At 41.7% G+C, this 65,441-nt stretch overlaps 4 protein-coding genes across 10 annotated transcripts in view; all 4 read left to right on the plus strand.

The window, feature by feature from the left end:
- The first annotated feature begins 669 nt into the window (after positions 1–669).
- Positions 670–12,568, plus strand: LOC136767819 (butyrophilin subfamily 1 member A1-like). The gene is made up of 9 exons (XM_066721833.1): positions 670–822; positions 1,290–1,637; positions 5,745–6,011; positions 7,355–7,462; positions 8,064–8,090; positions 8,592–8,618; positions 8,926–8,952; positions 9,065–9,091; positions 10,988–12,568. The coding sequence occupies exons 1-9, from the start codon at positions 750–752 to the stop codon at positions 11,542–11,544; spliced, it is 1,461 nt and encodes a 486-aa protein (XP_066577930.1). The 5' UTR covers positions 670–749; the 3' UTR covers positions 11,545–12,568.
- Positions 12,569–13,260: 692 nt separating this feature from the next.
- On the plus strand, positions 13,261–33,250 carry LOC136767845 (butyrophilin subfamily 1 member A1-like). 2 transcript variants are annotated; one of them, XM_066721880.1, is made up of 8 exons: positions 13,261–13,395; positions 13,664–13,820; positions 14,325–14,672; positions 15,892–16,161; positions 16,638–16,745; positions 19,846–19,872; positions 24,563–24,580; positions 31,978–33,250. In XM_066721880.1, the coding sequence occupies exons 2-8, from the start codon at positions 13,748–13,750 to the stop codon at positions 32,517–32,519; spliced, it is 1,386 nt and encodes a 461-aa protein (XP_066577977.1). In that variant the 5' UTR covers positions 13,261–13,395; positions 13,664–13,747; the 3' UTR covers positions 32,520–33,250. The 2 variants fall into 2 exon arrangements, with proteins under 2 accessions (XP_066577977.1, XP_066577978.1); XM_066721881.1 differs by having other exon boundaries at positions 13,269–13,395; positions 13,685–13,820.
- Positions 33,251–54,239: 20,989 nt separating this feature from the next.
- LOC136767924 (E3 ubiquitin-protein ligase TRIM39-like) lies at positions 54,240–60,904 on the plus strand. The gene is made up of 4 exons (XM_066722007.1): positions 54,240–54,352; positions 56,438–56,455; positions 57,334–57,351; positions 58,746–60,904. The coding sequence occupies exons 1-4, from the start codon at positions 54,262–54,264 to the stop codon at positions 59,273–59,275; spliced, it is 657 nt and encodes a 218-aa protein (XP_066578104.1). The 5' UTR covers positions 54,240–54,261; the 3' UTR covers positions 59,276–60,904.
- Positions 60,905–60,914: 10 nt separating this feature from the next.
- Positions 60,915–65,441, plus strand: part of LOC136767824 (butyrophilin subfamily 1 member A1) — an 11,144-nt gene continuing 6,617 nt past the window's right edge. The window contains exons 1-6 of one of the 6 annotated variants that reach the window (XM_066721847.1): positions 60,915–61,447; positions 61,857–61,881; positions 62,434–62,575; positions 63,402–63,749; positions 64,269–64,538; positions 64,908–65,015. In XM_066721847.1, coding sequence (XP_066577944.1) covers positions 62,503–62,575; positions 63,402–63,749; positions 64,269–64,538; positions 64,908–65,015 — 799 coding nt within the window. In that variant the 5' untranslated portion in view covers positions 60,915–61,447; positions 61,857–61,881; positions 62,434–62,502. The other 5 variants (XM_066721848.1, XM_066721849.1, XM_066721846.1 and 2 more) reach the window with 5 other exon arrangements.

A 65,441-nucleotide genomic window follows, 5' to 3' on the forward strand; every position in this document is an offset into this window, starting at 1 on the left:
CTCCCTTCCTGATGCCCAACGTCGGTCCATTTGTGTTTTGATCTGCAAATGTTTAACCCCAAAAGTTTCCTTTGCTCTTATCCTGTATCCAGTGTTGCTCATCCTAGTCACTCCCACTAGTTTACTGAAGTGCTGCTTTGTGGCTCAAGGACACTTGTTATCAGTAGGTGTTCTGTGTTCATAGTGCTTTATTACCTGAACAGGTGACCTCAGGTAAAGTGAAAGTAGAAGGTCAAGGTACAGCTGAAAAGATGGAGGCCTAAACAGAGTCGTTGTCTTCTACTAGTGACAGTTTTCTCAGCAGAGCAATCCTGGTGTCTGGATTTAGCAATACCAGTATAGTGCTTAATTGTGCAAGTCTGTTCCAGAAGGACTGGGCTGAGGACTGGAGTCACTGGGATCTTCTTAAACCAGGTGAGCAGAGTCCCAGTGAAGATTTCACCACAAGCTGTGGGCCTCACTGACTGAAGAGGGGTGGGGCTCTCACTCTGAAATAAGGCCTCTAAGTAAAATCTGTAAGAAGTGTCTTCTTATCATTAAGTAGAATAGTTTTACGTTTAAATGTTACATATACATGTTGAGAAAACTGCTACATTCAGGATCCCATTGCCATGTTATTTATTGCAATATAAAGTTTATCATTTTCTACTTTGCTGTTTCCTTAGTTCTTCTTCACCTGAGTACAGGGCTCTCTGAGACACTGCTCTCCAGCTGGGATTGGCCTGCGAGGCTGTCTGTCTGTCCCAGGGATGAAGTCTGACCGATCAGAGTGGCTCTGTGTGATTGTCCTGCTGCTCCAGCAGACCTCAGTGTCAGGATCAGGTACAGTGAGGACACTTTTATTCTCCATAATGAACTGAGCTCAGACACTCAACAGCAGGGCTTCAACACAGCACAGCAGCCCAGCGCAGCTCAGCTTCAGCTTCTGCACCAGAGACACAGTCACTGCACAGCTCACACCAGTGAGAGCCGACACAGCAATGGAGTAGTGTGGGAATGCCTGCTTTTTATTTTGCTTCCTCGTATCTCAGTACTGTGGACTGAAGTTCAGCCCAAATTCCCTTCCTCCAGAACCTTTTCTCAGCTTCTGAAGTGAATCCCAATATGCCTTGAATTTAGTCTGATTATTTTCTCTATACATCTCATCTCATAGTTTCATATTATAACTGACATCTGCATTTATTATGGTGCTTTTTGCAGGATTGTCTTAGAGCCATTTCTTATCTCTGCATGTTGGTTTGTATGCCAGAAGGAGACTCCGGCCAACTGTGTGTTATTTGTCTCTCCAGAGAGGTTTGAGGTTCTTGGTCCACGTTACCCCATTGCTGTTTCCCCTGGAGAAGACGCTGTTCTGCCCTGTTACCTCTCACCCAACATCAGCGCTGAGGGCCTGGAGATCAGGTGGTTCAGAGAGGATTACACAGTCCCTGTCTGTTTATATCTGTATGGCCGGTATGACTTTGCTAATCAGATGCAGTCCTACAAGGGCAGGGCTGAGCTTTTCCCAGAGGAGTTCAGGAAAGGCAACGTGTCCCTGAGACTGAAGGATGTGCGCGGCTCTGATGATGGACAGTACAGATGTGCAGTGTATTCTGAACGGTGGGAAGAAGACGCTCTTATTGATGTGGCTGTCAGAGGTGAGTTTTTCCAGTTTCACACTGATCATCACCTCAATACAGCAGCTGTCACAGCCTGAGCAGGACAGCATCAGTGTTTGTGCTCAAACTTTAACAATACCGTAGCTTGAACTTCTGTATTTCTTTTCTTTTTTGTATTTTAGGCTTTCAGTTTCTTTCTCCTGTAATATTTCCATTTTAATTCTAGTCAGTTTTAAAAGGTGTAAGAGAATTTTGAGATGCTTGGTTTTTCAGTCAATCTAAATAAATAGTAAATAAATAAACTGAAAACTCAAAATCAATTGGTTTCTTTTTTAAGATTATTTTTAGAGGGAAGATGCGGTCAAGTCACAGATGTGCAATAATCATTTATTTTGACAAAAATAGGAAACTAATATCATTCAATTATATTACTGAAAATAAGCAATTTTAAGCTTCTGCTGGATTACAGTAAGAAACAGATAATACCCAACTGAAATTCTCTTTGTTTTCCCTTTTATAAGGTTTCCTTCCAACCAATAGCATTTTGCCACCACCATGACTTGGGTGCCTTATGATAAAGTAATCTAGAAGTGGGGGTCATTTCGAATTTGGCTAGGAGCCAATCAATCAGAGGACAGGTCCCTTTTGGTCTCTGGTCATAAAGATAGGGTTACCAGGGCTACCAGGGCTACCAGGGCTACCAGTGAACTTACAGTGGGGGAAAAAAGTATTTGATCCCCTGCTGATTTTGTATGTTTGCCCACTGACAAAGAAATTATCAGTCTATAATTTTAATGGTAGTGTATTTTAATAGTGAGAGACAGAATAACAACAAAAAAATCCAGAAAAACACATTTCAAGTTATGAATTGATTTGCATGTTAATGAGGGAAATAAGTATTTGACCCCTTCGACTTAGTACTTGGTGGCAAAACCCTTGTTGGCAATCACAGAGGTCAGACGTTTCTTGTAGCTGGCCAACAGGTTTGCACACATCTCAGGAGGGATTTTGTCCCACTCCTCTTTGCAGATCCTCTCCAAGTCATTAAGGTTTCAAGGCTGACATTTGGCAACTCGAACCTTCAGCTCCCTCCACAGATTTTCTATGGAATTAAGGTCTGGAGACTGGCTAGGCCAATCCAGGACCTTAATGTGCTTCTTCTTGAGCCACTCCTTTGTTGCCTTGGCTGTGTGTTTTGGGTTATTGTCATGCTGGAATACCCATCCACAACCCATTTTCAATGCCCTGGCTGAGGGAAGGAGGTTCTCACCCAAGATTTGACGGTACATGGCCCCGTCCATCGTCCCTTTGATGCGGTGCAGTTGTCCTGTCCCCTTAGCAGAAAAACACCCCCAAAGCATAATGTTTCCACCTCCATGTTTGACGGTGGGGATGGTGTTCTTGAGGTCATTCCTCCTCCTCCAAACACGGCGAGTTGAGTTGATGCCAAAGAGCTCGATTTTGGTCTCATCTGACCACAACACTTTCACCTATTTCTCCTCTGAATCATTCAGATGTTGGCAAACTTCAGACGGGCCTGTACATGTGCTTTCTTGAACAGGGGGGCCTTGCAGGCGCTGCAGGATTTCAGTCCTTCACGGCATAGTGTGTTACCAATTGTTTTCTTGGTAACTATGGTCCCAGCTGCCTTGAGATCATTAACAAGATCCTCCCGTGTAGCTCTGGGCTGATTCCTCACCGTTCTCATGATCATTGAAACTCCACAAGGTGAGATCTTCCATGGAGCCCCAGACCGAGGGAGACTGACAGTTATTTTTTGTTTCTTCCATTTGCGAATAATCGCACCAACTGTTGTCACCTTCTCACCAAGCTGCTTGGCGATGGTCTTGTAGCCCATTCCAGCCTTGTGTAGGTCTACAATCTTGTCCCTGACATCCTTGGACAGCTCTTTGGTCTTGGCCATGGTGGAGAGTTTGGACTCTGATTGATTGATTGCTTCTGTGGACAGGTGTCTTTTATACAGGTAACGAGCTGAGATTAGGAGAGTCCCTTTAAGAGAGTGCTCCTAATCTCAGCTTGTTACCTGTATGAAAGACACCTGGGAGCCAGAAATCTTGCTGATTGATAGGGGATCAAATACTTATTTCCCTCATTAACATGCAAATCAATTTATAACTTTTTTGAAATGCGTTTTTCTGGATTTCTTTGCTGTTATTCTGTCTCTCACTGTTAAAATACACCTACCATTAAAATTATAGACTGATCATTTCTTTGTCAGTGGGCAAACGTATAAAATCAGCAGGGGATCAAGTACTTTTTTCCCTCAGTGTAGATAAAAGGGAGGAAGTCTGTTTCCTCTTCCAAACCAGATGGTATAAAATTTCCCATAGAAAAATATATTCTAACAAATAATATCTACAAAGGTTATTTTTTGAATAAAGTATTTCAATATTTTTCAAAAAAATAGTGACAGTGTTTTATAAGTGAAAAAGTATGTTTTTTATTATTTTTAATAACTATTTGTTTCATAGTGTCACCCTAAAACAATGTTGTTGAGTCCAATTTACTCCACAGCTGTTGATCTGATCACAGTGTTTAAAATTAATAGCTTTCATTTTATCGTCATATTCAAGATGTTTTCTGAAACTTGATGTCTTAAATTGTTTCACTTCCTTTGAAAGAGCCCAACTGTGACATCCTCTAGGACCAAAGGATAGGATCCAAGTGCAGGCTTTAGAGTTGAAGCAGGTAATCCAATAAGGGCAAAACGAGAGAGCATAAACAGGGACAATCCAGGTCAAATGATCAAGCGAACAGGCTAGTAGGGAGATCCAAAAGGGGTAAACGAGAGAAGGAAGCAAGAGGTCAAAAATACACGGGAAGGCAATCAAGAAACAAGGCTTAAAATTATCCAGGAGAGAATGCAAGACTTCATGATGAATCTAGGAAACAGAGGAGTTTAAGTACTGTGAAGGAGAGGGGGATTGAACAAGGTAAATGAAGGATTGACCAATGATAGGAGAGGAGGACAGAACAGGTGCACCTGGTAGGGAAGAATGTGGAAAGACTGGTTTGACTGGACGAAGGAAAGGAGAAGCACTAAACTAGTATTCGGGAGAGGGAGACCTCTGTTGGTGAACTAAGGTAGAAACAGGGGAGACCGTGACACCAACACTGAAACAATTGTGTTTTACTTCCCATAGTTTAAAAATCATGTGAATATACACCAATCAGCCATAACATTATGACCACCTGCCTAATATTGTGTAGGTCCCCCTTTTGCCAGCAAAACAGCCCTGACCCTTCAAGGCATGGACTCCACTAGACCTCTGAAGGTGTGCTGTGTTATCTGGCACCAAGACATTAGCAGCAGAAGTCAAGTAAGCAGCAGAAGTCAAGTAAGTTGCGAGGTGGGGCCTCCATGGATCGGACTTGTCTGTCCAGCACATCCCACAGATGCTCGATTGGATTGAGATCTGGGGAATTTGGAGGCCAAGTTGACACCTTGAACTCGTGATTCATCAGACCAGGCCACCTTCTTCCATTGCTCCATGGTCCAGTTCTGATGCTCACGTGCCCATTGTAGGCACTTTCGGCAGTGGACAGGGGTCAGCATGGGCACCCTGACTGGTCTGCGGCTACGCAGCCCCATACGCAACAAACTGCGATGCACTGTGTGTCTGACACCTTTCTATCAGAACCAGCATTAACTTTTTCAGCACTTTGAGCTACAGTAGCTCGTCTGTTGGACATCTGTAGCTCGTCTGCTCAGATCCTTACGCTTGCCCATTTTTCCTGCTTCTAACACATCAACTTTGAGGACAAAATGTTCACTTGCTGCCTAATATATCCCACCGACTGACAGGTGCCATGATAATGAGATGATCAGTGTTATTCACTTCACCTGCCAGTGGTCATAATGTTATGGCTGATCTGTGTATTTTCAAAATGTCTAACAACTTACAGAATGAAAGATACAAGTAATCTGCCTGAGGTTCATGGAAACTGTTGTACCTGTTGATAGGCCGGCCCTCAGTGTCCCTCCACTCTGAAAAAAACTGTTCTGTGTTTAACTTTCTGTAAAAATCATGTAAATATTTGATCAAAGTGTTGAATGACTTTTAGGGGAACAAGAATTCTGTTTAAGGTTTGAGACACTCATCAAACTGTTGTTATTGTTGACAGGCCAGTCCTCAGTGTCCCTCCACTCTGAAGGAGGTCAGACCCGGCTGGAGTGCAGGTCAGATCGGTACCCTGAGCCTGCAGTGATCTGGACAGACAGGGACGGACACGACGTCACAACACTGTCCAGGACACGACTGGAGAGGGACAGTCAGGGGCATCTCACTGTCAGCAGCTCCATCCCAGTCAGACAGGAGTCCAATGTCTTCACCTGCCTGGTGAGAAGTACAGTACCTGAAGCAGACTGGGAACCACAACTCCACATAACCAGTGAGTAATAAATATAAACAGGACATACTGAATATTTGTGGTTGAACCCACATTTGTCATCAGAGTATGCATTGAAAAATTAAGAAACAATATTTAGTTGTCTTCATTTTTTACTTTTGTGAAGAAATCCTAAATATTTTAGCACATTTTGTTGTAAAAAGTCCTTTTAGACATAAAAGATAATTTTCTATTTTTTAGTTTTTGCCTCTTGTCTGCCTTTATTGTTTGCAATGGACAAGGGTTTCTGTTCATATTTCAAATTTCATTCCATTTGTGTCTCTCTTTAGCTGGTTATTTATTACATTTCTGTTGCTTAAAGATACAGTGTCCAAAACTAGAACATCTTCACACTTCATCACTATTAATGAATATTTACAAATTTAAAATATCATCCAGTTTATATGGACATCACGTACATTAGTAATCATAGTGTCACGTTTCTGGCATCAGCTCCTCGTCCGAGTGGTCCAGATGATGGTCTGCCTCTGGGCCAGGCAGCAACAAAGTCAAAAGTCCACGAATACAAATAAAATAAAGTGCTGTTATTTACAGTGCCAACTTCCACTGGTACAATCTAACAGAACAATCTCATTGGACATACATTCAGAAATTCAACTGAATCAATTATTATTATTTGTATTATCTAAAATCTAACTTAAAACCTACACAGGATCTCTTATTTATTTTGGTTGGGTAAAGGGACTGTAGCCTCACACTGGTGTGAATGAGGATAGACGGAGTCGTTGATTAGAGAAACAGAGCGACGGCCGTCCACTTTCTGCTTCTTTATCCTTAAAGTCACTGATGTTACCTCAGGTTTTCCTGTTAGCTCTTTTTCCTTTCCAATAATAACATGCAAAAATAAACAGTATACATATTTACAAGTTCTTCAGTTGTGTTACTGTGAAGCGAGCTGTCAATCCTTCGTTTGCAGGTAAGTTCTCAATGTATTTATTTTAAAGCTGTGGTTGCTATCTATATTGGCTTGTGACGAGCTGTGTGAGTGTACACCATCACACATGAGGATTTCTCAATGATAATAACATGCTGGGAATTCAGAGAGGGTTTTAACAGTTAAACCTTGGCTTCCCTGATCTCCTTTCTTACAGAAGACAATCACATCTTCCAGTCTGTGTGAATAGTGCAGTGCAGTGTAGCGGATTCATTTCTTCAAATGCAGGAATCTAGCTGAGTCTAACTTGATTGAAACTTTCGAGAGATTAACTGACCCCCACTGTGTGTGAATAGTGCAGTGTAGCGGCTTCATTACATCAGATGCAGGAGACTAATAGAGGAGCTGTGTGTCAGTTCCTGTGTGTTGATGCTGCTGTTCTGTTCTCCAGGGGACTTCTTCCCTGACCCCTCTGGGTGGATGGTGTCTTTATTCCTAATGGTCGCTCTCACTGTGGCAGCAGCTGGGTTTCTGCTGATCCAGTGGAGACGAATGGACAGTGAGTGTCTGGATGCTTGTGTGGCATTTCATGAGTTACATAGATAGTGCGCCCAACTCCTGAACACATGACGCAGTGTACAGCCAGCAGGACAGTAGCTGCAGGAAAACTGCAGATTGTTCCTACAGACACAGAACTAACCCCTCCATCCACAGCACTGCTCTCTGCAACTGACTCAGGACTCTAGATATGTTACTTATTAATGACATCAGCCCATCATTACAGTGTTCTCCAGTGTGTATCCACACAATAACCTCTGCAGGGCTCTTTGGTGCTGCAAGTGTTTCACAAACACAGGACAGTTGCCAGCAATGTTATAACTTATATTTCACACAATTTAAACACCTCTGATTAAGGGTTAAGATTCACACTACAGTTCATCTACAGGTGACGATTGCAGGAAAACAGTTAATAATAATAGTTGTTGGGGTGCAGAGGTCAATTGTAGGCACATGCACTAGTTAACTAGTTATTTCCCACCAATACTGTATTTTGTGTTGCAGTGCAGTGTGACTCTTCCGTGTATTTTATATGACCATAGAAATTCAGGAGTCTGTCAGCACTGCTATTGACTATTGACACTTTTTATATTTCCCTACAGACAAGGAGAGACTGTGTGAATCTAAAGGTAAGGAAGAACATTTAGATTAATTAAAATGAATGTTTGTCTTTAATTTAACAGTGCATGAATACTTACATATCTTACATTTGCTCAGTGACAGTTTAGAAATGGTCTGACATTTTCCACACACACTTCCACTCAGAAAAAATACAAAATGAAGGATGTTGTATAAATATATACGGCAACATGGTAAGATATCCAATCAAATACATTGATACATTTTGAAAGTATAAAGAGATAGATTTTTAAATGTGTGAAAGAAAGAATACTTAAATATATTTCAGACATAAGTTGCCTTTGAAGCTGAGAAGTAACTGTTATTTATTCTTCATATGAAAGTTAAAACAGAGCAAATATGAAAGGTCATTTTTAAAGTATTTAAGAGTAATGTTTTTTGGTGTGTGCTGATATGTATGCCATGATATAAGTAGTGAAACATTAAACACATATAAGTACTTGATATAATGAATGGGTTATGTGTTATTAATGTCTACATGTTATTTGCAGCTATTCCTTTGCTGAGCAGAGTCTGGGGTAAGTGTGCTTCAGTCAATAGGACAGAGTGTCTAAGGGAAGGGCCAATGGCAAACAGTGGATACATCCACTGGGGGGGTGGGTTACCTCAGAATCGGGGCTGTCATTGATACAGGCAGTAAGAATATTAAGATGTGTAAATAAAGTTCTGCATGAAAGAACGGCTTTCAGTATAAATGGAGCTCCATGAAATTAGAGACCGTATATTGTCCCTTTAATAGCTCTAATTTTCCTTCAACACTAAACTGGTGACAAACAGCCAAATATGATACAGGTCCAGTAATGATCTCTCCTTCTGTCTTTCCAGGAGAACAGAGCATTGCCCCTAAGTCAGGTCTGTACACTGTGTGAAATCCACATCTACTGACTGAGAGCAGATTTGTCACTGTTACTGTGTGGAGCGCAGTGCAGATTGACAGTTAATCCTGTCTGTGTCTCTGTTCCAGAAATGCAGTGGCTGTGCAGCGCAGCAGGTAGGTCTGTCTGCTGATGAAGTTCTAGTGTCACCAAGGTGTGGCTGAATGAAGCAGTTGCCCCAGTCGTCCCGCCTAGTCTTGTAACTTCATCAGCACTGTCATCCTTTTCTCTACCCTGATCATGATTTTGCCCGGTCGTTACTTCATTCCCAAACTGAGAATATGATTTAAACTTTCATTAATGAACCCCTTTCTCTTTGGCATTGTCTTGCACACCACTTAGTCAGCAGCCTGCTCTTCTCCCCCTCCCCCTCTTTTTCCATGCAGTTTTCTGTGAAACAGCTTTTACATATTTATAGAAAATGCAGTTTTATGGATTATTGCACATTTACTATCTTGCAAATATTAAGAGGGTGTTGAACTTGTGGTCTGGGATGGGGGTTAAAAAGAGAAGCCTTTTTACTCATTAACAAGCTTTGATTTTAGAGCTTTATCTTTTCTTATAAGGATGACAGTAAATATTAAAGCAGTGTTAACTTTCCCATCTTTATGGATTGCATTTGAATATATTTTCTTTAGTGCTTTTTTTATTCTATTCTATTGCAGAGTAGAGTTTAGAGACGAGAGAGAGAAGGGAGGAAACATTAGAAAAGAGGCAAAGAGAGAGAGAGAGAGGGAGAGGAAAACAAGCAGAAAGAGGATGAAAACTGAAATAAGATGTGCAGTTCATGAATAAAGAAGTACAACACAATCAGTTGCAGGATTCATGACATTTTAAAAACTAAAATTAGATCCTGAATGAGGATATCTGATGCAAACCGGTTTTCCCAAACCAAGCTTTACCCCTCAGCCAATCTCTCCAACCCCCCCACTGTCAGAGTCCTGGAGTCCCACTGCCCCCCCTGCACTGGTACAATATGAGCTCATGTGTTTCTGCTCTAATAGACTCTCACAGGCAATAGGCCAGTGAAAGACACAAAATCTTGGTTCATTCAGAGTAACAATGAAATGTGAATTTGAAAGGACAACTGAATAGAATTTCCTAAACTATAAACACAAAACTCTGTTTCCTTATTAGCACTGAGATGCGTGTCGTGATTGTGTGCTGTATGACGTTGTGCAGCTCTCCTTTTACTGATTAATACATCAACACATCTCCACCGACTCTGCTCTGTTGAAGCCCCACTGAAGACTTGTCTCTCCCACTGCCTGAACTCCCCTCTCTGTACTGAATTGAAGTGTATAATTGTGTGATCTCTCTTCAAAACATTAGCAAGTCATATTGTTTTAATCAGTCCACACTCTCTCACACTCCTACACTGGGCACAGAGAGAGATGAAGGCAGAGGGGGTTTAAAGGGAGCTGCTCCCTGTGTGACGCAACTTGACAGAGTCTTCAGTGGAGCTTCAGCAGAGTCACTGAGAGTGTGTTTATTAATGGATCAATAAGAGTAGAGCTGCACACCTCAGTACAGCACACAAGCACTGCACAGTCTTCACTCTAGTGAGGAAATAGACTAGGTTAGGTTAGGTTAATAATTTATCAAGCAATACTGTTTGGATGATTTTGAACATGTTGCCTTGCTAAATGAATGGACAGACTGTAGTTTCCCTCTCTCTCTAGCAGAGGTCTCCCTTCATTAATACCCCCCTTAATAATCCTCACTGACGCCCTGTCACTGAGACAGTGCTGTAGAGCCGCTCAGAGCCCTTAATAATCCTCACTGACCTCCTGTCACTGAGACAGTGCTGTAGAGTCGCTCAGAGCCCTTAATAATCCTCACTGACCCCCTGTCACTGAGACAGTGCTGTAGAGCCGCTCAGAGCCCTTGCAGGAGCAGCACACACAGCTCATGTCTGTGTTTAGGTTGTTCACAGAGCAGAAGCAGCTTTAAAAGCACAGTGTGCTTGAATTGTGTCTGTACTCCCAGTGTTTTCTATTGTTTTCCCACAGCTGACGTGACTCTGGACCCTGATACAGCACACTGTGACCTGACCCTGTCTGAGGATGGGAAGAGAGTGAGATGGGGAGACAGACAGCGTCTCCCTGAGAATCCACAGAGATTTAATCGCTGGTCCTGTGTTGTAAGCAGAGAGAGCTTCACCTCAGGGAGACACTACTGGGTGGTGGAGGTGAATGGAAGGTGTAGAATAGGAGTCACCAGAGAGTCTGCGCAGAGGAGACAAGGGCTCCGCTTCACTCCCCAGCAGGGCTACTGGGGTCTGAAATGTTGGTCGTCTTCTCTCTCTACTCTCACTGACCCTGAGACCCTCCTCCCTCAGAGTCTGCTGCCCAGGAAGCTGGGGGTGTGTGTGGATATCGAGGAGAGGCAGGTCTCCTTTTACAGAGTGGAGTCCAGGACTCATATCTACACCTTCACTGACATGCAGTTCACTGAGGGAGAGAAGATCTATCCATTCTTCTTCACTTGGGATAGTAACAGAGACCTTGTAATTCTGCCTCCTGTTGTCTCTGTAGATGAAACAGATCAGAGACTGAAGCCAGTCTGACAGCTGATACACTGAACACACAGATAATCTTCTGTTTACACTCTGATACTCTCTATAGTGTGTATTTAGTGAGATTGGAACTGGACATTAATCAGAAAATCATTATTATTATTATTATTATTATTATTATTATTATTATTATTATTATTATCGCTACTGCTATGGTTACTTCTGAAATAACTGTTTAAAGCAATAGCGTTAGTGTCAATAACAAGATCAGATCAGTTTCCAGTGTATTGCTGTGTTTATAGTGTACGAGCCAGTTAGTTTGTTGTCCATGTTATTATTTAGGAGACATATATGTTGTATTTGTCTAACACATTTACAATAATTGTGCAGTGTCTCTATAAGAAAGCGAGCTTAATGTCGGTTCTGTGGCTCCTGCGCTTCTATATATATGTTGTAAAATAAGTGTCTTTTATTAATTCAGTTATTAGTTCAGCTCTGCAGCCTCACGGGTTTCTGACCGTGTCGAAACACCTTTGTTTATTTAGGAAATCATCATGTTAATAACGTTCTTATTACTATGAATATCGTGTGAATAAGCTGTAAATACTTTTATACCTGTGGAATAATAGTCTGATGGGCTTTATTTTGCTACAAGTCTGTGTAGATAACGACAGAGATGCGTGTCACCCATCCCAGCCCAAGATAAACTGTCTAATAGGCCGCATGGCCGCCTCTCATTTGTAAACTTTCTCATCTTTGCTGCTACTATAGTTCCCTTGTCTTCAGCTGTTGGTAGCCGATGGCATGTAGGCCTATACCCCGGTGGACAAAAGCATTCAGACCTTTTTAATGGTGTCTGATCACAGCACTGTTGACTTTGCCATATGTTAACTTTAGCCTGGTTGTATTGGCTGTCCCCTCCGCTCAATAATCAACAGCCCTGAAAAAAACAAATACAATCTGAAAATGGGAGATTTTTCAAAGGACATCTTTCAAACGTTTTCACCCACATCGAGAGGTTTTTGTTGCCATTGGGAAATGATTTGTGTATTTTAATAAACTTAACCTATATTTACCTCGATATTCTGATATTTTGTCCAGTAACCGTCCGCTGAGCAAGGAATTCCCAATGTAATCTGAATGAAAAAAACATGTGAAGAATATTTTAATTTGCTTGAATGTATGCTTATTAACTCTAATGTCTATTGTGATGTCACTCTCAGCTGATCTTCACATTGACAGAGAAAGTCACTCAATAAGCCTATCAGGGTGCACTATCCTGATACCAGGACACTGGGTTAACATAAAAACAAAGTAATAAAGGAGTTATTATCTGAAGTATATGCATATTGTTTTCTGGTTGACAGGTTTTAAGTGACTTTAGCTTACGTCGCTGATGTGGTACTCAAAAAAAATGTACAGGGTTGGCAGGTCTGAAACGAGCATGAAGGTTCAAATGGCCTCCTCTCGTCTGTAAACTTTCTTATCTTCTTCTTATGTTCTTTTGTTCTTATCTCTGGATACTTGGTTCCTGTTCAGGTATTAGAGTTACTATGTTTTTCTTTTAGTGGTGTAAAAGATATTCATGTAAATGCTCACTCCCACTAATTTACTGAACTGCTGCTTTGTGGCTCAAGGACACTTGTTATCAGTAGGTGTTCTCTGTACTTAATGCTTTATTGCCTGAACAGGTGACCTCAGGTAAAGTGAAAGTAGAAGGTCAAGGTACAACTGACAAGACGGAGGCTTAAACAGAGTCATTGTCTTCTATTAGTGACAGTTTTCTCAGCAGAGCAATCCTGTTGTCTGGATTCAGCGACACCAATATAGCACTTAATCGTGCAAGTCTGTTCCACAAGAACTGGGCTGAGGACTGGAGCCGCTAGGATCTTCTTAAACCAGGTGAGCAGAGTCCCAGTGATGATTTCACTAAATCAGGCTATTCTCACAAGTGGGTCTCACTGGCTGAAGAGAGGTGGTGCTCTGCCTATGATATAAGGCCTCTTTAATGGATAATGTGTAAGAAGTGTCTTCTTATCGTTAAGTAGAATAATTTTACATTTAAATTATATATATCAATGTTGAAAACTGTAACATTCAAGAACCAATTGCCATGTTATTTACTGCAGTATTCCCCAGTTTATAGTGTTATACTTTACTGTTTCATCAGTTCTTCTTCACCTGAGTACAGGGCTCTCTGAGAAACTGCTCTCCAGCTGGGATTGGCCTGTGAGTCTGTCTGTCTGTCCCTGGGATGAAGTCTGACCAATCAGAGTGGCTCTGTGTGATTGTCCTGCTGCTCCAGCAGACCTCAGTGTCAGGATCAGGTACAGTGAGGACACTTTTATTCTCCATAATGAACTGAGCTCAGACACTCAACAGCAGGGCTTCAACACAGCACAGCAGCCCAGCGCAGCTCAGCTTCAGCTTCTGTACCAGAGACACATTCACTGCACAGCTCACACCAGTGAGCACAGACACAGAAATTGAGTATTGTGGGAAAACCTGCTTTTTATTTTGCTTTCTTGCATTTCAATACTGTGGACAAAATCCCTTCCTCCAGAAAAACATCTTTCTTGGGTCCTGAAGTGAATTACGTTATGATTTGATCTCTGTATTTTAAATGTAGCTCAGTGGTAGATAGGGTCCAGTCTGTATATAACTTGTCACTGTGTATTTGCCAGTTCCTGAAGTGTTTAATATTATGAATTTACCTCTGGATTTGGGATGGTGCTCTTTGCAGGAATGTCTCAGGGCTTTGTCTTGTCTCTGCATGTTTGTTTGTGTAACAGAAGGAGACTCAGTCAACTGTGTGTTATTTGTCTCTCCAGAGAGGTTTGAGGTTCTTGGTCCAGCTGATCCCATTTCTGTTTACCCTGGAGAAGACGCTGTTCTGCCCTGTTACCTCTCACCCAACATCAGTGCTGAGGGCCTGGAGATCAGGTGGTTCAGAAAAGATCACTCAGCCCCTGTCTGTTTATACTGGAACAGCCAATATGACGTTGCTAATCAGATCCCGTCCTACAAGGGCAGGGCTGAGCTTTTCCCAGAGGAGTTCAGGAACGGCAACGTGTCTCTGAGACTGAAGGATGTGCGCAGCTCTGATGATGGGCGGTACAACTGTCTGGTCCAGTCTGCAGACATTTATGAAGAGGCTCTTACTGATGTGGTTGTCAGAGGTGAGTGTTTTGCTCCAGTATTGCACTCAATGTTTCCCCTACCATTATACTGGCCCGCACTTCCCCAAGCTAATGAGTTGAACAACACTTGAAAAAAAAAATGGGTTAGGAAATAAATACAGCTTTTGTTCCCCCTGCTAGATGATGCTTCAGCACCCCCTCCATTCAACAATTCAGTACCAGACCAACAGAGCTATGCATAATTCAAACAGTAATCCAGACATAACTGATCCGATATGCTAATGTCCTTATCAGATTTTGTTTTTCTATTTATTTTTTAATTTCATTTATCCATTTCTGTCTCTCCTGTAATCTTTATAGTTTCAATCTAGACAGTTTTTATAGGTTGTCTAATTTTAGAATAAATTATAAAAATATTTTAAACATTTTTTTTACAAAATAATCAGTTTTATAACAAGCATTTTTATCTGTAATTTTAATTATTTTTTATTTTCATACACACTGTTTCATCTGACAACAGTACTGTAGTTCAATATTACAATTTACTCCGCCGCCATTGAGCAGATCTGATCAGTGTTTAAGATGAATAGCCTTAATGTAATTATCATATTCAAGATGTTTTCTGAAACTGATGCTTTAAATTGTTTCACATTCTTTGAAAGAGCCCAACACTGAAACCATTGTGTGTTTTACTGTCTGCATTTTTAAAATCATGAGAATATTGAACGACTTTCAACATGAAAGATGATAGAAAAACCTGTAACGACCTCAGTGGTAGATCCAATTGCAGGCTCTTTAAGAAGTAGGGCGAAAGGCAAAAAATCCAAAAGGGGAATCCAGAAAGGCTAAACAGCAACAGTCAATCGGGCAAACAGGCTAAACAGGGTGATCCGAGAGAGGTAGTCGAGAACGAGAATGCAGGAGTCAAAACATAGGTAGGCTATAAAGGATACATCCTCAGAAATGATTCATAAGAGAATGCAAGACTTTACGATGAGACTGAGAAACAGAAGGGGATATATACTGTGTTGAGGGGAGCGAAAAGACTTGGTAGATAGTGATAGACCAATGGGAAGAGGGGAAAGATGGAACAAGTGCACATGGGTGAAAGGAATGTTAAGTGACTGGTGCTGGGAATGTGAGACACAGGGTTTAATATTCGGGAGCGAGAGACCTCTGGTGGTGAACTGAGGTAGGATCAGGTGAAGCTGTGACAAAACCTTTATAAGGTTGTGAGAGCTGTTGTTGCTGTTGACAGGCCGGCCCTCAGTGTCCCTCCACTCTGAAGGAGGTCAGAGCTGGCTGGAGTGCAGGTCAGAGGGCTGGTACCCTGAGCCTGCAGTGATCTGGACAGACAGGGACGGACACGACGTCACATCACTGTCCAACACCACAGTGCAGAGAGACAGTCAGGAGCGTCTCAGTCTGAGGAGCTTCATCCCAGTCAGACAGGAGTCCAATGTCTTCACCTGCCTGATTAGAAGTGCAGTACCTGAACCAAACTGGGAACCACAACTCCACATACCCAGTGAGTTATAAATATTAATGAACAATCAGACTGTTTTGTGGTTGAAATTCATGTATGTAATCCTTAAATTTTAAATAAATAAGGCTGTGATTAGAGTGGGTCTCAAGACTCCATCTCTGGTACCTTCCCAAAAGCATGATGCAGACAAGGGTTAATATCAAGCCCCTTGAGCCAAAATGGCAGCTATTATGTAAATGTTTCTCAAAAGAGAGTCCCCTACCATATGCGTGGTATGTAATCTGTTTTATTATTGTTTTCTTTATTGAAAGAAAGTGTTTGAAGCCTTATGCCTTGAAGCAAAGTGTCTGATAGGCTCCTGTGTGCTGTGACCATCTTGGCCCACCCCCTGTCACAGCCAAAGCTCAATGCAAATAGACTGCACTGTGTTGGTTAGCTTTTTTTAACAATGTAGCCAACAGCATAACCTCAGTAATATGCACCTTCCTGCCTGTTAATACTGCTGTTCTGTTCTCCAGGGGACTTCTTCCCTGACCCCTCTGGGTGGATGGTGTCTTTATTCCTAATGGCAGCGCTCAGTGTGGCAGTAGCTGCTCTTCTGGTGATCCAGTGGAGACAAATGGACAGTGAGTGATCAGTGTTCATGTGTTAGAACCTGTTAAAAAACAATATGACATCTTACATTTTCCCAGTGCACCATAGTCCAGTCAGTGTGTTGAGAGCTGTTGATTGCGGGGAAGCATGTTCTCAAGCTAGGGTTTGCTGGAACATGTTTATTGAGTAACAGACGGAACCACTTCCAGTCAGAACCGCTATCATCCCTGAACAGTTGTCTTTGCTGACACAGATGAGAGCCCCACACTGTAGAAGCCCCACTGTAGATTTGTCTTGTAACTGTAACCCTTTACACCCAGGTACTTCCCACTGCCAGAGACATATACCTTATGGTTATTTCACAACTTTTATAAAGGTTCTTGAGTATTAAAAATACCCTGGTATATTAAAGAGTACCAATGAGTACCCAGATTATTGGATACCTGTACCAACCAAAAACATTTGATAATAATATATATACATTGCTCAAAAAAATGTAAGGAACACTTAAATCACACATCGGATCTCGATGAACGAAATATATTAAAGATCAAAATCTTTACTGTACATTGTGTATTCGTTGAGAAAAAAATGACATAACAACTGTAAATGGAAACCAAAATCACCAACCGATTGAGGGCTGGATTCAAACACACACCGAAAATGAAACCAATTGAACAATTGGCTGTTCCAGCTGCTCCTGATGAGACTGCAGATGGTGTCCTGGAGGATCTCCTCCCACACCTGGATCAGGACATCAGTGAGCTCCTGGACAGTCTGTGGTGCTACTTGGCGGCGTCGGATGCACTGATACATAGCATCCCAAAGGTTCTCAATTGGATTCAGGTCTGGGGAACGTGAGGGCCAGTCAATGGCAGCAATGCCTTCGTCATCCAGGAGCTGCCTACACCCTCTGGCCACATGAGGCCGGGCCTTGTCCTGCACCAGGAGGAATCCAGGGCCCACTGCACCAATGTAAGGTCTGACGATGGGTCTGAGGATTTCTTCCCGGTACCTAACAGCAGTCAGGGTACCGCTGGCTAGCATGTGGAGGTCTGTGCGACCCTCCAAGGATATGCCTCCCCAGACCATCACTGACCCACCGCCAAACCGGTCATGCTGGATGATGTTGCAGGCAGCATAACGTTCACTACGGTGTCTCCAGACTCTTTCACGTCTGTCACATGTGCTCAGTGTGAACCTGCTCTCATGTGTGAAGAGAACGGGGCGCCAATGGCGGACCTGCCAATTCTGGTGTTCTCTGGCGAATGCCAATCGAGCTGCATGGTGCTGGGCTGTGAGCACAGGTCCCACTAGAGGACTTCAGGCCCTCATGCCACCTTCATGGAGTCTGTTTCTGACAGTTTGGTCAGAAACATGCACACAAGTAGCCCGCTGGAGGTCATTTTATAGGGCTCTGGCAGCGCTCCTCCTGTTCCTCCTCACACAAAGGAGCAAATACTGGTCCTGCTGCTGGGTTGATGCCCTTCTATGGCCCTGTCCAGCTCTCCTCGTGTAATAGCCTGTCTCTTGGTATCTCTTCCATGCTCTTGAGACTGTACTGGGAGACACAGCAAACCTTCTTGCGATGGCACGTATGGATGTGCCATCCTGGATTTGCTGGACTACCTGTGCAACCTGAATGTGCTGCAGGTACCGCCTCATGCTACCAGTAGTGAAGGACACTAGCAAAATGCAAAACTAGAGGAGAATCAGTCAGGAAGGATAAGGAGAGAGCAATTGTCTGTGGCCACCACCTGCAAAACCATTCCTTTTTTTGGCTGTTGTATCTCCAGTGCACCTGTTGTCACTTTAATGTGCACCAAAACAGGTGACATTGATTCACAATCGCTTTGGATTCCTAACTGGACAGATTGATATCCCTGAAGATTAATTGACTTGGAGTTATACTGTGATGATTACGTCTTCCCTTAATTGGTTTGAAGAGTGTGTTTATATATATATATATATATATATATATATATATATATATATAAGATATATATATACGAAAATTACATTTTGTAGCCGCACTCTCACTTATTAGTTATATAGACCAGACTTTTATATATTAAAATTTCATTTTATTGAATAACTCACAACGCGTTTCTTTCATGTGGAATATGCTGAGTGATCATGTTTATATGAAAATAAATTGTCATTATTGTTGGGATGTAATTGATATATTGATATTAATGCTTATCATCTTTCCAATATTAGGATCAATATATCAAAAGTATGCAGTCTGTACCTTCCAATTGATTCCAATTGATATTTGAATTTGACTTAACTTATTGACACGATTGGGTATGATAGTGGTTTATAAGAATGTTATGTTTAATATACTGTGATATGGCCAAAGCATATATAATAATTGAGTTAGCCTATTGTGTTTTGCACTTGTTTTGTAACTAAAATAACTTGATCATTTGATGAAATGTAATTATTGGGAGAGGGTGGGTTTGATTTCTTAATTGACAATATATCAGGAGTATGAAAAATGCTCATACATGTTCATACTCATACATGGTGTGGATGGTAGTCACGTTGGTTACCAAAGAGGCAGTAACAGGACAACTTTATGGTGAAACACAGATTTATTGTCAATAAAATCAGGATTCCTTCTCTTTAAACACAAAACCAAAGCAACACAGCACAGTGTCTGTAACAAACAATTGCAAAGCATATCTACATAAAGCAGGACAGCCAACAAGCATGAGCTGCTGTGACCTTACCCAGTGGAGCTCCTGAATCGGAGGCAGAGCTCACATTGTACAGTGGTGGGGCTTGCCTGGGGAGCCAACAGATCGATCGATCGATCTTGCCTTGAGGTGAAGGACAAAAACCACATACCTGTCAATCAATCATTTACTCAAGGGCAGACAGCACTTATAATTGTGCGTCTAACACAGGGGTGCGCAACCAGTCACACAAGCACACGTTATTATTACAGACAGTGCACATTCTCAGGTAACAAACAGTGTTCTAAAGGGGAATACAATACTCTAGAGTCTAGAGAGTCTAGAGTCTAGTCTAAATAACTCCCCAATTACTCAATTAAAATCACTTTCTGTTCTGAACATGAAATCGCTGTATTGAGTAATTGATTCCACTCCTTGTGTCTCTTTGCAGAGAAGGAGAAAATGTGGCTGTTCAAAGGTAAGTAAATTAATAAATGGTGGAATAGTTTTCTGCAATTACTATTAATTAACTACTGTACACACTACAAAAAAGGTATCACTCCATTGTTTTCTTACAGAGAACTATAAAGCAAATAGGGTTAGGTTAAACTATAGATTTTCCAATTAATTGGGATTCTCATTTGGACTATCTGGTATCAATTCTTAAAATCCTGATATCTATCTTATAAATCTATGAATTTTCTAAATAAATGAAGAAAAGGTGCCGTCTGGCCGACATATACACTACCATTCAAAAGTTTTAGAACACCCTAATTTTTCCAGTTTTTATTGACATTTAACCAGTTCAAGTCTAGTGAATAACCTGAAATGGTACAAAGGTAAGCAGAAAACTGCCAGAGTTAAACTGAAAATTATTGTACATTTCAGAGTTATATACTGTGTTAGTACACCCCTTAAGCATTATCTGTCAGTGTTACGTGCAGCTCCTGTGCATAGAAGTTACACTGTATTCCTACAATGCATACATCGTTTGAAAGCTTATTCTCTTGGCTACCAGCATGTTTCATTCTCAAACACATCCGATTTACAGTTTCCATGTTGCCTGCCATCATTCAGATCCTGGGGGGTTCTGTTTTGTTCAGTACAAACTGACAATAAATCCAGTATATATTATTTGATGTTCTATCAAACACAGAGAAGTTCAGATCCAATTATATAAAATCGTTGTGTATTAGTACACTGTAAACAGAGTTTTCCATCTTGACATTTTGAGCTCTCTACGGGTGTGTGTTGCTTCTATCAAAACGTGGATGGTCTTGTTTTTATCAGTAGACTGTCTGGTTCCAGAACGTCACAATTGTCAATATTTTCAGAGATTTTGTATACCTACTCAGATCAAGTATCCCCCCACCCCCCCATTTCAGAATGCAGAGGGGGGGGTGTATTATAACCAAAGTTTTCACATCAGAGAATGCTTCACATTGTTAATAAGCTGAGAGTCTCAGCTTTCATGAGATACCAAACATTCTGCAAACAACACACCAGTGAAGAGTACACATGGGATTAAAGAGAAGCACATGAATTTGGTTCCCTTTTAAGGGTACCAGAGGGGTTTGTCAGCTTAAGGGCTTACATTTTGTTAAACAAAATGATTCCATGATTTATTTTTATCCCCAATTGTTTATTTGTTCTATGCTTAAATTTCAATAAAAACTGGAAAAATGTAGGTGTTCTAAAACTTTTGACCGGTAGTGTACGTGCACAAAAAATAAAATCAACACAAAGAAACTTTAGAGCACAAGCGCATATGTACTGCCCCCCGCTCTCCTTTGCCACGGCTACACCCGATCCACAAGCACCCCCACCAATACGTGATGGCCCCCCCTCCCCCCCTTCAATACGCTTAGTTGTTTCACACACACTCTAAACTTAGCCTTGCTCTATTTTGAAAGTTGAGATATGCTTACTTTACCGATTGTTTTCAGACTATAGTGAAATAGAAAATGTTGCTTTTGAGTGATAATACATCAGGTAGCTAAATTTAAGGAGTGTGTGTGTAGTTAATTATTATTAAAGTGGACAACCTGCACTATTTTGAAAGACACCTGAAGAGTGGCAGAAATCCAGAGAGAGGTTTTTATTACAAGCAGCTGTAGGGAAGAGGTTCAAGAGGCGATCTCAAGAATAGTCTTAGAGAAGTTACAAACTACAGGCACTCTTATGCAGACCAGACAGGAGAGAAAGATAACAGAGCCCACATGCCTGTCCCCTGAGTGCAAGTTCGGTTTCTGCCTGACAACTGCTTAGTAATACCCATATACACTCACCTAAAGGATTATTAGGAACACCATACTAATACTGTGTTTGACCCCCTTTCGCCTTCAGAACTGCCTTAATTCTACGTGGCATTGATTCAACAAGGTGCTGAAAGCATTCTTTAGAAATGTTGGCCCATATTGATAGGATAGCATCTTGCAGTTGATGGAGATTTGTGGGATGCACATCCAGGGCACGAAGCTCCCGTTCCACCACATCCCAAAGATGCTCTATTGGGTTGAGATCTGGTGACTGTGGGGGCCAGTTTAGTACAGTGAACTCATTGTCATGTTCAAGAAACCAATTTGAAATGATTCGACCTTTGTGACATGGTGCATTATCCTGCTGGAAGTAGCCATCAGAGGATGGGTACATGGTGGTCATAAAGGGATGGACATGGTCAGAAACAATGCTCAGGTAGGCCGTGGCATTTAAACGATGCCCAATTGGCACTAAGGGGCCTAAAGTGTGCCAAGAAAACATCCCCCACACCATTACACCACCACCACCAGCCTGCACAGTGGTAACAAGGCATGATGGATCCATGTTCTCATTCTGTTTACGCCAAATTCTGACTCTACCATCTGAATGTCTCAACAGAAATCGAGACTCACCAGACCAGGCAACATTTTTCCAGTCTTCAACTGTCCAATTTTGGTGAGCTTGTGCAAATTGTAGCCTCTTTTTCCTATTTGTAGTGGAGATGAGTGGTACCCGGTGGGGTCTTCTGCTGTTGTAGCCCATCCGCCTCAAGGTTGTACGTGTTGTGGCTTCACAAATGCTTTGCTGCATACCTCGGTTGTAACGAGTGGTTATTTCAGTCAAAGTTGCTCTTCTATCAGCTTGAATCAGTCGGCCCATTCACCTCTGACCTCTAGCATCAACAAGGCATTTTCGCCCACAGGACTGCCGCATATTGGATGTTTTTCCCTTTTCACACCATTCTTTGTAAACCCTAGAAATGGTTGTGCGTGAAAATCCCAGTAACTGAGCAGATTGTGAAATACTCAGACCGGCCCGTCTGGCACCAACAACCATGCCACGCTCAAAATTGCTTAAATCACCTTTCTTTCCCATTCAGACATTCAGTTTGGAGTTCAGGAGATTGTCTTGACCAGGACCACACCCCTAAATGCATTGAAGCAACTGCCATGTGATTGGTTGGTTAGATAATTGCATTAATGAGAAATTGAACAGGTGTTCCTAATAATCCTTTAGGTGAGTGTATAGTCAAACCTGTGAGAAATAAGGCATACGTAATGTTTAATATAAGGGGGGTTTGTATGCTGTATGAAACCCAAATTGCTGGTGAAAACTGGTTGTTATCAGACCCTGTTCTTCTAGGTATCAGGGTCAGGCACGTGTACAGGTAAGGCTCAACCTTTGCAGAGCACATGCCCTTTTTCCGTAAGACTTCCCAAGTGCCCTTTTTCCCGAGCACCTGCCCCCCGGAGCGCACTTAACACAGGGTGAACACAGGGTGTCCTTTTTTGGGCTTGAGCCCATGCCCCCTACAATGTCTGTGCACGCCACTGATCAGCGTTGAACTATAGCACAGTACCGTAGCACAGTGAGACAGTGACCTTGTTTACACAGACACACAAGGAAAGTAATGCAGTTCTTCAACACCCAACTCAGAGCCTTGGTTAATTTGCCATTATTTCATGGTAGTTTATAAATTAGGTACTTTTATAGTTTGATTAAAATTCTTTTTTTTTTAAGCAGTTTATTTTGGTTATTGATATTTTTTAAATAAAAAGCAATTTAATGTAATATTTTGGGCCTGATTGTCAATGTTTAATATTCATAGGTTAGAGGGTTCCCTGTGCAGTTAATTATCATTAATGCTCAGAGAATCTCTCTCATAAGCAATATTGGTATTGTAATTATCACTATTCCCAAATTATTTTGAAATCGAATCGAAATCAAATCGAATCAGGAGATCAGTGCAGATACCCAGCCCTTAAAGCAAACATTTAAAATTGTGTTTTATGTAGAGATAAAAATGTTATCTTTTGTGTTTTTTTTAAACACTTTAACGTTACAAAATTTGAACTGAAGTGAGTGAACATCAAATATTTCCTGGTTTGGTTTTATTTGAATAACTAAACAAGGAAACCATTTGATTGTTCCTGGGGTTCTGATTTTATATAAACTCCAAATAGGGAGGATATAGCATGGTAGTGTAAGAGAATTTGGAATGCTTGGTTTCTCAGTCAATCTAAATAAATAGTTGAACTGAAAACTCATAGTCAATTGGTTTCTCTTTTAAGATTCTTGTTAGAGGGAAGATGCGGTCAAGTCATAGATGTGCAATAATCATTTATTTTGACAAAAATAGGAAACTAATATCATTCAATTATATTACTGAAAATAAGTAATATTAAGCTTCTGCTGGATTACAGTAAGAAACAGATAATACCCATTTTCTTCTTTCTCCTCACAGTACAGCTTATAGGCCAGTCTGGTCAGGCAGGAAGCGGTGTGTCTCTCTCTGTCTCTCCTCTCCAGCTCAGTCTTGTGTGTCATTGCAGGATGAAGAAGTTAAGAGAACTCAAATTCTCTTTGTTTTCCCTTTTATAAGGTTTCCTTCCAACCAATAGCATTTTGCAACCACCATGACTTGGGTGCCTTATGTTAAAGTAATTTAGAAGTGGGGGTCATTTCGAATTTGGCTAGGAGCCAATCAGAGGACAGGTCCCTTTTGATCTCTGGTCATAAAGATAGGGTTACCAGGGGCTACCAGATAAAAGGGAGGAGGTCTGTTTCCTCTACCAAACCAGATGGTATAGAATTTCCCATAGAAAAATATATTCTAACAAATAATATCTTACCGTAGGATATTATAGCTGTCATTGTGAGTGTAATGGATTGTCTTCTCATATTTTCAGGTCTTCACAGAGTTTGGGGTAAGTGTTCTGTTTGTGAGATTTGGGAGACGGATATTCACTGGTGTTTGAGACACTTGCACATACATGTATCAATAGCCACATTCACAGTGAAACATTTGCAGCCTTTTTTGTGGCATTTTGTTGCTAGAAAGGTCTGTGTGAAAGGGTTGAAGCTGGCATATTGACACCAGGAATTTCCCACCTTGCACTGTTGTGATGCAGTACGTTTGCTAAGTGGCATAACCAATCAGAATAGGCTACAACTTCAAACATGTATCTGTAAAATGCCTGATTTTTGCTGGTATTTGAGTGTGAAAGGGGCTAATGATTTTGTTAATTATGGTGGGGAATTCACTAGGATACTCTGAAATAACTGAATTAGAGGGCTTTTCCCAGAACATGGAGATGCACGTATAGTCATTATAATGTCCCTAAATGGTCTTCTCATGGTGACAGAGGGGAGGGAGTTCAGCTGTGAGCTCTGTGTCCTCCAGCACAGGGCTGATAATAATGACGTCTCTCTGTACGACTCAGACAGGAGTGCAGACAGGCAGCCAATGGCTTAGTGGTGTCTGAGCTGTTCTACAGCAAACCCATTTCAACACCAGTTCATAAATTGAGCCTGGTTCATTTTTTAACAAGGGTGTGTGATTGACTGGAGAGACAGGGTCTTCTTCCTGGGACAGGGGTGAGAAACACAGTGACTGTCTTTTCAGCCCAGCTAGATTTTGGCACAGTGTGCAGGGGGGGGGGGGGGGGGTGTCCGGGATCTGGTGTGCAGATATTACACCCAGAGGCATCAGGTAGCTGGGGTTCAAGGATCAAGTCAAGCCTTTACAAGGGCTGTAAAAAGAAAAATAACACCTAGCCTGAGTCAGGGCACTTCACCGTTCTTCGTGTTTCCTATCTGCGATTGGGCCACTACTCAGTTCCCTGACTTCATCCAAAGATGGTAGTCCAGGGCGGTAGGCAAACTCTGTCGTTTTCAGGTAGGATCATTATGCGTAAATGTCGTTGTTGTCCGGTGCAGGTCAGTTCACAGATCAGCGTCTCAAGTCCAAAGTGGGGTCGTAGATCCTGAATGAGTATAGCTTATGCAGACTGGTTTTGCCAAAACCGAACTTTGCCCCCTTGCCAATCTCTCCGCCACCCCTTCACCCCCACCCTGTCACCCTCCCCCCCTGCACTGGTACAATATGAGCTCATGTGTTTTCTGCACTAATAGACTCTTACAGGCAATAGGCCAGTGATAGACACAATATCTTGGTTCATTCTGAGTAACTATAAAATGCAAATTGTAAAGGACAACTGAATAGTATGTCTTAAAGCAGTCCTAAACTACTGCGGACCCGGGGTTAGTTAAACATTATTATTTTTATTTTATTTTTAAATATCAATAAGAGTAGAGCTCCACACCACAGTACAGCACACAAGCACTACACAGTTTGGTTACTGTTTGGTTGATTTGTATCATGTTGCTTTGCTAATTGAATGGACAGATTGTAGTTTCCCTCTCTGTCCAGGTGAGGCCTCCCTTCTCCAGCACTGAATACCCAACAGTGATTGTGTCTCTAACAGTCTAGACTCTTGAAGACCGCTGCCAGGGGCAATTCTAGGATTTTAGAGATGGGGGGGCCATAAGGTGGCCATGATTATTACATAGGGGCCTACATTTGCTAGGGGGGTCCGGGAGCATGCTTCCCCGGGCAGATTCTTTTGTAAAATGGGTTTTAAAAATGTAGTTTCTAAGATAAGATTTAAGCAAATTACAAGGATAAGCTGGGCTATTCATAACAATCCAGCAGAAATGTACAACCATATTTGCTACCATTTGCTATTGAAACAAATATTTTAAAATTGACATTAACACAATAGATAAGTGATTCCTTATTACCATGAACACAATAGACAATGTAGACAATTTCTCCACCTGCCTCACCCTGAAAAGTGCTTCAATATGGACACATCCCTGAGCATTTGTTCAGTGCAAGAGAGAATAGTATTAGTGAACAAAATAGGGTCCCCTCAATATGCACAAATAAAGAAAATTCCTGATGGGACAGAATGGGTATACAACCCCCCAAAATCACTGGAATGCATCTCTAACACTGTACATTAAGAAGCCCCTTTTAACCCATTAGCTAAAGTTACTGCTCCACTGAATGAGTTGAGATAACCAGAGCTAGCTAGGGTTACCATATCTGAACTGTCAATAAAGTGGACACTCCAAAAGGTGGTGGGTTGCAAACACTTGTGAGCTAAAACATAATTTATATCAATAACAAGCAATAAATAACATGAACAGTTAGTATTTCTTCTAAAAAATAATAGCATGTTTCTTTCAGTTAATAATATATATAATAAAAATATATAAAAAGTATTAACTTTGCAGAACGTGATTAAATGAAAATACATTTTAACACTATAACAAGGTAATAGAGTACAAATACAACTCTGAAGAAACAGCAACAACTAAACACTAGTGATGTGAGAAGGTTATTATTATTTATTATTATTTTTATTTCTTGGCAGACGCCCTTATCCAGGGCGACTTACAACATAAGTGCAAAATACAGAGAATCATTACATACAAGGCAATCATTACAAATTCAACTTAGCTAAAATACAGCAATTCAAAAATACATTTTACAAATTCCAATTACAATTTATGCAAGTACAGTAAAAGACTTCCAAATCCTGGACGGTGAACGCTAAGTGCTGTCAAGATGTAGGGTTACAGACAAGGGCTACGGGAAAGGGAGCAAGGAGGAAAACAATCAAGAACACGAGGAGCATAATAAGCTGAGGTGCAATCTAGCAGGGATAGAGGACTAATATTACAAGTGCTGTGGGAAGAGATGCGTCTTGATAAGCGCCGGAATGAGGTCAGGGACTCTGCTGTTTTGACTTCGGTGGGCAGGTCGTTCCACCACTTAGGGGCCAGGGATGAGAAGGAGCGGCTCTGGAGGAAGGGGAGTGGAGAGGAGGCAGAGTTAGCCTTCTGGCACTGGAGGAGCGCAGTGGTCTGGTGGGGATGTATGGAAAGACGAGTGACTGAAGGCAGCTTGGTGCAGTGTGGTCAAGACAGCGGAAGGTGAGGGTCAGAGTCTTGAATTGGATGCGTGCCGCTATCGGGAGCCAGTGGAGGGAGCGGAGCAGTGGAGTAGCGTGTGCGAATCGTGGCAGAGAGAATACCAGACGAGCCGCAGAGTTCTGGATGAGCTGGAGCGGCGGGTAGTGGATGCAGGCAGGCCAGCCAGGAGGGAGTTGCAGTAGTCCAGGCGGGAGAGGACCAGTGACTGGACGAGTAGCTGAGTTGAGTAGTCGGTGAGGAAGGGGCGGATCCGGCGTATGTTGCTCAGAATCTACACGTGCGTGTCAGCGTGGTGATATGCTGGATGTAGGAGAGCGCAGGATCGAGGGTGACTCCTAGATTTTTAGCGGAAGAAGAAGGAGAGAGTGTGGTGGATTCCAGGGGGATCGAGATGGGGAGGTCAGCAGAAGGTGAGGAAGAGGTGGGGAAAAAGAGGAGATCTGATTTGGAGAGGTTGAGCTTGAGGTGGTGCAAATGCATCCAGGCAGAAATGGCAGACAAGCAGGAAGAGATGCGTGAGGGGATGAGAGGGTCAGAAGAGGGAAAGGATAGGAAGATCTGAGCATCATCAGTGTAGAAGTGGTAGGAGAAGCCGTGTGAAGCTATGAGTGGGCCCAGGGAGCGAGTGTAGAGAGAGAACAGGAGCGGGCCCAGGACAGAGCCTTGGGGAACACCTGTGAGGAGAGGTTGGGGGGTGGATGAGGAGCCTCGCCATGTCACTTGGTAGGACCGGTTGCTGAGGTAGGAGGAGAACCAGGTGAGAGCAGTCCCAGAGATCCCAAGTTTGGCGAGGCAGGAGAGGAGGATAGAGTGATCGACGGTGTCAAATGCTGCAGAGAGGTCAAGGAGGATGAGGACTGAGGAGAGGGAGGCTGCTCGAGCACGGCTGAGGGAGTCAGTGACAGCCAGGAGAGCCGTCTCAGTGGAGTGAGCTGTGCGGAAGCCAGATTGCAGAGGATCAAGCAGTGAGTGTTGAGATGGAAAGTCCGAGAGCTGACGGTGGACCGCCCGCTCAAGAGTCTTGGAGAGGAAAGGAAGTAGGGAGACAGTGCGGTAGTTCTGAGGAGAGGTGGCATCGAGGGTTGGTTTCTTGAGCAGTGGGATGACAGCAGCTTGTTTAAATGCAGAGGGGAAACAGCCAGAGAGGAGTGAGGAGTTGAGAAGGGAGGAGATGAAGGGGAGAAGATCAGGAGCAGTTGCTTGGAAGAGACGAGAAGGGAGAGGGTCCAGGTCGCATGTAGTGGGTTTGTGACATAAGAGGAGAGCAGAAACTTCAGCATCTGAGAGAGGCGAGAATGAAGAAAAGGCAGCTTGGTCGGTGGGAGGTTTTGGTGTGATGGGAGATGAGGGTGGAGTATTGAAGAGCCTGTGGATGTCTGCAATCTTGGAGGAGAAGAAGGAGGCAAAGTCATCGGCAGTGAGAGATGAGGGAGGAGGAGGGGGAGGGGGGGCAAGGAGGGAGGAGAAGGTGGAGAAGAGGTTGCGAGGGTTGTTGATAGTGGATTCGAAGAGAGATTGGAAGTAAGACTTCTTGGCTGAGGTGAGAGAAGACGAGAATGTGGACAGTAGGGAGCGGTAGAGATCAAGGGCGGCTGGGAGTTTGGTCCTTTTCCACTTTTGTTCAGCAGCACACAGACTAGTTCGGGTTGCACAGAGGACAGCAGAGAGCCAAGGCTGAGGAGGGGAGGGACGGGCAAGACGAGACGTGAGAGGACAGAGAGAGTCAAGGGAGGAGGTGAGGGAGGAGAACAAAGATGAAGTAGCACAGTTGACAGGTAGATTTGAAAAACAATCAATGGAAGGCAAGAGAGTGAGGGCAGTAGAGGCAAGGGTGGAGGGGGAGACAGAGCGGAGATTACGGCGGAAGGTGACAGAGGGAGTGGGTGGAGAGGGGAGGGAGGGAAGGGAAAGGGAGAAGGAGATGAAGTGGTGGTCCGAGATGTCCATGGGTGTCACGGAGAGTGTCGAAGGGGAGCAGCCTCTAGAGAAGATCTAGCTGGCGGCCAGCCCTGTGAGTGGGGGGAGATGGGGAGAGAGAGAAGTTAAAAGAGTGAAGGAGAGGAAGAAATCCGGCACAGTGGGAAGGGTTGGAGAGGTGAACGTTGAAGTCTCCCAGGAGGATGGTAGGCGAGGACAGCGAGGGGAGAGAGGAGAGAAGAAAGTTGAGTTCATCCAGGAAGGAGGTGAGTGGACCAGGGGGACGGTAGAGAACTAGAAGGAAGAGGTGAGAGGGAGAGGTGATTTCCACTGCATGGAATTCAAAGCTGTGGGTCGAGATAGAGGAGAGAGAGGGTGGGACAGAGAAGAGGAGAGAAGGGGAGAGCAGGAGCCCTGTTCCTCCTCCCTGCCCAGTAAGACGAGGAGAGTGGGACAGGACGAAGAGAGAAGATAAGGCAGCAGGAGTGGTAGAGTTGTCTGGGAGATCCATGTCTCAGTGAGAGCGAGGAAATCCAGAGACTGGTGGGAAGCGAAGGCAGAGATGAAGTCGGCCTTGTTGGAAGCTGAGTGGCAGTTCCATAGGCCTCCAGAGAGTGGGGTAGCAGGGAGGGAGGAGGAGGGGGGGAGAGGCAGAGAGATGAGGTTGGAGGGATTAGGAAAACAATGGTGCACGCTGCACGCCGAGAGGAAGGAGAGAACAGGACAGGAATCGGAGAGACTGTTGCCTGTTGCCTGTTGTTGCTGTGTGTGGCGTCACCTCACAGGAGTCCCCACAGCTAGAGTCCCTGCCCTTTGTAATTGGGGCCCTTCAGAAAGGTGGCACTGAGGCTGCTGGCGCTGAGGGCTACGGGGCTGTTAAATACGTCACATGTAATTAATTGGGACACAAACACCTGTGTTGCGTTGAATGACACAAGGCTGGTCAGGATGGCCCTCCCTCCCACGCAGGACTGCTAATAGCACAATTACTGGCCGCTTAATATCTGAATACAGACAAAGACGGTGCCAGGTACACGCAGTTACACTGAACAATAGCTCCTAATAATGTTAAACAAATGCTAAATAATCACAGCCTACACAGTGTAACGCTTCTGATTGCAGACAGGACGTGACGAGTGCGCTGGGTTACTGACTAAATTCACTAACAAACAGTCGTTGCTTTTCCGACAATACAGGTGCAAGAGATACAATTCGTAGCTGAACAACAAACCACGTAAACAGTCTATGTAACCTAACTAAACGAGGAAACATGAGAGAAAGCGATACTTAGCTGCGGCGACTTGAGCGACTTCTCAGCTGGCTTGTCCGAGAGTCCAGTGGCAACGACACAACAAACCGGCTAATTTAAGCTGTATTAGACAATAAACTCACAAGGCTGGTCAGGATGGCCCTCCCTCCCAAGGTGTGAGAATATGTCCAGTCTGCTGTGACCTGTGCCTGTCAGTGCTATCATTGTTTCTCTAAAACATCCTGTTGATTTTCTGTTCATAATCGACTTTTCACTGCCCTGTCAAACTCTGTCCTCTCACTCACACAATCCCTTCACCTCTCAACCTAATTCTCCATTTGTAGATTGTTAATGCCCCAACGAAATAGAACCTTCCTGATTGGTTGTTGTGGTCTTTACAGACGCCAGTCATTTATTAACAACCAATAACTGTTCAGAAAGGCTTGACACAGGCAAACACAATCACCTCACACATCATTCATGTCTAATCAAGCTGCAGCGCTGCCAGAGCGCAAGGGTTAAACTCGCACCGGGTCTGTAGCTCAGTGCTGGAAAAAGGACGAGCAGGCAAATCCCGGACATTTTTAGATCATTAAAAAATACGACATGACGGAAATTAAATGACCGAAAAAGTCTGGTAAAAAGTGGATGTATGCTAACCCTAAACTAGTGTATCATGTATCACCATTCATTAATTGGCAATGCCATAACAGAAATAAAGTGCAGCACAGCAAGAGTCCCCCGCCTCCCTGGCTCTGCTCCTGACTGTTGCTGAGAGTCTCTTTTCAGGAGGATCATCTCTGACTCTGTTCCCTCAGATCAGAGCCCTTAACAATCCTCACTGACCCCCTGTCACTGAGACAGTGTTGTAGAGTCGCTCAGAGCCCTTAATAATCCTCACTGACCCCCTGTCACTGAGACAGTGCTGTAGAGTCACTCAGAGCCCTTAATAATCATCACTGACCCCCTGTCACTGAGACAGTGCTGTAGAGCCGCTCAGAGCCCTAAATAATCCTCACTGACCCCCTGTCACTGAGACAGTGCTGTAGAGCCGCTCAGAGCCCTTAATAATCCTCACTGACCCCCTGTCACTGAGACAGTGCCGTAGAGTCTGTTGTGTCTGTACTCCCAATGTTTTCTATTGTTTTCCCACAGCTGACGTGACTCTGGACCCTGATACAGCACACTGTAGACTGACCCTGTCTGAGGATGGGAAGAGAGTGAGACAGGGAGAGTGGCAGTGTCTCCCTGACAATCCACAGAGATTTAATCACTGGTCCTGTGTCATGAGCAGAGAGAGCTTCACCTCAGGGAGACACTACTGGGTGGTGGAGGTGAATGTAGACTGGGGAATAGGAATCACCAGAGAGTCTGCCCAGAGGAGAGGATACTTCAGATTCACTCCCCAGCAGGGCTACTGGGGTCTGAGATGTGACTCATCTTCTCCCTCTGCTCTCACTGACCCTGAGACCCCCCTCCCTCAGAGTCTGCTGCCCAGGATGCTGGGGGTGTGTGTGGATATTGAGGAGAGACGGGTCTCCTTTTACAGAGTGGAGTCCAGGGATCATATCTACACCTTCACTGACATGCAGATCAATGAGGGAGAGAAGATCTATCCAGTCTTCTACACCTGGGATGAGAGCGCAGACCTTGTGATTCTGCCTCCTGTTGCCTCTGTAGATGAAACAGATCAGTGACTGAAGCCAGTCTGACAGCTGATACACTGAACACACAGATAATCTCCTGTTTACACTCTGATACTCTCTATACTGTGTATTTAGTGAGACTTGAACTGGACATTAATCATGAATCTTTATTATTATTATTATTTTTATTATTATTATTATTATTATTGTTATTATTGTTATTATTATTATTATTGCTACTGCTACTGCTATGGTTACTTCTGAAATAATTGTTAAAAGCAATAGCATCAGTGTATTGCTGTGTTTATAGTGTACGAGCCAGTTAGCTTGTTCCCCTTGTTATTATTTAGAAGACATACAGTGAGGGAAAAAAGTATTTGATCCCTTATCAATCAGCAAGATTTCTCGCTCCCAGGTGTCTTTTATACAGGTAACAAGCTGAGATTTGGAGCACTCTCTTAAAGGGACTGCTCCTAATCCTAAGAGCTGTCCAAAGATGTCAGGGACAAGATTGTAGACCTACACAAGGCTGGAATGGGCTACAAGACCATCGCCAAGCAGCTTGGTGAGAAGGTGACAACAGTTGGTGCGATTATTCGCAAATGGAACACAAAATAACTGTCAGTCTCCCTCGGTCTGGGGCTCCATGCAAGATCTTACCTCGTGGAGTTTCAATGATCATGAGAACGGTGAGGAATCATCCCAGAACTACACAGGAGGATCTTGTTAATGATCTCAAGGCAGCTGGGACCATAGTCACCAAGAAAACAATTGGTAACACACTATGCCGTGAAGGACTGAAATCCTGCAGCGCCCGCAAGGTCCCCCTGCTCAAGAAAGCACATGTACAGGCCCATCTGAAGTTTGCCAATGAACATCTGAATGATTCAGAGGAGAACTGGGTGAAAGTGTTGTGGTCAGATGAGACCAAAATCGAGCTCTTTGGCATCAACTCAACTCGCCGTGTTTGGAGGAGGAGGAATGACCCCAAGAACACCATCCCCACCGTCAAACATGGAGGTGGAAACATATGCTTTGGGGGTGTTTTTCTGCTAAGGGGACAGGACAACTGCACCGCATCAAAGGGACAATGGATGGGGCCATGTACCGTCAAATCTTGGGTGAGAACCTCCTTCCCTCAGCCAGGGCATTGAAAATGGGTTGTGGATGGGTATTCCAGCAATGACCCAAAACACACAGCCAAGGCAACAAAGGAGTGGCTCAAGAAGAAGCACATAAGGTCCTGGAGTGGCCTAGCCAGTCTCCAGACCTTAATCCCATAGAACATCTGTGGAGGGAGCTGAAGGTTCGAGTTGCCAAACGTCAGCCTTGAAACCTTAATGACTTGGAGAGGATCTGCAAAGAGGAGTGGGACAGAATCCCTCCTGAGATGTGTGCAAACCTGGTGGCCAACTACAAGAAACGTCTGACCTCTGTGATTGGCAACAAGGGTTTTGTCACCAAGTACTAAGTCGAAGGGGTCAAATACTTATTTCCCTCATTAACATGCAAATCAATTTATAACTTTTTTGAAATGCGTTTTTCTGGATTTTTGTGTTGTTATTCTGTCTCTCACTGTTAAAATACACCTACCATTAAAATTATAGACTGATCATTTCTTTGTCAGTGGGCAAACATACAAAATCAGCAGGGGATCAAATACTTTTTTCCCTCACTGTATATGTTGTAATTGTCTATGACACATTTACAGTAATTGTGCAGTGTCTCTTTAAGAATCCGAGCTTTATGTCGCTCTGTGGCTCCTGTGCTTCTATATATATGTTGTAAAATAAGTTTCTCTTATTAATTCAGTTATTAGTTCAGCTCTGCAGCCTCACGGGTTTCTAACCGAGTGAAACACCTTAGTTCATTTAGGAAATCAACATGTTAATAAGTTTCTAATTGTTACTATGAATATCATGTAAATACTTGTATATAGTATGATGTGTTTATTTTGCTACGAGTCTGTGTGTAATGACAGAGATGCACGTCACCCATCCCAGCCCAAGATAAACTGTCTAATAGGCCGCATGGCCGCCTCTCGTTTGTAAACTTTCTCATTTTTGCTGCTGCTATAGTTCGCTTGTCTTCAGCTGTTGGTAGCCGATGGCATGTAGGCCTATACCCCGGTGGACAAAAACATCCAGACCTTTTTTTTTTTTTTTTTTTTTTTTTATTGCTTCACATACAGATAAACATATAATAAACAGCATCCAGACCTTTTTAATGGTGTCTGATCAAAGCACTGTTGACTTTGTGTTACCTTTACTCTGGTTGTATTGGCTATCCACTCCGCTCAAGAATCAGCAACCCTGAAGAAAACAAATACAATCTGAAAATGGGAGATTTTTCAAAGGACATCTTTCAAACATTATCGCCCACATTGAGAGGTTTCTATTGCTATTGGAAAATGATGTATGTTTTTTTTAATAAACTTAAAAACCTATATTTACCTTGATATTCTGATATTTTGTACAGAAATCCGTCCGCTATTATAATTAAAATTATAAAAATTTACAAATTGACATTTATAAAAACGTAATCTGAATGAAAAAACCTGTAGAGAATATATTAATATGCTTGAATGTATGCTTATTAACTCTAATGTCTATTGTGACGTCAGTCTCAGCTGATCTTCACATTGATAGAGAAAGTCACTCAACAGCCTGTAGAACTCCGGCGCAACTTGTTGCTGGAGGCGGGGCTTCAGTCAAGCTGTCAGGGAGCGAATTGGCTGGAGCTGAAACAGCGCTGCACTCTGACTGGCTGGTTTTGAGGCTGAGTGACATGTGGATCCTGCTGAAGTTACTGTAGAGAAATGGCGTCTGTGCTGTGGATTTGCTGTCCAGTAGCTGTGAATTGAGCTTCATTGCCGTGTCTGTACTGACATGATCTCCCTTGTGTCCACACCAGTATCAGAAAGAGCTGAACAGCATTGTCCCTTATATTATTTTATTATTATTTTTATTTCTTGGCAGATGCCCTTATCTAGGGTTACTTACAACATTCTGATTATACAGTGCCTGTTTAAGCTGGTCTTTTGCTAAACCTGTATATGTGTGTATTGGTTTATTTGTTCCATTCTGTTGAATTTACAGTTGGGCATTTCACCGTTCCAGCAGGCCTTATGGTTTGATAATGCTAGATCTGGAAGCTGATTGTCTGTTACAATAGTTTTTTTTTTTAATACACAGCGCACGAGTGGGGATTATACTGCTACCAGTACTAGCCTACTACTACAACTGATAATAATAATAATATTAATGGCAATGCTGCGTGTGTTCTTATTGGTTCAGTTAGTGTGTTATCAGAAAGTGTTGGCATGTTGTTCAGAGGGTTTATCTGAGCTGCTCTACCTGTCTGTTCAGGTAGAATTAAAGTAAAAACTTCATGTGTAGCTGTGAACACTGGGTCTAGCTCTCAATTACTTATTAGAATTGAAGTAATAATTTCCTAAATCAGACCCTTTGAATTATTTTTAACGGTAGGGGTATCACATTAAGTATAAAATTGTATAAGGAAATTATTATCTTAATAGGAACCAACTTTTTATCAGTTACACAATTTAAAGATTCAAATATAGGGCACTTTTTCGAAAGGGGGGGCTGCGGAGGATTTGACCTTTGACCTGAACTTGAGTTGAACTCGGGGGGGGGGGGGGGGGCCTTCCTAGGGGGGGTTAAGGGGGATTTGACATTTTGACCTTGAACTTGAGTTGAACTCGGGGGGGTCCCTTCCTAGGCTAGTGAAGCTCCAAAAGAGTTGTATTTAAGTCCCCCCGATTTATTTAGTAGAATAGCTATTTTTCCCTAAGAGAGTGAAGCTCCAAAAGAGCTCTATTAAAGCCCTCCCGATTCTTTATTAACATAGATACTTCTACTTAAGCGAGATCCGCAAGGCTGTCTCTTCAACAGGGCCAAAGCTGTTACCTCTTTCAAATGGACAAGGGTCCTGTTGGTCTGGAGCTTTCTGAGCAAGTGGGGGTGGCGAGGAGCTGTCTACGTCTTTAGTAACCTCGGATCGGTGAAGAATTAGTATATTTGGGGGCGGAGTTGACAGGGCACTGAAGAAATAGCCTATCACGTTAGAGTTTGGTCTGAAGAATTTAAATATTTGCGGGCGGAGCTAACAGGGCACCAGAGGAATGTACAAGGGGGTGGGGGGTCTTCACCTGTTTTTCAAGCCCTCCAAAAGATTTGTATTTAAGCCAGACTGTTTCTTTAGTAAAATATATATTTTTCTCTTTACACGTGTGAAGTGATTCTGGGTCTTCAGCATGTCCGACTGTATCTACAAGAAAACACCCGAGAGGAAAACCCGGGCTAGGGTTCCTTCACGATATGATGTGAGACTCGACCGAATCTGGGTTCTGGAGGATGATGAGACAAGGCGTGGGTACCGTTTTAAAATGGACAAGGGATATGTCGGTCTGGAGCTTTTTGAGTTAAGAGCTGGTGAGGAGATGTCTACGCCTTTTGTAACCAGAATTGAGTACACTTACGAGGATTGGATGCATGTAAAGGACTGGACAAGGGAAGGGGATGTGGATAAAGCATTAGAGGTGTTGAAATAGAGATCGTGAAACTGCACCACTGCCTCTGATGTTTGAAAGTCACGACTGGGAAAGCGCTCTATCTGTGAATCATAGTAGAACTGTAATGACTCTAACTATGACAGGGTACAACAGAATCGTGTTTAGGAAAACACGCTGTGCCAAACAAATTAGCTTTTTTTACGATGCTGAACCTATTTTTATGGATCCTGAGGATGAAAATGAATATGTTACTGAAATTGATTTCTACGCCCAGGATTGGTCGAAAATGAAAACGGTCATAAAATAAATGAATGAGGGTTTTGACTCTGTTAAAAAGAGACTTTATTTCAACAGCGAGGATGGGCAAAAATGTGGCGGGGGTTGGTTGCATGCTGCCAAAGACATCGACAATGACTTTGTCGACATTACCCCCACGCCCCCACCCATCTAGCTGTGATGTAATACATGACGTAGTAAAACTATTGTATAAAAGTAGCCACCCTCCTTGCTCTTGGTTTAGATGAAAAGAGCATGTCTGTTTCGAGACTCTAAAACCCTCTTACGAATGAGGACCTCCCTTGGTCCTACAAGCCGGACATTTTATACCAGCCTTAGCGCTCTTACTGCAGCTACCAGCCACTACCTCAAGACGAAACAGCCCGCTGTTCAATGGAAGTAACGACTAACACCACCGACTCCCCGGTTCAAGAGAACCCTGTAGCGTTATGTTGGGTGTATTTGGATAAGAGCATTTGGGCTCTGAGCTGAAGCACTGATCTAAAGAAGACCTCTGCCCCCCCAAAGTTATCAGATTTCCTTAGCTCATCAGCTTGGAACTGGTTTGCATCAAAGTGACAGTTTTGGGGAGGATGGCACCAAGAAGAGGCCAAATAGTTTGGAATTCTGCTATGAGATGTCTGGAGAAAGGGGCCTGTAGGTGATAAAAACTCTTTGAAGTGGATGAGAGCCGAAATCCCGACTTAGAGCTACGAACCCAGGCCAACCGGCATTTCCAAAAGATGGCATGGATTGACATCAGTCATAAATCAAGCCCCCCTCCAATAGGACACTGGGGGCTGTAACTGAAATCCAATCTCAAGAACTCAGGGACCAATCACCTATTGATCTGACAGACTATAAGGAACAGCGGACAGTCTTTCACTCTCTCTCTCTCTCTCTCTCACCTGAACCAGTAACTCGCTGCCACAGCTCAACCTGTAGCTCTGTTGCCAGAACCGGAACCAGAAACCAACCAAGTCTTTGCCGGCAACAGAAGAGTTAAACTGGGAGAAGGAGATTGAGCCGTACGAAGAATTCTTTTAAAGGACTTTATTAAATAAAGAACTTTACAGACTGCGCATGCCCGCCTGTGCCCACCTGATCAGTGGAGTTTTACAGCTGGACAATTGACTAAGTCGACTGTATACGAAAGTGTCAGTCATTTAAATAGCTATTGAGTCTTAAGAAACTTGACCCTTGGAACAAACAGGGCCCTGCTTTCCTCAAAGACTTTGTCTTCAAGTAACTACGGTGGAACCCCTGCTTACAAAGAAGATTTTGTGCACAACCTTGGAGCCTTCAAACCAGTGGAAAATCTGTTTGGAAAAGAGTCTACTTTCGCGAAACCCCAACTTCCAGGTGCATCGACTGAGTGGCAGTTCTTGGACAAAGCCGAACCGGACTGCCTTTGTTCCAAACCACACGGACCTCGTGCCGTGTGCTGTTATCTGAGCCCGAAGACAGAGAGGCCTCTCTGCGACGAAGTTCAGATAAGTTTAACAGTTTGGAGTTCATGATTCATAACATTTGAGAAATCAATTAGAAATGTTAATCTGTGATTCATAACTATAGAATGTGTAATATCATTTAGTTTTCTTAAATATAAATGTGTGTTGCATTAAACTGTTTTGTTGATAATTTTAGAAATAAAATCTGTCAACGTCGAGAAATATCTTCTCATTCCTGTTTAACTGTTTAGTCTGAAATTGACACAAGTTAATAGACATTAGATTATTGGTGGCGCTGCCTATCCTTAATCATTGAATAATAATCAGTTAAGGGAAATTGTGGTAACAAGTAATGATAGGATCTTTCTCGGCACCTAAACGTAAATGAGACCGATATATATATATATATATAACGAGAAGTTACCTGACATAAATACTAACCTGCATAGTTATTTAATGTCTGACTAATTATACTAACGAGAGACTCACCTTCGTCTTACTAACCGGTATTGTAGTCAATGTGTTTATAACCTTTTTTTGTTTAACGATTTGTGTTATCATATGCGATCCCATGGTCTTTGATTTGGTCATGGAAGTGATTTGTCTTTGATTTGTTGATCTAGAGTGAATTTTAATTAGTTTTTCCCTTTTGTATAATTAGTGTAGTGCTACATTTAGTCTTTGTTTTGAATAAATTTGACAATTTATATCTTTGGAATTGGTGTCTGCGTCCAATTATTACAGAAATTGAGTTCTACAAGATTCCAGGATTCGTGATAAGGTGATACTATAACTTCACTTCTTTAATTGAAATTTATAAGTGTACCTTACGCTACAACCCGAACATCGCTGCTTTTGCGGCGGCGTCTCAGGGGAGCTGTACTATGGCTCTAGAAACACCTCAACCAGCGCTGAGCAAACCAATGATCATCAAACTTGAGTCTTGATGCGTGACGAAGGCGACGGTTTTAGACCAGAGGTCCACGCTGAAGTAAGTAGAATTATTAAGAACGCCCTGGTGTATATACTGAATGCTCTCATCGATCGAGCACATCAGAGAGAAACTCAACCAGCTGTTCGACGAGTTGGATGAGAGCAGCAGAAAAACCTCCGGCAAGCTGAAGGAATATTTCTTCCGTAAAGAAAATAAAGCAGAGTACAAGGAGAAGGAATTTCATCTGTACGAAACTGACTCAGAGGCTGAAAGCAACTGAAAGCACCTGAAGATGGGGAATGTTCTGGATTGTTTCTGTAACCGGATTTGTCGCCAACAAACTGCAAAAAATCTGAGGGCCCTATTATACAAAGTATTGGAAAGAAAGTGGCCGACGAGCGCCTTTTCTCTACAGATTTGACTGTCGACAATGCTCAACTTTTAAACCTGGAGCATTTAATGGATGATGTGAAAAAGACTGAGGGTTATGAAAACTGGGCGGCTATGATCGCTGTTGCAAGGAACGATGTTAGACCATTTCATCAACATTTATATAATCTTTTACAAGTCATGTATAATGAACGGTTGTTTATTTTTAAAATAGCACATATTATTGTTTTATACATGTATGTAATCGATGTGTGTACTTATAAAATAAAATCCGGCGTAGTAGTGGATATAGAGCAAGTAACCAATCAGTTGATATCTTTTTGTTTAAATAATGGGAAAATTTGCTGTATGTGTTATACTTTTCTCAATTGCTAAAAATGGGTTTGTACTCTGAAAATGAATAAAAGAGCCATTTTCTAAATACTTTGGTCATTGTTTTTTTTTGTGCTCTTACAGAATGTCTCGACAAGCTCCTAGGATGAAGGATTTGTACTACAACCCAGCCAAAGTAGGGAGGTTGGGGGGTCATAAGGGATTCCGGAGAGGGCTGTCAGAGCAGGGTATTAAGGCAGATAAGATAAGTGTGGCCGAGTGGTTGTCTGCGCAAGATGCTTACAGCCTACATAAACCGGCTAGAATTAACTTTAAAAGAAATCGTGTGTATGTTTCAGACATAGATTCACAATGGCAGGTGGATCTAGTGGATATGTCAAATTTATCAAAACATAATAAAGGGCACACATTCATGTTGACGTGTATAGATATATTATCAAAATATGCGTGGGTGCGAGTGTTGAGGAATAATACCGGCGTTGTTGTTACGCAGGCCTTTAAAGATATACTCTTGCAGGGGCGCTGTCCTAAAAAACTACAGTCTGATAAAGGTAAAGAGTTTCTCAATAGAGAATTCCAGAATCTTTTGAAAAGACACAAAATACATCATTTCACCACAGGAAACGAGCTTAAGGCCTCAATTGTGGAGAGATTTAACAGAACTATAAAGACAAAAATGTGGAGATACTTCACAGCTAACAATACTCAAACGTATCTCGATAGAGTTCAAGAGTTTGTGAATGCTTTCAACAACAGTTATCATAGAAGTATTAAAATGAGACCTGTAGAAGTGGATAAGAGTAATTCTTTTAAGGTCTTTAAAAATGTCTATGGTCCATTTAAAGCCTCAAAGAAACAGGTTTACAAGTTCAAAGTAGGAGATATTATAAGAGTTTCAAAGCTACGGAGACCCTTTGTAAAAGGTTATGAGCAAACTTTTTCGGATGAATAGTTCACCATTACCGAACGTGTGCCTCGAACCCCGCTGGTGTACAGGTTAAAAGACTACAACAGGGAGTCTATAGAAGGTACTTTTTATGAGGAGGAGTTACAAAATATTGTAGTGGGGAATAATAGCATATTCAGAGTAGAAAAGATTTTCGGGAAAAAAACTGAAAACAGGAAAAAATATGTGCTGGTAAAATGGGTGGGGCGGCCTGAAAAGTTCAATAGCTGGGTTTTGGCTAGTGCGGTGCAGGATATACGGCCAGTATACAAGTGAAAGCTCATGGGGGATCTTTCATTATGGGTCATGAAGATGGAAGAGGGAGGATTCTATGTGACGCTGCCTAGTAACGCGTCCCTTGACATTTATCCTAACAACACCATTTCTAGTTTTACGGTCAAATTTGTAAAACCTATAGAACTGCGGGGGCCCTGGGAGGTGGGGTTGTCGGAAATACAGTACCCCCACACTTGGGCTGTAGTACGCGATGAAGACTCGGTCTTTTCAATTTTTTACGTCGGAGTTAAAAAACAGTGGACTTTCACATAACAAGACGGTTATTATGAAAATATTGAAAAATTATTAGAAGAAATGAACAAACAGATCTCTGGAGGGAAACAACCTGTCAGATTACATTACAGTTCGGTTATTCTATGATAAGAATTAAAACCAGCTGTAACCTAGGCCGGATTTTAGGGTTTTACGCCAACAAGGAGGATGAATTTAAGGATATAATAGCTCCATACACCGCGGATATCCATGCAGGATTTTACACCCTTTATATCTACACGGACATAATTTCACACCAGAGGGTGGGGATAGTTACATCCCCCTTTTAAGAAATATACATATTAAGGGTAAAAACAACGATGTGGTCACAATTACTTATGACAAGCCACACTACGTACCTGTCTCCAAGACTCATTTCGACAATATTACGATTGAAGTGAAATCGGATCAGAATATTGACATACCCTTCCGTTTTGGTAAGGTTATAAGCAAACTACATTTTCGACCTGTGAAACATTGTGTACACGGCTAAAATGACTATCATGAGGGGTTATGTCGATCCTAAAGACTATGTGAACTATTACAAAATGCAGGCCGGTAACGGTTTGCCAGGGTTCGCTGGGGCTAATGTAATATATGGGAGCGGAATAGGTGGACTCTTTCGAGGACTTTTCAGGATGGCTATGCCTCTTCTCAGGAGAGGTTTTGATATAGTGAAACTGCATCTTAAATCAGCTGCCAAACACATCGTAAGTGATGTGATCAGCAGCGCTATGGCCAGATCCAACAACAACGATAATCAGGAGGGTTCGGGTCTAATGGTCCTGGCCAGAGGCTCTCATAAAAGACGACGCCCACCCAGAGGGCGGAGAGTGGTAGCTAACAAAAGACAGAGACTTACTTATTCAACGACAGACCGTAGTAGAACTCGTAAGAGTAGGCAGCCTAAAAAGAAGAAGAAGAAGAAGACCGTTAAAAGAAAACCTAAAAGAAAGTCAAGAACCTGTTCGGGATATATATTTTAATCATGGCTTTTGGACACAACATGTCGGAAGAATGTGTGAAATCAGAACTGGATCTGTTTACGGTCCCTTACACACAAATGAGTATTGATAAAAGCATCTATGTGGAGATTCTGTCTCTTTCGGCCATTTCAGAATCCGCCCCTCTGGAATTTTTCATAACCGGTAATGGTGAAGATTATTTAGATTTGAATAATACCCTTATTTTACTCACTTGTGACTGAAGAAGGACAGGCTATCGAGAGGGAGGCCAAAGTGGGGGTTATCAACTACCCGGTGGCCACCATCTTCTCGCAAGTGGATGTAACCCTGGGGGATAGACTGATAAGTCAAAGCAGTAATACATACCCCTATAGAGCACTAATGGAGTGTATACTTAATTATAGCGAGGAGACTCTAAACAAACAGTTCAGCCCCGGGCTGTTTGCCAAAGACACACCGGCCGCCATGGATGTCAAGGATCCAGGTGGTACCAAAAAAAGAGCAACATTTTCTACAGCAAGTAAAACAATTGAGCTTTTTGGTCATGTTCATTCAGACATATTTTTTCAAGAGAAACTGATGCTCAACGGGGTTGATATTAAGATAAAAATGATTCGGAACAAAAATTAATTTTGTCTGATGAGCGATGATGATGAAAAATATAAAAATATTATTTTATCGGCCTCTCTGTTTGTTAAAAAGGTGTCTGTTTCACCGGCTGTTAAACTAGGCCACACTCAGGCTCTAATGATCACTAACGCCAAGTACCCCAGATGAAAGTCTATATGAAAGTGCACAGCATCGCGGCAGGAACTCGCGTTATGAATCAGGAAAACCTCTTCCTCGGACTCACTGGCTATGTGGAGTTGTGGTTCCCAGTTTACTTCAGGTTCTGCACTTCTCACCAGGCAGGTGAAGACATTGGACTGTTACTCAGTTACTGGGATTTTCACGCACAACCATTTCTAGAGTTTACAAAGAATGGTGTGAAAAGGGAAAAACATCCAGTATGCAGCAGTCCTGTGGGCGAAAATGCCTTGTTGATGCTAGAGGTCAGAGGAGAATGGGCCGACTGATTCAAGCTGATAGTAGAGCAACTTTGACTGAAATAACCACTCGTTACAACCGAGGTATGCAGCAAAGCATTTGTGAAGCCACAACACGTACAACCTTGAGGCGGATGGGCTACAACAGCAGAAGACCCCACCGGGTACCACTCATCTCCACTACAAATAGGAAAAAGAGGCTACAATTTGCACAAGCTCACCAAAATTGGACAGTTGAAGACTGGAAAAATGTTGCCTGGTCTGATGAGTCTCGATTTCTGTTGAGACATTCAGATGGTAGAGTCAGAATTTGGCGTAAACAGAATGAGAACATGGATCCATCATGCCTTGTTACCACTGTGCAGGCTGGTGGTGGTGGTGTAATGGTGTGGGGGATGTTTTCTTGGCACACTTTAGGCCCCTTAGTGCCAATTGGGCATCGTTTAAATGCCACGGCCTACCTGAGCATTGTTTCTGACCATGTCCATCCCTTTATGACCACCATGTACCCATCCTCTGATGGCTACTTCCAGCAGGATAATGCACCATGTCACAAAGGTCGAATCATTTCAAATTGGTTTCTTGAACATGACAATGAGTTCACTGTACTAAACTGGCCCCCACAGTCACCAGATCTCAACCCAATAGAGCATCTTTGGGATGTGGTGGAACGGGAGCTTCGTGCCCTGGATGTGCATCCCACAAATCTCCATCAACTGCAAGATGCTATCCTATCAATATGGGCCAACATTTCTAAAGAATGCTTTCAGCACCTTGTTGAATCAATGCCACGTAGAATTAAGGCAGTTCTGAAGGCGAAAGGGGGTCAAACACAGTATTAGTATGGTGTTCCTAATAATTCTTTAGGTGAGTGTATATATATATATATATATATATATATATATATATATATATATATATATATGTTGTAAAATAAGAGTTTCTTATTAATTAAGTTGTTAGTTCAGCTCTGCAGCCTCATGGGTTTCTGACCGAGTGAAACACATTAGTTAATTTAGAAAATCAACATGTTAATAAGTTTATAATAATTACTATGAATATCTTGTAAATATCTGTAAATACTTTTATACGTGTGGAATAAAAGTTAGATTTGCTTTATTTTGCACTAAAAAAATAAAATAAAATCTGAAAATGGGAGATTTTTCAAACGTTATCACCCACATTGAGTGGTTTCTATTGCTATTGGAAAACGTTTTTTTTTTTTTAATAAACTTAAAAACCTATATTTACCTCAGGATTGTGATATTTTGTCCAGTAATTCCCAACATAATTTGAATGAAAAAACATATGGAAGAGCCCTGGGGCCACGTTGAAAAAAATAAATAGAATTTCGACTTTACAAAATGAAATGTCGACTTTCAGAAACTAAATGTCGACTTTACAAAAACAAAAATCAACTTTCAAACTCGAAATTTTGACTTAAAAACTCGAATTTTCGACTTTCAAACTCGAAAGTGCGACTTTTAAACACAGCTCCTGTCTAAAGAGGAATGACAGGTAACTGAAGGGAACCAATACCGTGGCGTATGTATGGCTTGAGATTAAATGGTTGATGATAGCAACATTATTGATTTTCTCTGGGATGGGGGAGTTGAAGAAAACCTACTTGGAGTTTTGTTTAAATATTCTATTGACTATCATTGCTAATAATGGTTCACAGTTGCACACATCATTTGTCTGCTGCATATGAATGAATCATTTTGGAGGCCTACTTTTGTTTTAATTTTTTAATAAACTCCTAAATATAAATGGCAATATGTTAGGATCAGTTTCAGGATTTGGGTTATCTAAATGAGTTAAGCATGTAAAAATGAAGGAGCAGTAAAAAAACTACAAAATTACAACAACAAATACATTAATACGTATTTCATATAGACTATGCATTATGTACCTTTATTTAATTATGTGTAGTTGTGCAAGCAAGACTGACCTTGTTTAAATGGGCTACAACAACAAGAAAATTTACATTTAGGCAGTCAAACCGGTTAAATAAATAAATTAGTTTATTTTGTCTCTTGCATTGAACGGGAGACTCACTTATTAGGAGCTAATGATTAATGCATGAGACTGGACATGTCTTGACCTCAGTTGTACAAATTTTACAAATACATTTGAATATATATATTCGAGTTTTGAAGTTGAAATTTCTAGTTTGAAATTCGAATTTAGTATATAAAGATAAACGAATGCCACATGCAGACCTGAACACGGTTTTGTGGGCTTTTGAAATATTAATGAGTTTGAGTAAACAAACCCTTGTACAGCTCTGCCATATTGATTGTATGCTGCAAGTGTCACTGTAGTCTGCAATGTTTTAAGTTATAGGTTTGTATATTGTGTTAAATAATATGGTGAAATGATGCAGAGACACAAAATACATCCAAAATCTACATGAAAATTATTATTTTTCAAATTGTATTACATTTTAGAGGCATACTGCATTTCAACATATTTTGATAGACTTTTAATTTATTCCCGTTCGCAGTTTAACTGTGTATGTCTGTCCTACCATTTAAGTACACAATTTACAAGAGTGGTACAGACCTAAGTACAAACTCCTGCCTGAAATACTGTTCATAACTATTTATATATAAGTCCAAGGTACCAGACAAGATTATATTTGAGAGAGAGGCTCGAGAGAGACATATAAAACAATTCAAGCTATTAAATGATACACTATAGAAACAGAGCATACTCACTTCCTTACTTTAAATACATTGAAAACATACATTTCATAATGTGTACAAAGGTTTCTTGTTTGCCTAATTTAAAAAATAATCAGTATGGGTATTACTGTACTGTAATTATCTGTCAATAAATGTTTCTGATATTATTATTGTTATTATTTTTATTTCTTGGCAGATGCCCTTATCCAGGGCGACTTACAACATAAGTGCAAAAATACAGAGAAGTACAAGACATCAATCATTACAAATTCAATTTAGCTAAAACAGCAATTCAGAATAATACATTTTACAAATTCCAATTTACACTTTACACAAGTACAGTAAGTGAGGTCCTACATCCTGGACGGTGAAGCTAAGTGCTGTCAAGATGTAGGGTTACAGACCAGGGCTACGGGAAAGGGAGCAAGGAGGAAAACAATCAAGAACGCAAGGAGCATAATAAGCTGAGGTGCTATCTAGCAGGGATAGAGGACTAATATTACAAGTGCTGTCGGAAGAGATGCGTCTTGAGTGAGCGCCGGAATGAGGTCAGGGACTCTGCTGTTTTGACTTCGGTGGGCAGGTCGTTCCACCACTTAGGGGCCAGGGATGAGAAGGAGCGGCTCTGGAGGAAGGAGAGTGGAGAGGAGGCAGAGTTAGTCTTCTGATATTACTATATAAAGGAACAAAAAGCAATACATGATTATCTGCCTTTGTGGTTGTTATTATTATTATTATTATTATTCATTGGCAGATGCCCGTATCCAGGGCGACTTACAAAACATAAGCGAAATACAAAGTGCAAAAATACAGTTCAGTTAACCCATTCACATGTCAAAATATGTCGCTCATCTTTAACTATCATAGTCTACCTGTTTCAACATTAAACTTAAGAGTATATGTGTGTGTGTGCATATCAAAACTAAATAAACTAGGAAGTATACATTGCTGTATATTACAGTGTACTTTAATGAGAACAGATGACAAGCACCTCATACATATAAACCATATATTTAAAAAGTATTAAAATACTCCAAACATGTCACAGAATACATACCTGTATAATGTGAATTAACATTGGTTGATAATTTAGTGGCTGAAAGGTCTTTTGTGTGGAAAATATTGTCTCTTATTTTTCAGATTGACAGACATGTTGTGCTGTTGATGGATGATGTGTCACTAGCGAGATATATAAGGAGACCGAATCGCCTTATTCAATTACTGCAGATGCACAGAGCCTACGTCAAAACGAAAATTGGGACTTTTTGAAAAGCTCCGAAATAAACTCAAACTGAGAAAGGCTCAACTTGATACCAACGCAGATGATGATGACCAAGAACATTCACAAAGGGAAACACAAAATTGTTCAAAAAGTACACAGACTGTTGAAATAGGATGGGTAGATGAGGAGAGTGGTGTGATGAAACAAGTAAGAACAAAACAAGGAGGTGGAACAGGAAAAAATAGATAATGTTGCAGGGAAAGTCTCTTTTCCTTCCAGATGGAGAGTCCAGTAAAGGACACGAATCCTTGTTTGAATTTGATGTGACTGACTTTGAAGCAGAATTCCCTGGGCACAGATACTACCATTGGATGTATGTATGAAACTGTGAAGCTACCTAAATTAACATTCTACATTGCTACTGTGCTAAAAGAAAGACAAGTTGATCCCGATGGGATTTCACTGCCAGATGTCTTTGTCTCATCCGAAGCTGAAAAACAAAATGATATTCAAAATGAAAGAAATGTAAAAACGGTTGCAGACAAGCAAATACCTGAAGACTCCAGGAGTAAACGTCCACATACAGACAATGGACCACAAGTAGTCTTAGTGGAATTTCCTGCTGATGAAACCATCTATTGGCCAGAACAGATTTCCCCTGTTATTAGCCATTTTTCTGATTGTTGCACCTTGGAACTGTAATAAAAGTACCATTCATCAGACACATCTTCACTGCCAAAACATGGAAGGCTATTGGCAGGATTCTTGTAAAAGGCTACCAAGATTGTGGATAAATGCCTTCAAAACTTGCACTCTCTTTCTTTAAAGAAGCACTTTATGGTACTGTGTACAGTGATTTGACTGCCAATTTTCTTCAGTTTCTTAGTTATTCAGAGCGAGAAATTATCAGTCAAGCTTCAGATGATTATTCCTCTGTTGACAATGAATGACCTTCTGGAAACCCTCAATAACTATGGATGTTGTCAAATTCCCACTGAAGATAACTTCAGGAAAGACCCATAGATCACACCTGTGGAATGATCCTGCAACTTTCAGATGACTATGAGAATTTCACAGATTTCCAAATCGAGATCAATGCCATTCTTGAAAGCAATATCTGGCTGATGGACATTGTGTAAAGTACTTGGCAGCTGAGTGTCATGCCCAATACATCTGAGGGCCATATATATATATATATATATATATATATATATATATATATATATATATATTTTAAACTATTTTACTCTGCCAATTTTCTCACTTTTCAACCAAGTTTTAAATAACCATTTTTTTTTTGTATGGTGCTACAATGTAAATGTCAAAGTACATATTTTTCTTTATACATGAGGCAAGTAAGAAAGATTGAAGACCAATAAATAAATAATTCCATCCTCCCCTGCAGTCAGTTCTGTGTTTTACAACAGACAATAAATAGAATGTGAATTTCAGATTAAACTTAATATATGTAAACCATATTATTGACACTATTCATATAACCAACTGTTCCATGGAAACAGTATAGTAGAATTTAAACACTTTTGAAAAAAAATATAGATAAAAACACACACAAACCAACATTAAACAAAAAATGAAAAATGTAAACACATTTAAACACGTTCCTAAGAAATTAAAAACAAGTTTTACATTTGACGTTTAGAAGAGGTCAAATGTCAAAGGCCAGGAAATATGTTGATAGAGAATACATAGGTTTATATATGTGTTCAATAATTACCATAGTCATATATATATATATATCCTGTAAAGAGTAATAAACTATCAAATATTATTGGCAAATTGCCAAAATCCATTATCAGGACCTGGAAAGGTCAAAGGCTAAGAAAGGACATTTTTGGAAAGAGCATACATTGGTTCAGTAGTAATCTTTGCAAATACCTCATTATTTACCTATAAAAAGATCAAAGGTCACAGTGAAGGACATTTTGTTAGAACTGCACCTATGAGTTCCTATAAATGCTCAATAGTACCCATAGGGCTGGGCGATAAATCGATAACAATAATTATCGCGGTAATTACTTATCTCGATAACAATATAAAGACGTGTAGATACATTTTCGATAATGTCGATAATTCGGTACAGCAGTCCAGTTCACCTCTGACACAGCAGCAACGCGGAGGAGTGACAGTAGCCGTGCAGAGGAGCACACACTGAATCACTGCGCCTCGGACCGGCGGCTCAGTGCCGCGTCGGAAGATCATTTGTTGTGGAGGAGCAGAGCGATTGTGGGTTTGGTTTGTTTCACTTTAAAAACACAAAAACCGAAAACAACACTACGAGCGATAGAGCCTGATGTGGAAAGGACTGTCTATTTTATTATTCGTGCTTTACAGGACTGGAAACAGCGAATAAATACACGTTTCTGTTAGAGATACTAGAAGAGCTGGACGTGTAGAGACGACATTATATTCACACAAGCATGTTCCCATAAGAATACGTTTCCATGCGCGACAATAATACTAAATAGCGAATATGTATTGATATTAATATCGTCATCATTTGTGCTGGTATATATATGTATTTTAAACGCACAGTGACTCCCTTCACTTATTACTCTTACTACAGATTTGTAATGCAAACGATACTTTTGATCGTATTATTTTTCATTTACTTTTTTTTAAAATATATATAAATATAACCCTTTCTTCCCTGTTTGACCTGTCTTTTGGATTTCCTGCCCTACTACTTGTACCTTTTGCTTGTGACCTTGACTAAGTTTCCTGGGTCCCCTTCTTGATTTTGATTGCCTGCTCCTGACCTCACCTTTGTCCCTCCATGCAGCTGCACGTGGGTTCACTCTTCTAGTCCATGGTCAGGTGTTACAGAAATAATGCCAGTGTTGTCACTTTAAATTATTTAATTTTCATAGTGTTTCACTACACTATTGTTGATGAATTCAATACTACACAATTGTCTTCAGCAGTTGAGCAGATCTCATTACAATATTTTAAGATTTATAGCTTTCATTTCATGAGTGCATTCAAGATGTTTTCTGAAACTATTGCTTTGAAATGTAAACCTCTCTTTGAAATAGCCCAACACTGAAACCTTACTGTGTTTATGTTCAGATTTGTAAAATCATGTAAACATTTTTTAGTTTAGTTCATCTGACAATATGAAAGATACCAGTAACCTGCCTGAAGTTCATGAAAGCTGTGGTAACTGTTGGCAGGCTGGCCCTCAGTGTCCCTCCACTCTGAAGGAGGTCAGACCTGGCTGGATGCAGGTCAGAGGGCCAGTACCCTGAGCCTGCAGTGATCTGGACAGACAGGGACAGACATGACGTCACATCACTGTCCAGCACCACAGTGAAGATGGACAGTCAGGAGCGTCTCACTGTCAGCAGCTTCATCCCAGTCAGACAGGAGTCCAGTGTCTTCATCTGCCTGATTAGAAGTCCAGAACCTAAAATAGACTGGGAAGCCCAACTGCACATACCCAGTGAGTATTAAAAACTGGATATTGTGACAACTGTATTAGTTGAGGTTATTGTAATCAACACAAAACATAAACTGTTTAAGTTTCTCTCCAAAATTATGACTAGGTCCTACTGTTCAAACATCAATCTGCATAATATCTAATAGACTGTTTTCCATTATTGCATTAAGGTCTCTCTTTGTATTCTCTCCCTCTCTGTCTGTGTTTCTTAACTGGATAAAACATTATTCAGAACGACCCACAGTCTCGTCCCAGTGCTGTGTGGCTTCATCAGTAGGGATCAGGCCAGTGTCTGAGGAGCTGAGTGTCAGTTCCTGTGTGTTGATGCTGCTGTTCTGTTCTCCAGGGGACTTCTTCCCTGACCCCTCTGGGTGGATGGTGTCTTTATTCTCACTGTGGCAGCACATCCAGTGCTGATCCAGTGGAGACGAATGGACAGTGAGTGTCTGGATGCTTGTGTGGCATTTCATGAGTTACATAGATAGTTCACCCAACTCCTGAACACATGACGCAGTGTACAGCCAGCAGGACAGGAACAGTATATTTCAGATACCAAAATAAATCCACATGTGAAGATGTTGTGAAGGATTCATTTTTTGCACATAACACATTTGTATTTTTGTAACACTAAATTGAAACTCAAATTTAAACAACATAAAATATCAACATTCACAGCTGTAGTTACCTTACCTTGTCGTGGGGTGAATTGACTAGATTTAATTGACGTGCTCTCAATCAATCAGATTTAGGATGGACCATTACCAGTGCTTAAGGCTGGTAATATCAGGTATTTACATTAGTGAATGTTAGGGTCAGGTTTTACACACCAATACTGTATTTTGTGTTCGTGCTGTATGATTATACTGTGTATCTTAAAGAACAGTGAGATTGCAGGAGTCTGTCAACAGTTATGTCATGTATTCTCTCTTTTTAAATGTATTTTTCTGGAGACAAGGAAAGGCTGTGTGAGTCTAAAGGTAAGGAAATTAATCAAGGAGGACATTTTGAATTATCTTATGCTTTTTACTTTGTAAGACTCCTAAAATTACATAATTTTTATAGCCTTTTCCTGTAATTTTATATGTAGGCCTATATACTTGTTTGATTGTTATTTTATATATATATATATATATATATATACAGTATTTACTGTGTGTGTGTGTATATACACTCACCTAAAGGATTATTAGGAACACCATACTAATACTGTGTTTGACCCCCTTTCGCCTTCAGAACTGCCTTAATTCTACGTGGCATTGATTCAACAAGGTGCTGAAAGCATTCTTTAGAAATGTTGGCCCATATTGATAGGATAGCATCTTGCAGTTGATGGAGATTTGTGGGATGCACATCCAGGGCACGAAGCTCCCGTTCCACCACATCCCAAAGATGCTCTATTGGGTTGAGATCTGGTGACTGTGGGGGCCAGTTTAGTACAGTGAACTCATTGTCATGTTCAAGAAACCAATTTGAAATGATTCGACCTTTGTGACATGGTGCATTATCCTGCTGGAAGTAGCCATCAGAGGATGGGTACATGGTGGTCATAAAGGAATGGACATGGTCAGAAACAATGCTCAGGTAGGCCGTGGCATTTAAACGATGCCCAGTTGGCACTAAGGGGCCTAAAGTGTGCCAAGAAAACATCCCCCACACCCTTACACCACCACCAGCAGCCTGCACAGTGGTAACAAGGCATGATGAATCCATGTTCTCATTCTGTTTACGCCAAATTCTGACTCTACCATCTGAATTGTAGTTATTATTATTGTTATTGTCATGATTATTTAATTGAAGGGAAGAATCTTAGTTCAAGCGCATTTATAGGAGTAACACAGGAGTACAGTAAATAAAGTGCTAAAGCCGAATAATAGCGTCCTTAAACAAAAAGTGAGTCTTCCTCCCAGTTTCACAACTCATATTGACAGAAGTTTGTCAGAACAATTAAGGACTTTTCAGACATTCAGACAGCTTTTATACATTGCAAGACATGTGGGTCTGTGGGCAGGGACAGTCACTGGTTTCCCAGAGTGTTATCTTGAGGTCAGATTTCTGACCCTTGTAATGTTCATGGTAGTCTTCCTCAGAAGAGGTGTGGGATCCAAAGAACAGATGTCTTCCTTTGATATACTGGGAAAGGTCCGATCCCACGGATCTTATTTTAACAACTGTCAATCAATCATTAAAAATCATTCTCTCTCTCTGCAGTTTGATCCTTTTATTATTGACAGGATAGTCTACAGGGCATGCCCTGAACAACTTGCAAAGTGGTTGTTGCTAGCATAATACATTTACTTTGCTTGGTCTGCATATTATTATTAATATAAAACAATACAGTTTATATAAAACATTAACAATGGCTATTCAGAGTAGGATAAAAGTCACAGGTTATTTGCCATATAACAAGAGCAACCTAATTTACAGCAGGTTTCTGTCCTGCAGACAATACAAATTATTATTATTATTATTATTATTATTATTATTATTATTATTAATTAAAACAAACAAACCAGAAAAAGGAACAGGAAAAGTTAACAGAAAAATATGCCCATAGACACAAAGGAGTACAAATAGCATGGTGTTCTCTAGAATGTAAGTATCGTGGTATCTTATGAATATCTATAGAACTGTGTGCTCCTGGTATATATTGTGAGAAAAATGATACTTTTTGTGTATCTGTAACACAGGCAACAAGGTACCCCTCTGGACCCACACCTGCAGCATTTATGAGAATTGTAATAACTTCTGATAAATGCTGCAATTGTAGGTCCAGAGGGGTACCTTTCAGTGAATTTCAATAAGTTGTATTATCAGTCCAAATCATTCTTGGGTATTAATGGTAGTAAAGACCAGACTGGAAGATATTGGATAAATTATGAATGAGCCATTCATGTAACATTATTCAGATGTTCATGCTAGATCAACAGAGATCAATGCTAGATCCTCCAGCTGTCAATGTTCCTGTTTTATTTTCCAGGAGACTTCTTCCCTGACCCTGGGTGGATGGCATCTTTATTCCTAATCTCAGCTCTCACTGTTGTAGCCATTGCTATAGCAGCTCCTCTTCTGGTGATCCAGTGGAGACGGATGCACAGTGAGTGATCAGTGTGGATGTGTGTCTGGATGCTGCTGTTTGGTAAAGGGGCTTGTTGGTAGAACAATGACATTGCATTACTTACAGCTGCTCCCTGTTTCTTACACACTGGAGTCCAGTGGTTCTGAGCTCTAGCACAGAGTGGGTTTACTGAACCCTAGCTTTCACACACAAAATAAACAAATAAATTGTGTGCATGATGTATAAAGAAGAAAGACATCACAAACGAATAAAACACAAACGTTTCTTATGTAGCAGTATTAGCAGTGCCTGCAATCACTTTTGTGCTAGTTCAATATGTTTAGGTGTTTTCCTATTCATTCTGCAAATCTTACTAAATTCCTTTGTGAATGTAGTGTTAAAACACAGAAGCCTGTAACCAGTTTTACTGATTCCACTTCCTGTATTGTTTGTAGAGGAGGAGTGTCTGTGGGAATTCAAGTGTAAGTAAATCAAGAAAGACATTGGAAACATTTCCTGTAGTCATTCTGCATTCATTAAAATGACATCATTCCCTGATCCTGGGTAGAAATGGAGCAGTGCAACATATATATTGAGGATTCAAGTACAACACTACAGAAGCACAATGTACAGAGCACACAACCTTCACCATCTTGTGTTTAAAGAAGTCAGGGTCCTCTCAGTGTGACAGATACAGTTTATTCTGTTTTCTCATTTATTTTTCAGTTGGATGAACACTATTAGCTGCACAATGTACAGAAGCATTGAACACAAAAAAGGGTTCCAATAATAAATAGAAAATAGAAAACTACTTAATAATTTATATTTATTCAATATATTATTTCCTGCACTAAAAGACTGCTGTTAATTTTATAAATATAACTTAAATAAATGAACAAAATTAGGAATTTTTCATAGCATATCAATACAGTTGTATGAATCCTATAATAATGTACAGAGAAGAAATTACACCTTTAACCAGCTGTTTGAACAACCATTTATCTTTTCCTATTGTGATAAAGAATGGAAGCTATTAATTACACATCAATATATACATTCACACAGTAAATATTACTGCTAAAGTTAATTACAAAGTATAAGGAAGAAAGTTTGAGTCATCATTGATGTAACTATATTTTTCAATCAAATGTAGCCCTGTATCCCCCTTAAAGATGGAAAACACATTTGCATTTTATGTTTAGAACATATTTAGAGAATATATAAAGAAAAACTGCATTATATAGACATAATCTGTACAAATGCAAGATCAGTTTGAAATACATTTCCCAAGTTACACTTCATGTGAAGTCTTCCCAGAGAGAAATACCACCAGGTAAACTGTACTTATGTTATAGCTACAATGTACTTAAAGTAGCTAACTGTATTTATTTATTATGAAGGGAGATATGTGGAGCAATGAGATATTTGGGCAACTTTGGCTCAGATTAAGCAGAATAAGATACACCCATAGAACAGGGCTATTTGGTCTGTGTTTTACTTCAGTGTAACTACCATTATTATGATGCAACATTAAGGCATATCTGACAGTCATATTGGAGAATACAGGGGGGAAATGTAAATGCAGCCATCCCAGACGACATAGTTGGTCAGGCTATTTAGTAACGAGTACAGTACCTGCCAGAAATAAGTACTTATTTACAATGATAGGCATTGTTTGCATTTTATGTATGTTGATTAGTAAGATATATTGTCTTCTGCCCTCAAATATACTGGAGAGAAACCTTTCCAGTCTGAAAGTGTTGTTGTTTTACCATTAGAATTGTATTACTGTATGTGCAGTGCATCTGCAAAGGATTTCAAACAAACTTCTTCCACGTTGTCATTATGGGGTATTGTTTGTAGAATTTTGAGGAAAATAATGAATTTAATGCATTTTGGGATAAGGCTGTAATATAACAAAATGTGGAAAAAGTGAAGTGCTGTGAATACTTTCCGGATGCACTGTATGTTGGTTGCCAAGTACAATTTAAAGAATTTGACCATGTAGAGAATATTTTTAGTTTTTAGTTTACTTAATTTGCAAATCTGAAAGAGTTAAATTGACATTGATTGAATTAATAAAGCATTTTCATTGGTTGTTAATGGTTGTCTTGTTCTCTACAGTTCGTCATGGACAATGGGGTGAGTGTTAAATGAATCTGAGATCACAAGAGCTTGAATTTCTTTTTCTATTTTTCTTCTTTTCTGCTATTTTTACTCTGCATATACATTTATTTTGCTTGCTGGTTCCCTGATTTTCCCCATTCTCTGTATTATTACAGTCTCCCTGTCCTATGTGTATCTGGAGCACAGCTGCAGGCTGGCCTCCTCCTCTCCAGTCTGAAGCTCATCTGCACCTCCCCTTCAGTGGCCATGCCCCTCTAGAGGGCAATGCCATGCAACCAGAGCCTCAGGGCCGTGTGCTGAGCACTGCCCCCTACAGCTGTGGGGAGACAGAGACCAGGGGCTGCAGTGTCCGCTCTCCTTGGACGCTGTGATGGGGGCTGTCCAGGATGAGGTTGACAGACAGGGCTTCAATGTGATGCCACAGACTCAATACTTTGCAGTATCTGTGTTGCCAAAATGACCATGTACACAGGTAGCCTATAACAGCAGTGCAAACTGCAGGCAGGGACAAGGAAGCAGAACGTGAGTGGAGAAGCTCTGCCGTTTTTCAGATTGAAAACACAGGACAGTTATGAATAAACTTCATTCCATAAGAAATAAAAGTAAATCAGCAGTCTTCTTCTGCTGTTGCTTCTTCTTCATTGTGCACACATAGCCTGAAATTAACTGTTATATGTGTCAGTTTATACATTTTATAAAAGCTTAAGATTACGGAAATATTTGGGTATTTCCAATTGTTTTCACAGTCTTTCTTTAAAAGTTAACATTAGAACAAGGTCACTTTTAAGATTGATCTATTTGAATTAACCTGAGCAAAGTTGTATTGCATGTAGGTTTAGTTCGAATACTGAAGCTCCTTCATTGTCACTAATTGTCTGTCTTGTTGTTTGCAGTTTGTCATGGACAGTGGGGTAAGTGTTGCACAGAGCTGATTAGTGAGATACAGGGAAGCACAAACCCAGCCTCTGATTTGTTCACTCAGGCATTGGGACTCTTGTTAAAAAAGAGACTTGAACAGAAAGAAAACAATACAGCAGGAGACAACAGTTTACCACATTAGCAGTGTGTAAATGGGTGCACCCAACTGAATTAACTGACATATTGAATGATGATTATTAGAGAACACAGTTTGGCCCTAAAGGCAGTTACCACATGGAAAATGGGACCTGCTTGGTGTTGGTGGCTTTTGGTGATTTTTCTCTTTTTATTTTACATTTACAATTTGTACATATTCTTTCATTACAGTTTGATTATACTCTGTATATTGTGCTATCTGTCTGCCTGTGCTGTGTGTATCTGAGCCTCAGGCAGTGCCGCCCTGCCTACCAGTGCCCAGCACAGCCCCTGTGTCCCTCCCTGGCTCTGGGTCACAGCGTGCGTCTCTACAGGCCCACACACAGTGGGGTCCAGGCTGCAGTCTGGGTGTATAAGTGAAGTGTATAATTATGTGATCTACCTCTCTTCATGATCAGCCCACACTCTCTCACACTCCTACACTGGGCACAGAGAGAGAGATGAAGGCAGAGGGGGTTTAAAGGGAGCTGCTCCCTGTGTGACGCAACATGACAGAGTCTTCAGTGGAGCTTCAGCAGAGTCACTGAGAGTGTGTTTATTAATGGATCAATAAGAGTAGAGCTGCACACCACAGTACAGCACACAAGCACTGCACAGTCTTCACTCTAGTGAGGAAATAGACTGTTTTCTGGGGTTAATAATTTATCAATCAATACTGTTTTAATGATTTTGAACATGTTTCCTTGCTAAATGAATGGACAGACTGTAGTTTCCCTTTCTCTCCAGCAGAGGTCTCCCTTCATTAATACCCCCCTTAATAATCCTCACTGACCCCCTGTCACTGAGACAGTGCTGTAGAGCCGCTCAGAGCCCTTAATAATCCTCACTGACCCCCTGTCACTGAGACAGTGCTGTAGAGTCGCTCAGAGCCCTTAATAATCCTCACTGACCCCCTGTCACTGAGACAGTGCTGTAGAGCCGCTCAGAGCCCTTAATAATCCTCACTGACCCCCTGTCACTAAGACAGTGCTGTAGAGCCGCTCAGAGCCCTTAATAATCCTCACTGACCCCCTGTCACTGAGACAGTGCTGTAGAGTCGCTCAGAGCCCTTAATAATCCTCACTGACCCCCTGTCACTGAGACAGTGCTGTAGAGTCGCTCAGAGCCCTTGCAGGAGCAGCACACACAGCTCATGTCTGTTTACGTTGTTCACAGTGCAGAAGCAGCTTTAAAAGCACAGTGCGCTGGAATTGTGTCTGTACTCCCAATGTTTTCTATTGTTTTCCCACAGCTGACGTGACTCTGGACCCTGAGACAGCAGACTGTGACCTGACCCTGCCTGAGGATGGGAAGAGAGTGAGATATGGAGACAGACAGGATCTCACTGACAATCAGCAGAGATTTGATATCTGGCTCTGTGTCGTGAGCAGAGAGAGCTTCACCTCAGGGAGACACTACTGGGTGCTGGAGGTGAATGGAGGGTGTATAATAGGAGTCACCAGAGAGTCTGCAAACAGGAGAGGAGGGATCAGCTTCACTCCCCAGCAGGGATACTGGTGTCTGTACTGTGACTCCTCTTCTCTCTCTGCTCTCACTGACCCTCAGACCCGCCTCTCTCAGACTCTGCGTCCCAGGAAGCTGGGGGTGTGTGTGGATATTGAGGAGAGGCAGGTCTCCTTTTACGCAGTGGAGTCCAGGGCTCATATCTACACCTTCACTGACATGCACTTCACTGAGGGAGAGGAAATCTATCCTTTCTTCTGGACCTGGGATGAGGAAAATGATCTTGTGATTCTGCCTCCTGTTGACTTAGAGTTGTAACTGGACATGAATCATAGCAAACTGTTGACCATTTTTAACAGTAGTACTTGGAGGAATGACAGTATGAATGATAAGCATTGTTGTAGCCATGCTATGTAATAATAATTTTGATGATAATTTCAGCGTCAGGTGTCTGGGTGTTTGGAGGTCCCCTCTTCTCCTCATATCCATCAGAGTTTGGGGCACATCTGTGTGTGCGATCAAATCTCAGGTTGTACATTTAAAATGGTCATTGATGTGTTTTTGGGTTTATTGAGCAGTGATTCAGGCAGTGAGGAGCAGCAGTGAAGACTCCAGGACAGTGATGTGAGTTCAGACAGGGGTTCAGGACCAGTGTGTCTCTATAGGTGTCTGCTGGTGCTCACATATATACTGACACCCCTGGCCTGAACTCAGCTCAGTCCACTGGATTCTCCACTGCTGCTCTCCAGCACAGCAATGAGACATTACAGGGTGAGGAAGCTGCCGTGTTGCTCCTTCATGTTTGTGAAGTGAGTGAGCGGACACTGTGTTGCATCTAAAGACACGCTTCTCTGTCCTTACCAATTCAGCGACTGTTGCCCCATTGTGGCCAGATCTGGCACATTCAGTCACCAGTTTAGTTCAAAAGTCAAAACATATTCATATTCATAAACATATAGTGAATAATAAAAAATGAAAATGCATTTGTATAACATGAATAAAAACTGCAGATTGCTATGCTTATAAAATAGTCGTATTGTCTATTTTCATTGATCCAGAAGGACGGTGCTGTCGGCTCTCTCCTGTGCTGCCCTGGACAGAGAGGGGCTGCTGGGGACAGAGAGAAGGGAGCTCCACTCTGATCTGATTGACAGCTGGGCAGGAGCAGCGTCTGTCCCACAGAGCTGACAGCCCCCCGGGCCCCATCACTGCAGCACTGAGCCACAGGACAGGGCTCTCAGCGGCCCTCAGCTCAGAGTCAGGGACAGGGAGGCACACCTCTGTCTCAGTACTGAATCACTGCACTGTTACTCGAGGCTTGAACACAATACAATCAGTAGACTTTCCAACACGCATACATAACACAACACATTGGTTTTTGAGCTGTTTATTATTATATTGTCAATGTGTCTGTCTTGCTGTTGACATCCTTGTCTAAGTGTTCTGTATCAGGAGCCACATTTCCATTGCAGATAAGAGGGCGAGTCTGAGCGCTGGCTGGTGCCGCACATCTCAGCTCATATTGTGTTCTGTCAGCCAACAGGGAGGTGACTGACAGACACAGAGAGAGAGAAAGTGAAAGTGAAGGAGAAGTGCTGCTCTTCAGAGCCGAGAAATAACCCGTCAGCACTGAGACTCCGGCTTGTGTTTGTGTTCATGACAGAGCAGCAGATTTCTGTGAAGAACAAGCAGAGAGGAGAGGAGAGGAAGGACAGGGTCACACACTGCAGTGACTGACAGACACAGAGAGAGAGACAGAGACAGTGAAGGAGAAGTGCTGCCTGTGTGCGCAGCTGCGGCGCCATTACTGAGTGAATCTGCGCTTCAGCTCCTCCTTGTCTCGGTACTGGATTACAGACACAGAGAGAGAGACAGAGACAGTGAAGGAGAAGTGCTGCCTGTGTGCGCAGCTGCGGCGCCATTACTGAGTGAATCTGCGCTTCAGCTCCTGCTTGTCTCGGTACTGGATTACAGACACAGAGAGAGAGACAGAGACAGTGAAGGAGAAGTGCTGCCTGTGTGCGCAGCTGCGGCGCCATTACTGAGTGAATCTGCGCTTCAGCTCCTCCTTGTCTCGGTACTGGATTACAGACACAGAGAGAGAGACAGAGACAGTGAAGGAGAAGTGCTGCCTGTGTGCGCAGCTGCGGCGCCATTACTGAGTGAATCTGCGCTTCAGCTCCTCCTTGTCTCGGTACTGGATTACAGACACAGAGAGAGAGACAGAGACAGTGAAGGAGAAGTGCTGCCTGTGTGCGCAGCTGCGGCGCCATTACTGAGTGAATCTGCGCTTCAGCTCCTCCTTGTCTCGGTACTGGATTACAGACACAGAGAGAGAGACAGAGACAGTGAAGGAGAAGTGCTGCCTGTGTGCGCAGCTGCGGCGCCATTACTGAGTGAATCTGCGCTTCAGCTCCTCCTTGTCTCGGTACTGGATTACAGACACACAGCCGCCCGACCGCCTCTGTGACGTCACGCTCCTGTGCACAGGTGACTCTCAGCTTCACTTCTGTCTCGGAAACTTTCTTTATATCCACCTTTGTCCAAACAGCAGGGTCTTTCTGTGCGTGTTTTCAAACCTTGTATTTGTACTTATATATACAACATTTACTTTAACTTCCCTATTTTTAAAAAAGAAAGTAAAAGTGCCACTGAAGTTGATTTCCGGGCGCCATTGCTGCTGCATGTCGTCTTGCTGGTATTAATGTCGGACACATTGAATACATACGCGTCTCTGATCTAAAATGGCAGCATTTACAGCTGAAGAAATGTGTGCACAGTGTAATACTGTGTAATCTTGTGTAATATCAGTAAAGATCAATAAAAGGTCTCTGTATTGAACAGCATTAAAGGCATTTGCAATTCTCTCAGTATAACAGCTTTATGTTTCTTTACTTAGCTTGTGACACACCGTGCGAAATAATGTGAGTAATATTTATTACATTGTTTAATACATAACTCTTTTTTAATATGTAGACGAGTTAAACGAACTTAAGGAGTGTAAGTCAGTGTTTTACTTATGGCTGCCATTGGCGAAGGGGTTTTTAATTTAAACTTGTTTTAATTCGTTGGATTTGATGGATAAAGAAAGTAAAAATAGACCTGGAGAATGTAGAATTGGGACTGTCTGTGTGTGAAAACTGTAAGAAGCACTGGATCTGTCAGTACAAACAAATGTAGTAATTACTACATTCAAGCCATGTGTTTTCACTGCCAGCCTATAAAGAGAAGACATCACACACCAGTCCTGTATACAAGTCAACTACAGACATAGACCTGGAGAATCGTGTTCAATAATAATAACACACTTACTGTGTTGACACCATTTGTGTGTCGAAATGAAAAACAGAGACTTTCCACTTATTCAATGAAAACAAACGGGTGTTTCAGTTACAGACAGTGATCAGATTGGAGCTCTTCTGTCTCAGTGATCATTAGTCTGAATCTGTTTTCCTCTCTGCTCTCCCCTCCCACAGCCCCCTGACACTGACACTGCTCTCCAGCTGGGATTGGCCTGCGAGGATGTCTGTCTGTCTGTCCCAGGGATGAAGTCTGACCAATCAGAGTGGCTCTGTGTGATTGTCCTGCTGCTCCAGCAGACCTCAGTGTCAGGATCAGGTACAGTGAGGACACTTTTATTCTCCATAATGAACTGAGCTCAGACACTCAACAGCAGGGCTTCAACACAGCACAGCAGCCCAGCGCAGCTCAGCTTCAGCTTCTGCACCAGAGACACAGTCACTGCACAGCTCACACCAGTGACAGCCGACACACAAGCTGCTTTTATTTTGCTTCCCTGTATCTCAATACTGTGGACTAAAGTTCAGCCCAAATTCCCTTTTCCCTTTTCTCAGCTCCTGAAGTGAATCCCATTGTGACTTAGTCTGATTATTTATGTTCATTATACATCTTAATGTCTGTATTATTATTATTATTATTATTATTATTAATAATAATAATAACAATAACATTTATTTCTTAGCAGACGCCCTTATCCTTACAAAATATAAGCGCAATACAAAGTGCATCAATACAGTACAGTTCAAAGGCAAAAAACATCACAAATTCAAATTTACATAATACAGTGCAATTTCTAAGCATATAACATTTTACAAATTACAATTTACACAAGTGTTTACAATATATGAGGTCTTGCACCCTGGATTGTAAAAGCTGATGTTAGGTCCCAGTCAAGGGCCAAGCGAAAGGGAGCATAGAGGGAATCAAAATAAACAATACGAGTACTAGTAAAGCAAGGCAAGTAGGAGGGTAAAACATTGTGAAGTGCTATCTTTCAGGAGAGTAAATTACTAAATTACAAGTACTGTCTATTATAACTGGCATCTGAATTTATTATGGTGCTCTTTTCGGGAATGGCTTAGAGCCATTTCTTATCTCTGCATGTTTGTTTAAAAGTCCAACTGTGTGTTATTTGTCTCTCCAGAGAGGTTTGAGGTTCTTGGCCCACGTTACCCCATTGCTGTTTACCCTGGAGAAGACACTGTTCTGCCCTGTTACCTCTCACCCAACATCAGTGCTGAGGACATGCAGATCAGGTGGTTCAGAGAGAACCCTACAGCCCCTGTCAGTTTATATCAGTTTGGACAGTATAACTTTCAAAAGCAGATCCCATCCTACAAGGGCAGGGCTGAGCTTTTCCCAGAGGAGTTCAGGAAAGGCAACGTGTCTCTGAGACTGAAGGATGTGCGTGGCTCTGATGATGGACTGTACAAGTGTATGGTTCTGTCTGCAGACTCGTATGAAGAGGCTCTTATTGATGTGGTTGTCAGAGGTGAGTTTTGGGCTACAGTTTCACACTGATCATCTCAACATCAGTGTTTGTACTCATACTTACAATAATACTGCAGCTGTTACTTAAAATATATTTATTTGTCCTGTAATCCCATAATATTTCCATTGTAATTCTAATCAGTTTTAAAAGTTTAATTTTAGAATAAATTAATATTTAAAGCATTATTAATTAGTGTTTTTTATATAAATTAGTTTTATTTTCATACAGTGTCACCCTACTACAGTGTTGTTTAGTCCAATTTGCTCTCACAGCAGTTGAGCAGATCTGATCACAATGCTCAAATATAAATATTTTAATTTTATTATATTTGTTTTCTGTAACTTGATGTCTTGAAATCTTTTACTTCCTTTGAAAGAGCCCAACAGTGAAACAATTCTGTGTTTTACTTCCTGTATTTTTTAAATCATTTGAAAATATATTTTCAAAATGTCTAAACTTAGACAATGAAAGACAATTAATCTGCCTGAGGTTCATGAAAGCTGTTGTCACTGTTGACAGGTCGGCCCTCAGTGTCCCTCCACTCTGAAGGAGGTCAGACCCAGCTGGAGTGCAGGTCAGAGGGCTGGTACCCTAAGCCTGCAGTGATCTGGACAGACAGGGACGGACACAACGTCACATCACTGTCCAACACCACAGAGCAGAGAGACAGTGAGGGGCGTCTCAGTCTGAGGAGCTCCATCCCAGTCAGACAGGAGTCCAATGTCTTCACCTGCCTGATTAGAAGTGCAGTATCTGAAGCAGACTGGGAACCACAACTCCACATACCCAGTGAGTATTAAAAACTGGATATTGTGACAGCTTTTATGGTTGAGGTTATTGTAGTCAACACAGAACATAATGACATGTTACCTAAACTGCTTAACTTATCTGAGATTTCTCTCCAAACGTTTATCTAGATCCTGCTGTTCAAACTATCAATCTGCATAATATCTAATAGACTGTTTTCCTTTATTGGATGAAGGTCTCTCTTTGTATTCTCTTCCTCTCTGTCTGTGTTTCTTAACTGGATACAACATTAATCAGAACGACCCACATTCTCGTCCCAGTGCTGTGTGGCTTCATCAGTAGGGATCAGGCCAGTGTCTGAGGAGCTGAGTGTCAGTTCCTGTGGGTTGATGCTGCTGTTCTGTTCTCCAGGGGACTTCTTCCCTGACCCCTCTGGGTGGATGGTGTCTTTATTCCTAATGGCCGCTCTCACTGTGGCAGCAGCTGCTCTTCTGCTGATCCAGTGGAGACGAATGGACAGTGAGTGTCTGGATGCTTGTGTGGCATTTCATGAGTTACATAGATAGTGGACAGTGAGGAATCAATATTAATGTGTGCCTGGATGATTGTGTGTCTTCTCATGAATTCCCTAGAACACACAATGTAGTTCACAGTCACCCGGCCAGGATCAGTACAGACAATACTAATGTTTCTCGCAGCCACGTTATGTATCAAACCAAAACAGTTGTTCCTCCATTCACCTCACTGCTCTCCATGTGACTCTCACTCTGTGAGGTTATTTCACTAATCCAGGGGGTAGGACGCCTGTAACAGTCAGTCAGTGATATACTCAGTGTTTTTTAATGTTTGGGCAGCAGTTAAGAGGAACAGTAAGTCTACCAATCCCTCAGTTTGAGGCTGCAGTCACTCTGTCTTTTACCCAGCCTGTCTGTCCCAGTTGGACCA

Source organism: Amia ocellicauda, chromosome 14 (genome assembly GCF_036373705.1).
Source record: "Amia ocellicauda isolate fAmiCal2 chromosome 14, fAmiCal2.hap1, whole genome shotgun sequence".
Lineage (NCBI taxonomy): Eukaryota > Metazoa > Chordata > Actinopteri > Amiiformes > Amiidae > Amia > Amia ocellicauda.

What these genes read in the sequence shown, in the direction of transcription:
- LOC136767819 (XM_066721833.1), top strand. Translation starts at nt 750, where the DNA reads ATGAAGTCTGACCGATCAGAGTGGCTCTGTGTGATTGTCCTGCTGCTC. An exon ending in ACCACAACTCCACATAACCA is followed by an intron (nt 6,012 to 7,354) that starts GTGAGTAATAAA and finishes TCTGTTCTCCAG; the next exon opens with GGGACTTCTTCCCTGACCCC. An exon ending in TTTGCTGAGCAGAGTCTGGG is followed by an intron (nt 8,619 to 8,925) that starts GTAAGTGTGCTT and finishes CTGTCTTTCCAG; the next exon opens with GAGAACAGAGCATTGCCCCT.
- LOC136767845 (XM_066721880.1), top strand. Translation starts at nt 13,748, where the DNA reads ATGAAGTCTGACCAATCAGAGTGGCTCTGTGTGATTGTCCTGCTGCTC. An exon ending in GACCTCAGTGTCAGGATCAG is followed by an intron (nt 13,821 to 14,324) that starts GTACAGTGAGGA and finishes TTGTCTCTCCAG; the next exon opens with AGAGGTTTGAGGTTCTTGGT. An exon ending in CCAGTGGAGACAAATGGACA is followed by an intron (nt 16,746 to 19,845) that starts GTGAGTGATCAG and finishes GTCTCTTTGCAG; the next exon opens with AGAAGGAGAAAATGTGGCTG.
- LOC136767924 (XM_066722007.1), top strand. Translation starts at nt 54,262, where the DNA reads ATGGCATCTTTATTCCTAATCTCAGCTCTCACTGTTGTAGCCATTGCT.